This window comes from Cryptomeria japonica, chromosome 8 (genome assembly GCF_030272615.1).
Source record: "Cryptomeria japonica chromosome 8, Sugi_1.0, whole genome shotgun sequence".
NCBI lineage: Eukaryota > Viridiplantae > Streptophyta > Pinopsida > Cupressales > Cupressaceae > Cryptomeria > Cryptomeria japonica.
Genome location: NC_081412.1, coordinates 160,482,435 through 160,554,523, shown reverse-complemented (window position 1 = coordinate 160,554,523; position 72,089 = coordinate 160,482,435).

Here is a 72,089-nt window from a genome sequence, read left to right as displayed (position 1 = left end):
GTTACTATTATTTTGTGAAAGTGACAGAAAATCTCTTAACCGAGTGGACTTAATAGTCTTATTTGTAAAACCCTCTAGCAAGGTGACATTTTGATTGAGTGTTTGAAATCCTTTAACAAGGTCACTTCTAACAAGGTGAAGATCCTAACAAATCTGAGGGAAATCCCTTAACCGGGTCACATCTAGTAATGTGTTTATAATCTTTAACAGGATTTGCTTTTAACCAAGTATACTCTAGAAGAGTATATTTCTTAGTGGGTCCGAAATCCCACAGTGGTTTTTCCCTATTTAGGTTTCCATATTAAATCTGGTGTTATGAGGTTTATGATGTTTCTATGCTTTTGAGTTTGCATGTTTAACAGTTTTGGTTATAGTACTGAAATATATATTACTGAGGTTGAATCTGATGTTTTTATGAAAGATTAAGTTTGTATGATTCACCCCCCCCTCTCATCTTGTTGGCTATTGGATTTGTACTTACATTTAGTATTAGAACTATCAGTAGGTTTGAACCTTTTTTTATTTCCTCCCATTTTTCCTTCGCTGTCCCTGAATTTCCTTCTCTCAGCTCCTAATCTTCTTCTCTACTTTTTGTGGATGCCTTGGAAAAAAGCCCAGAATCTGTGCCAAACAATAATTAAAAGACACTTGAGTAAATACTTATTACCTCCATAATAACCTTGCTTAAAAATAAGAGGGGCATTTAGAAATTATATTTGATAGTGCCACGTAGCTTTGTCTAGATATGGTCCAGATCGAGCAGATATTTTACATCACATGCGAGCTCACTCTATCCATAAGTAGTAATAATATCTTCCATTTGGCAAGCCAGGTTGGCACCCCAGTCTGTGCATGAGTTTGCTTCCCTATACACATGTATAAAAACACACATTTCAAATTCCTCACTAATTTTCTTTGCAAATGTTATATTAGAGGAGATGAGTATATTGGCAAGTTTGATCCTAGAAGTGATGAAGGAATATTTCTTGGTTATTCATCTAAAAGAAGGCATGTAGATGTGATAATAAAAGGTTACAGAAAGTCACTGAGAGTACTAACGTGAAGATAGATGAACATTTTAGAGGAGATTCAAGATCTATAGAACTGACAGTTGAAATGATCATAGATCAACTAACATAGATTGCACCGATACAAAGTGAAGACCCAGTCACACCATCATTAGAAAACTCACTTGTGACTGAAGAACAACAGCCTGTGAATGTTAATTAGAACAAACCCAGGTATGTAAGATTGACTCGTTTAGAGAATAAGATAATTGGAAATAAGAATCAAGGTGTTATGACTAGAGGAAGATTGGTAAATGAAGAGGTATGTCTAATTTCTCAAGTTGAACCAACATTTGCTATTGAAGCATGTCAAGATGAACATTGGATAAAATCAATGGAAGATGAATTAGAACAAAATGAAAAGAACAATACTTGGACATTAGTTCTCCAGCCTAAAGACAAAAATGTAATGGAACTAAAGGGGTATGTATAAATAAACTTAATGAAGATGGTGAAGTAATCAGGAACAAAGAAAGATTAGTTTGTAAAGGTTATTCATTGAAAGAAGGAATAGATTATAATGAAACCTTTGCACCGGTAGCCAGAATTGAGGCAGTTAGACTATTTCTTGCATTTGCAGCTTATAAGAACTAGAAAGTTTATCAAATGGATGTAAAATGTGTATTTTTGAATGGAGATCTTGAGGAGGAAATTTACATTAAATAGTCTGATGGATTTTCATTGACAGATAATAAGGATATGGTTTGCAAGTTAAGGAAATCTTTATATGGGTTGAAGCAAGCTCCCAGAGCTTGGTATGCTAGATTGGATAAATATCTTTTGAAGCTTGGTTACACAAAAGGTAATGCTGACAACAATTTGTATTACAAAGTTACCAATGATGATATTTTGGATATTGAAGTATTTGTGGATGATATCATTGTTGGAGGTGAAGGTGGATAATGTAAGACTTTGCTAACTAGGTGTAAAAAGAATTTAAAATGTCTATGATTGGAGAGATAAATTTTTTTCTAGGTTTGTAGATTTCACAAACAGATAAAGGTATAGTCATATGTCAAACAAAGTACTTGAAGGAACTCTTGAAGAAATTTGGTATGGAAAATTACAAATTGGTAAGCACTCCTATGACTACAACTAATAAATTGACATTGAAGGATGATTCAGCTCCTATTAGTTTGACAAGGTACAAATATATGATTGGAGGATTACTGTATTTGACTCAAACCAGACCTGATATAATGAATGCAGTATGTATTGTATCTAGATTTCAAAGAAATCCTAAAGAAAATCATGAATCAATAGTAAAAAGGATTTTCCGATACCTACAAGGCACATCAAATCTTGGTTTATGGTATCCTAAAGATGAAAATTTTGATTTATGTGCATACACTGATGCAAATTGGGTAGGAGATGTAGATGACAGAAAGAGTACCACTGGCGATGCATTCTTTCTTGGCAAAAGATTGTTCATGGATAGGCAAGAAGTAGACTTGTACATCATTATCTACAGGAGAATCAGAATATGTTGCAACAACAACTAATTGTACTCAGGTATTATAGATCAAACAAATGTTGAAGGATATAAAGGTAAAATGAAAAAAGCCAATAATCATTTATTGTGATAATTCAGCACTAATTGATATATCAAAGAATCTAGTATTTCACTCTAAGAAAAAGCATGTTTCTATTAAGTATAATTTTTTGAAAGAGAATGTTGAAGCAAATGAAGTGAGATTGGTTTATGTGAATACTAAAGAGCAAATTGCAGATATCTTTACAAAGCCTTTGCCTAAGGAAACATTTGAATATCTCAAAGAGAAGCTTGGGGCAATTTCCCCACCGGCAGAGACTTAGATAATGAAGATTGGCATCAAACCGACAGGGACTAATAGAAAAATCTTTTTTCGGCTTTGATGAAGGAGAGCTACTTCTTAGGGGGAGTAGTTGGCTGAATGTTATGTTTTGAATTCTTAATTGCTTTGGCATCTGATGTCAAAGGGGGAGAGATATCTATGGAAAAACATTATACCTTGAGGAAGACATATACTCTTTGGATATATGTATTTTTGGTTTTGGTTTTGGTTTCTATTATAGAACTTTGTATTGATCTATTTTGGGAGATTGTTGGTTTATTGGTTTTTGGAACTCTATTCTTGGCACTTAGATATTTTTCCATCTAGTGTTGTCATCAATGCCAAAGGGGAGATTATTGGTATTATGGATGACTTTGTCATGTGTTGCATGGGTTTTGTCATTGATGTCAACACTTATCTTCTTGGAGGTCTACATTGTTCATTTGGCTCTATGGTTATATTGGTTTATTGTTGAGCCGACATATTGTGTTCATCGACATGGTTAATGGCTTATGCACAGTCACAGGTATATGTTCACCAACAGGTTATATGGTTCACTGGCAGCAATGAGCTCTAGGCAGTTGGCCTTTCTGCATGTGCAGACCCCATTTGTATACACTTACTATCTGCAGTAGTATCATCCAATTGTGGGTAAGGTTTCCCACCGTGATTTTTCCCCTTACCAGGTTTCCACATCAAAATTTATGTGTCATGTGATGTGGATGTTGTTTCTCTTTATGTTTCATGCATTAAGTTGCACTAGTACTACTATAACTGTTAATCTGTTTTATCGACACTTAGTATAAGTTGGAATAATTTGCATTGGATTATAATTTATTGACAACTTGTTCACAATGGATTCACCCCCCCCTCTCAGTTGTCCTTCTCGATTCCTAATAAAGACAAAGAATGTCAGAACCTAATAAGTGAAGTGGAGAAACTCAACAAAGACCTTGAGAAGTGTCAAGATGAGCTCAAGGTAAGAATCCAGTATGATGGGAGTTCTGATGCCTTGGATAAAATGTTGAACAAAAAAAAGGACTCCAAGGATACTAGAGGATTAGGATTTGGTGCCAGTGAATGCTCCACCAACAAGAATGTCTCCCACAAAGACATTCAGTTTGTTTCCTTATATGGAAACAAGAGATAAACCCTCACGGTCAGGAATACTCCAAGGAAGAAGGTTGACCTAACTACAACTAGTGAAGAAATGAGGATGAAGACTGTTGCTGTAAGGAGGAACAATTTTGATCCAAAAGGAAAAGGAAAGTTGAGAGAAGATAGCTTCACTGCGGGTAAGAACTTGAGAGGACAACCTAGAAGGCCTCCAACCAGTAGAAGACAAAGAGATGTTGTTGTCCATAAGTCAAGACAAGTGTGGAAGAAGAAGGGATCAGATGGAAGAACTACAGAGAGTGGACAATCCAAGATCCACCCATGGAGAAGCAGAAATGGAGAAGCCAAACTGGTAATATCTGCTCATGCATGGCATAATAAGTTTGTAAGTTATAAATCATCCTTCTCCGGTTACTACTTTGCATGCAAAAATTATGGTCACAAGATAGATGAATGCAAAATGAGGTCTAGGAATAGACAAAATGCTTTTTCTAGGAATAACAATCTAGCCTGTCAAAGATGCAATGGTTTTGGCCATAGAACTCATGATTGCAGAAAGAAGAACTTGCAATCATATGGCAGTTGGTATAACAAGTATGCTCAATATGGAAGTGGGTATAGAGCTTACGCGAGTCAAAGACCTGCATGGAACCAAAGGAGAAATGTTCTTGCAAGATCAAGAGATCCACTAGTTCCAGTTGCTGGCTACAACAACATGATCAAAGGAAGAAGACCAAACTAGTTTGATAGAAGGTCCTCCAATAATGTGTTTGTATGAACATAGTCTACTTCTAAAAAAATGCTTCTATTCATGCTACAGAATCTGGTAGTGCAAGGGCCAATCAACAGAAGAAGATAAGAACTTCTCCCAAGACTGCAAATGGGAAGAGAAATGAGACCAAGTAGGTATGGAGGAAGAAGCAAGAGAGTAGAACCATGGACCGACACTATGCATTCAATGCACAAGTAACATCTCCTAAGGCTTAAGGGAGATGCATTACTCAGGGGGAGTTACATATTGACCATATCATTCATCCCCCATAGTTGAAATGGACAAATGGAAGGAAAGGTTGTTGCCGATATAAGGAAGAAGATGAGATGATAGCATGTGTAGTTGATGCCTTGGCTACACATCTGCATATGAGAGATAGATTACTTTTGCATGTGTCAATGGATGGCTAATTTGTCATTGGGATTAGAGGCACTTGACACAAGAAGACAAAGGCTAGAGGAAGGTGCTCTGGTGGAGATGTTGATCCAGTATGATATGCCAATATGAGTAGTATGTTACCAGTGTGAATATTAACCGATATTGCAGGGTATGTAAGTCAATGTATTCTGGGATCATTGCAACAACTTTGGTGGCATGGATTGAGGAAATTATGTCTCAAGTGATATTGGAGAGGACCTGAATGTTGTGTGTTGGCTCGGTAGTAGATCATATATGCACGTATCATTTTGATCTAACCAGTTTGTTAATTGATATGATAGTGATGTGGTTTGGCATTGTGTTTATATAAGATCATGTCATAAGCTATGGTGGATGTTATGGAGCTAGAAGATCATCAGTTGATCACTTATTCACTCATCTCTATCGGTACAAGGTGTATATTGGAGCTCTGGTTTAGGACCTGACATGCAATGAAGACTTGAGATCTGGGGTTTAGGGGGAGTTCACAACCATATCTTCTGATTGGCATCAGATATACTGAACATAGGAGGATATCAAGTGTCTATGGTTGTACCAGTATGTTTGAGACTTTGGGATGTGCTCATTGGTCTTTGTTTGTGAGGTCTTTCAATGTCTATTCAATATGTACTTAATTGAAATCACAATTGGACCACGAGGAGAGTTGCCTACAAAGAGGGAGAGTTAATTGCACAAGGGGAGAATGTACAATTGGTATTAGCAAATTGGAGTCGGAATAAATTTCTACATATCAAAGGAGATAAGATGCAGTCTGACCGACAGGTAAGTGGAATTCACTAACACACTTTTGTACAATTGGTATTAGACTAGTATATACAATTGGTATCAGATTTATATATACACTTGGTGGCTGAGCAATTGGTGTCAGTTGGTGTCTGAGCTCTCTATCTGAAGTGTTGTTGTTGGAGAGGATGAAGAGTGAAATGGTCAAAGGAGGAGAAGCAACTAGTAGAATGCTTTGTTAGTGCCCTTTTCCATTGTTGTCAAAGGGGGAGAGAGAATTTGTAATATACCAGATACTACATGTGTTGACATCATTGCCAAAGGGGGAGATTGTTGGCATTGTGTTGTCATTGATGTCAACTGGTATGGGAGATTGTTTGCATTGTGTTTTCATTAATGTTAGTCGGTAATGGTGTCATTGATGTCAACTAGTATAGCATGTAACCAATATAGTCTACCACCGATAAGAAGAGGATGTCAATTGACATTGTGGTCATTGGAGTCACTGGTACACAAGTTAGTGTTAGCTTGTGTTGGGGACATAAGTTGATATGTTGACCGATGAATAGGTATTGGAGATAGTTGGCATTATGGTATGCCAACCGATGAGTGATGTGTTGGCAGTGCATGGTTGACAACCGGTATGCTATTGGATGTTTGGATGTAAAACAACAAGACTCCCATTGGATAAAGATGTTATCACAAGATGAAGAAAAAGTTGATAGAGAGTGTGCTCAACCAGATCATATGTCAGGTTGAAGTTGTGTATGCTCAAACAATGAAGTTAAAGGTAGTTGTTTGAAGACACATATTGGATGACCAAAGTGAAACACAAAGATGCCTCAGGTGCATGAAACCAGAGATGCACACCGGATCAGCAAGAGAAGGCATGATGAGTTACCGGTACAGGAAAGGAAGGATAATTTTATCACTTTGACAAACCAATTGAGAGGAGAACCGGTCTAATGAAGAAGAAGGAAAGGTTCAACATTGTAGACAGAGAGTACAACCAGAATGCTAATGGAGACAGTTGAAGTTTAATGACATGGTGTCATGAAGGTGGTTACCAGTAGGTATGTCAACCAGTAAGCAAGAAAAGTGCAAACATGAAGGTTAAGCGACAGAGTTAGAGAACCGGTAGGTAAGCACCGACAGTATATTGGTCGGTGGCTAAGCCTAAATTGACACAGTGGCTTGAGTAGAGGTGGATGGTGATGATGATGACACGTAGGACATAGGTGTCATGCATGCAGTAGTCAATGAAGAGTGTTTTAACAAGTTAGTTGGTGAGTGGGTCGACATTAATTTTGACTACGGATATCACGAGTTGAGGGCAGTGGTTTGTGGCTCAATACAGACTGAATGGAAAATATCTAAGTGATGCACTGATCGATGCAGGTTGTGCAGGTGCTAATCGAATGTGGTGAAGGGGACCATGAACTCATTCATCATGATTGACAAGTACAAATCGTCAAACAAGTCATGTTTTCTAAATATAGAAAACGTGTTTTGGATGCAACGGGATTGGTGAAGTTGAGTGATCCGTTGCAGGTGGTAAATCTTTGGAATGAGATCTTATTGGATTTGATACGGATTGGGTCAGTAGAAGGAACCCTAGCACACAAAAGTTTGAAGTTACATTTTGGGGAGAATGCTCAAATATAAATATGTAGATTGAAGACCATAATGACTGTTGCACAAGAGAGTGATGTCGGTGAAGGGAGTGAAATCAGAGAGTTGGTCAGTTAAAGAGCCCATTGACAATCACAAAGGTAATTGAGTGCTTGAGAGAGAATCAGTAAGAAGAGTTCAATCAACAAGGTTAAGGAAACCAGTAGACTATCACTGAGCTTGACAGTGGGGTGAACCGGTAGTGTTAGAACTAGTAAGAAGGTAGCTGTGAGTGACGAAAAGAAGAGAGATAGTGAGAAGAGGTCAAACATGGAAAATTCTGAGTAGCAGAAGATTTAGAGAGATTCAGTAGAGTACTGCTAGTGACCAGAGGCAGTGTGTCGGAGAAAAGAAAACCAACAGAGAAGAGGTAGAGGCTAAACCGGTAAGGTTGCAACAGAGAGTGAAGAAGAGTGGGAACAGTGTGAGCAGAGAATCGGTAGAGAACAGAGTAGAGGTGAATTGATAAAGAGTTTATTTGCAGAGGTTATATAATTCATTTGTAACGGGGATACAACTATTGTATTGTTTGTAATCATTGTGCTAACTGACTTGGAGCTCGGTGTAGGGGTTGGTGCTCCTTGGGTTGGTGCCCTAAACTTTGTAATATAGTGTTTATTGTGAGCCTGGATTGGAGCAGTAGACTCCAACAACATTTCTCATTGAGGTTTTTCCCATGTTGGGTTTTCCTCATACATCTGGTGTTATGTGATGTTCCTTTTGTCTGTGATTGCATTTGAGTCTTCTCCTTATATCACCGACATATCCACCTTGTGTTAGATCTAGTAACTGGTACACACACTTGGGATTGAAAAAGGTTAAGTTTGGAAACCACTGATTCACCCCCCCCCCCCCTCTCAGTGGCATCTTGTGTTCTACAACTTGGTCTTTAGAAGCTAGTATAAACAAAATGACTCAATTGAAAAACATAAATCGCAACTTGCTAGAAGAACTTATGCTAAAGAAGAAGGTAGGGATAATGAAAAAATCTTTTCCGCCTATAGTGAAGTGGTGTACCAGTTGTACTTTATTGGCTCTCTCAACACAAAATGGATGCAAAGTTCATCAAATTAGTATTAATGATGCATTCTCGAATGGTAATCTCAAATAAATAATGTATATGATTAAACCAAAAGGATATTTTGTCAATGGTCAATAACGTTGATTATGCAAGCTTAAAAAAAAACATCATATGGTTTAAAGCAAGACCCAAAATCTTGGTAAGAAAAACTCATTAACGACCTCTATAGTTGAATTTCAAGCACTTGATATTTTATAATGCAACTATTTTCATCAAAATGATTGATACCACAATTGTATCTAATTTCTTATGTGGATGATCTATTTATAGGCTGTAACAATAAAATATATATTCCAATTGTAAGAGAATAATTAAAGCAAGAGTTTGACATGATTGTCTTGAGACATCTTCATTACTATTTAGGTATTGTCATGATTAAAAAATCCATGCATATCTTCATTACCCAACAAAGATATATTGGTGAATTTCTAAGCACTTTTGGCATGATTGACTACAAACCTCTAGGTACTCATATGGAGAAAAGTTTGAAACTAACATCAGATGGATCTATAACATTTGTTAATGCAACAATCTAGACACAATAATTGGTAACTTGAAAAAAGAGTTATTTGGTATTTGAAGGGAACTTAAATACTCCAAGGCAACACATTTTCAATTGATTGGCTACCTAGTGTTAGGATTCCCAAAGATATTGAGAGGGGGGGGGGGGGGGGTGTGAATCAATATCTAACCAGTTTACAGATTTTCTGACCTTATTAAATATTTTTAATTCCAAAACAATGTACCGGTAAAGAAGAATTAATGCAGTAAATAAGAACAATAAAGACAACATAGAAAGCACACCATAACACAAGATGTTTTAACGAGGAAACCCGATGTGGGAAAAACATTGGTGGGATTTGTGACCCACAATATTCACTCACTGGCCAATGAATGGATATTACTTATAAGAGGGGTCTGCACATGCAAGAAGGCCAACTGCCTAAAGCTCACTGCTTAATTATAGAAGGAAGTCTCAATGACTTACAAAATGGATTATGAAAATCCAATATAGTGTACTGCTACAAAACAACATTTGTAATGCCAGATTCAGTATTGGTGTAAGCTCATACAATAACCATAAACCCTTCTACAAAATTTGCCTTAATATTTGCTCTACATATCCATCATATCTATCCTTAATGTTATCGCACAAAATGATCTACAAGATCTCATACTTATATATGAGTCTTATTGCAATATACCATGTCGGCTTACAAAAAGATATTGCAATTAAATACAAAATACAATAATCAAAATCTCGTCGACTGAGGCACCGGTAAACATTATTGTCGATGTTGGTGAACTATCTGCCGGTGTAGAGTCTGTCGGTGTCGGTGCCTGCTGGTGCCATAAGATTTCAAGGTTACCATCAATGACAATACCTTCAATCACCTACAACTCTCATTAGAGTGTGTAATGCCAACACTTAGATTCTAATTGTGTAGGTGATTTGGATGGTGGGAAATTTACTTCAAGTCTCCTAATGCATCTAGTGTCGACGGTCAATTCTTAAAAACCTAAGAAGTAATCAAGATTAGATCTTTCCTCTGCAAAGGTAGCATAAATGGAAGCTTCTAAGGCAATTACGGAAATCTTATGGCACAAAAAAATCAATGATTTCTAATAACACCTAGTTTCATCCATACCTCTAATAGAACTAACTATCAATATGCAATCAAAATGACAAAACAAACAATATTCCACAATCTAACCAAACACATCATCACAATTTTATCTGATTCAAGACTATAAAGTATGATAGTATATATACAACTCAAATATTACATTGTCATATTATTGTGAAAGAATTTGGAAGAGAGAAGCTTAAGAAATTTTTAAGAATACTTTGGTTTTAGTATTAAGAGGGGATGCAAACATGTTAATCTTTTGGAGTTAAATTTTTTATAATAGTATATATACAACTCAAATAATATCTTGTCATATTCTTTGAAAGAATTTGAAAGAAATAAGTTTAAGAAATTTTGAAGAATACTTTGATTTTAGTATTAAGAGGGGATTCAAACATGTTAACCTTTTAGAATTACAATTTTTTTGGTTTATTTAGTTTGTTTTGACAGTTTACTATTGCTCTATAGGAATGTAAATCTTAATTTTAAGATCAATAAGTTTATACCATGTTACATCAATCCTAGCATGACAGAAGGATAAGAAGTATATACAATCTATGTTCTCCAACAATTTTTCTCCAATGAAGCTCATTTCATCAATCAATATGTATATGATATGAGACATTTCTTCTTGAAAATGTGTTAATCCTATTCCTTCTAGTTCACTAAAATATTTTATTGGAATTCTCAACTTCGAATGAATTGTGGATGCACTTATGTTGAATGTTGCAACTCCGGTTGGTACAAGCAATAAAAGGGGATTGATTAGGTATGGCTACATTTTTGAGAGATTACTGATTGCACCAATGAGAAATGACTTTCATGTTCCTGTTGTTCCTTGAACTATCATATAGAATGGTGTCACATTTTTATCCATAGAATAGTGTGACATAATAATGTGTAATGCTTTTTCTTGTTTTCCACTGAGGCTTTTGTAATCGATATGTTCTGCTACATTATTATATATGGCATCCATTATCTCTCACTGTATTGATGAAGTTAATTGCTCGAGATGTGTATTCATCACCTGGATATCCGAAAGACCAATTTATTTGCCTATCAATATCTCTTCTTCCCAACATATCTATTTCATAAACTTGCATTAATTGCAATTTCATGAACTATTGACAAACATGAGAGAAGCACACCCTGCTATTAATGATCAGAAGTTGTTAATGTCAAGAACAAACAATAATCTCACTAAAATAATGAATGAAGAGTTTGACAATAATGTTAATTTATTCTCCACAATTGATAATGTTCACAATCATAATAGAAAAAAATTATATTTACTAAAAGAACCCATGGCATGCAGTGTTGCAACAAAATTTAGAAATATTAGTGCAATGGAAGGAGTTTGCAGGATGAACTTGATATGGACTTGTTGATCTTGAAGAATGCAAGAGTAATGTTAACTTCTAATCTATGGATAGAAGCGGGTCTTGTAAATGGAGCTTTAGGATATGTTGAAAATATTGTATACAAACCTAGAAGTATGCCACCAGAACCACCAACGTATGTAATGGTTAAGTTTGATACTTACTCTAGAATACCTTTCGATGCTAAAAACTCACAAACAATTCCTATCAGTGCAATACATAGAGGATCTACGAGCCAGATACCACTAAGATTGGCTTGGGCAATGACAATACATAAATCACAAGGTCTAACACTTGAAAAAACCACAATTGATATAGGTCCAACTGAAACAACATGAGTGACATTTGTAGCTATCTCTCATGTAAAGTCCTTAGAAGGAGTACAAATAATGCCACCATTTACATATGATCGATATGAAAAACTGAAAAAGGGAAAACAAGTTGAAAAACACAAAAATGAAGAAAATAGACTGAAATCTTTAGAAATAAGTTATTGTAACATATTATCATAAGCATTCTATTTTTTATGTAATAAAAATAAATTTTATTTAGCTCATGTCAATATACAATAACCTTGTAATGTTTGTTTTTATCAAGCTTATTTTATTCAAATTTATTACATCTATATGGTTAGGTCATAATTGATTACATGTATATCATTGTCAATTATTTTATATACCATTATTTACTATGCCACTGGAATTTGCAGATGTAAGGTGGTGAAACTAAATTACTTTTGTGTTGCATAGCAGGGGTTACAATTCAACAAAAAAACATGTTAAGACATAGGACCATTATAGTTGATTGCATGTTTGAACATAATGATCTTCAAATGATCCATAATGCAGAAAGAACTGACTTTTTGTCTTCCAAAAGATTCCTACAAGAGAGAGGCTTAATTACTTATCGACCACTAGCTCTTAGAAATTCCAATCAGTTCTAGAGAGATCCTGAAATCACAAAATTAATCAATTGTGAAAATTGTGATCCAACAGAAGTTTAATTTGTTCCAGGAGAGGTTTGGTTTGAGTCGCCTCCAATGAGACTTGAAATTGATTATCAAACTATATTCCAAGAAAATGGGTTGCTTTATTTAACAAAAATGCTTAGAGGACCACAAATGAGTACTATTGGCCTATCAAACCTACACTATCATGGCCAACTATTTCATATGCAATTTGTATCTCAATCAGACAGTATATGGAATTGATGACTCATAGATAGATGGGGCCCAGAAGGAGTTTTTTTAAATATACCATATTATGAACGCATACCTAAGATTTTCAGAGAACAAATTCCAACATGGACACAAACAATTTGCAAATTCTATGCAAAAAGAAATGAAGACACTGGCACTTGGCATCTCCACCGATGCACCTTTGAGCACCAATATTGATTTGACATCATCGATCCTACAACTGAAGATTTGATTCTGATAAATGCTATCTAGACTACAAATGTTAGTGACTTTAAATAGAATAAAGTACCAAAAGCGGGATTTAAGTTCTCGTTACTTTTAGTTGAATTTTTTAAAACTATGACTTCTTAAATTTTTCTTATTCAATACTTATCTCATCTTAAAATAGAAACACTATTTATTTCAATGATCTATTTGAGAGGTATTATTTGTAACTTTTTATTGTATTCAAGAACTAAATTTTAAAGGTTAAAATAAATTGGGATTTAATATCGCAAAAGAATGTAAATATGCTCTCCATAATCTAATGCATGCAACAATATTTTTTCACTTTTTATTTTCAAAAATAGAATACAATTTCAAAATTCCATTGTATGAGTCCTTACTAAGAGGTTGTGATTTATAAAGTACCTCGTCAATATTTTCTTCCACTATGTATGTTTGTTTCCTCAATATGTAAATTCATATAAAGAGCATTACATAAAAAATAATACTAATTAGTGATAAACAAAAAGCAGAAGAAAAAAATACAACATTTAGAAGCAACTTCATTTACTATATTTCCATAAATATTTTATAATTTCTATAAAATATTTACATACTTTGATCCATAAATTATTATTCAAACCCACAAATATTGTAATCATATAACATTACAAACTATACCTATAGATTGAACAAATATATAGTCGCCACAAAAAGCTTTTACTTGATCATTCTTATGTATAATTTTATATTTATAACTTTTTTAAAATAAATTTATTGTAACTAACTTAATTCTAACCCTCTCACTATTGTAAATACTAATAAAAATGTAAACGTTAAAAGTACCACTAATCTAACTTTGATCTTAGTTTTTATGGCATCTATTAAAATTGAAGTTCTCTAACCATCATGTTTTCTAAATTTTAGAGAAAAATGTTGTACAACTATGTTAACATGTTGCAGGTTTGATGGAGGATAAAAAACCCAAAAACATGTGGGAAGACCTACTAGAACAGTTGTTGTTAATGATTATAAGAAAATTGTCTACCAAACATTTGTCAAGAATGAAATTGGTATGTAAGAGTTGTAAAGACATCCTTTCAAAACCTGATACTTTGGGAAACATATTTTCAGATAATTCTCCTCCAAAAAGTAATTACTTATTGCACTTTTTTCCATTTGAATCAACAAGGATAAAATCATGGGTCATTGAAGGTGATGCAGATTTCTATAGAGTACCTGCAACAAAATTCCCAAAGTATTGCAAATGCATAGAGATGGTATCCAATAATATCTATTGTTGCTCAAAATGGATAAAAGATTTTGATTTCAATTTCTAAATATATGACAAATCAAATGCAAGTACTCCATCTTGGATTGAACTTTCTTCTATAAGAGATATCACAACAACAATACGTACTGATTTATGGTGACAAGTTATGTCTCCTCGACTAATCAGCTAATAATCTTGCTTGGACAATACTACAAGAACTACAATGGTCGATGCTATATTGAAACTTATGAGTCAAAATCAGATTCATGGAATCAAATATATGTTGAAAATTCATACCATCCACTGGGAAGAGGTTTTTGTTGTAAGGGAAGATTTTACTGGATGAGAAATCATACAAACATTGGTGATATTGTTGAATTCAACTATGCTACATTAACTTGGATGATAATTCGATCACCAGCAGATACTACTAGAAAGTATGCACCAATTGCAGAATTTGACTCTCATGAAGTACATAATAATGAATGCATATTAATTGTGGGAGAGAAAGTATCATTATACAATACTGAAGGCAAAATACTACAATCCATTGATACATTATTTTGCATACCTCAAAAAATACAGTTTACAAGGTAGATTAAATTGGGGTTTTATTATTGGACAAGAATGTTAATATGATAACCTTTATTGTATGCATGCATCAAAATATTTGTACTTTTTATTTTGAAAATTGGAAAATATTATGAAATTTTCATTTTATGTGTTATTAGTGAGAGATTGAGATTTTCAAAATAACTCATCAATATTTTCTTCCACTTTATATATTTATGTTTCTTTGTTATTAGCACAAAACAAAATTTAACCCTAACAATATATGCAACTCAATGTTATTTTAAAATAAAAAAGATAAATCTTGACCTAAATAAGGAATAACATAAATTAAATGATAATATTAAAAGAATTACAATTCTTCATGTAAACCTAATTAAACATCATAAAAAAATAATTAAAATAATTATCCCTGCTCAATATTAATTACCGAACAAAATTTAACTCTAACTCTAAACCTACTTGCACAATAAATAAAATTGAACCCTAATCCTAACCTGAGAAGAAATCAACATTACAATTTTATAATGATTATGTTTTAATTTGGGTTTACCTTTACTAAGGGTCAATTTTTCTTTCTTTTTTTATAAATGTATCTTATTAAACTTAAATTATTTAGGTTAAATAAATTATTAATTTCCCTTTAAATTGATTTAAATAATTTAAAAGAAAAATATTATTAAATTTAGAAAAGTATTATTATTACTTATTATTAAGTCGATGGGAAAATTTTGATCTCCCTCCAGATATATGTATTGGTTGCATAGGATTTTATATATAAAAAAAACATTGAATAATGTTTAATTTAAATTATTAATGTAAAAATATTTATTATTTTACATTTCATTTGATTTCAAGTAAATTATTCCTTACTTATATTATTATTATTATTATTATTATTATATTTTATTATCTTTTATTTAATGTTTTATGTGTTGCACATGAGAATTATTCATGTAAAAATGTTTATTATTTTACATTTCATTTGATTTCAAATAAATTATTCTTTACTTATAAAATCATTATTATTATTATATTTTATTATCTTAAATTTAATGTTTTATGTGTTTAATTTATATATATTATTATATATATAAATTAAGCTAAGAGATATCTAGGTTTTAATTTTTCTATTATTTCAAAAACTTAATTTTATTGCTTGGAAAGAAATTAAATTAATAAAATATTTTATAATTTAATTTCTTTACAATTGCCCCTGCCATGCTACTAACCTATATATAAAAATATATATATATAAAAAGTTGAGAGATATTGAAGCTTTCATTTCAAATTATTATTAAATTAATAAATGAAAGCCTAGATATCTCTCGACTTTATATATATATATAGACTAGTTTAGTTTTTTTTTTGGACAGTTTAATGTTGCTATATAAGAATGTAAATCTTAATTTTAAGATCAATAAGTTTATACCATGTTGCATCAATCCTAGCATGGCAGATTGGACAGATTGGTATGGTCCCAGTTCCAGAAGTGGATGATTCTTTGTTGACGTACTGAATGACTCAGAATCACTTCTCCTTGTCCTTTCTAAGTTTTCCTGCTCCCTGCCTTATTATTAGTTGAAGTTATCCATAATACTCTGATTTGCCCCCACTTATTATTAGTTGAACTTATTCATAATACTCTGATTTGCTGTCAAGTTATTCATAATACTCTGATTTGCTGTCATTCTAGCCAAATATGTGCTCATATGTGCTAATATTGTAATCCTTTTGGCTGTCATTGTAGTCAAGAGAATGAGGGACATAATCAAGTGTATTGAGCATCAAATTTTTTTAAGAATGAGTTCTTTGATATTGTAAGAGAAAAGATTGAAATCGTGTCTTTGATAATTGTGGAGGAATAAATTATCTCATAGTTTTTTATTTTTAATCAAAATGATTTTAATTAAAACTCGTTCTCCCAAATCAAATTAAAAAAAATCATTATTTAACATAAAATCTTAAAAAAAAACCTATATCAGTCCATATGTTCATACATTTGAAAAGCATTAAATAGAAATTCACACACAATTATGAATACCATATCATTCTCTTTGACATCTCTGACAGTGAGAACAACTAGTGTAAGACCGTTTTCTGGCAGTTGACAGACAATTTCAAATCCCGTCCCCACAGTCTACCAATTCCACAACATGAATTCATTCTTCTCAGAAATCAATCAAATCTACGTTAACTTGCTTGATGATAGATTTTCAAATGAAAAGACTTTAATCAATTCTGTCTGCCTATGAAAGAAGAGTAGCCATTAATTTGACAGAAATTTACAAAAAATCTCTAAAGAAAAGTTCACCGCACTAGTTGAAGGTGTATAGATTCATTGTACTTTTGCCAGCTTTTGAATGCTCCACAAACATGTGGTCCTAACACACAATTTTATTTTCTCTTGTCATTTAATAATGTAGGGTTGATGTGGATATCATTAAAGTCTTTCATCTTTTCATATTTTTCAAAAATATTTGATTTATAATTATTTAATTGAATAAAATCGGTGAAAGTTTTTTGTCTTATTAAAACATTTTCTCTATTTTTTTTTCATAAATATTTGGTTCATAATTATGTGGTTGAATAAATGTTCATGACCTCACAAGAGATGCCTTATGTTCCGTTCTTGTAAGTAATTGGATAATTGAAATTGTATTTGAAGTGGAGGTTACTGATAATTGGATTGCACAAAAAGTGCATTTTTATTAGAGGGGCGAATATTAGTCATAGGCAACTTGAATTTTTTCTTGTCATTAGATAGTAAATATAACATTACCAAGTTTGCGAATCTCTTTTTGTAAATATATAATTATTCTTTTGATTATAACTATAGTATTATATGGGATGGTGCACATAATCTCTTTAGATTGAATTTATACTTTCCACATTTAGAAATTTGTGCAAATTTTGTGTACACCAAATATGTGTGACTCAATTTGTGCATATGTTTAAATCGTTTGATTAAAGTAACATTTTATTCCTCATTTTTAAAGACCTTTCGATATTCATTAATTTCTTTGTGGATTTAAAAACATTCCACAAATAAATTTTAGATATATATTAGTGAAGGGCACATAACATAACAACTTTGTTAAAAAAAATTATTCTAAGATATGGCTTATCACCTACAACAATCCTTCTTAATCAAAAATCCTTAGGAAAGGCCTAGTCAATGCTAATCTATTTACCTTTTCACCTTTTGTTTACCTGCAATCTAATTTCTTAAATTTGTTCTATATATTATTCACCCCATGCTTCAATCTATTTTCAAATTTATTTCTCCTTAGAATCATATACTTAAATAAATTGATAAATATTTAAATAAATTTTAGTTTATCAATAGGCATTATTTTGAATTGCGTCATTGCACAACATAGTTCAGTTATGCAAGTTTAAATAACAAATTTAATTAACCATATCATGTATTAATGTTATGCCTAAATATGGAATTAATATTGATTATCTCGTGACTACATCTCAAGTGATTTCCCTTCAAATATATCTCGATGTCTATTTATGGGTACGCATAATCATCCTCATTTATGTACGTTGCTTGTTCCATCTAGTTTATTTTTAGGATATTGTATTGAATATCCTTGGTTGAGTTTACCATGTATTTTTAACTCAAACCCTTTTCTCTATGATTGGGGTAGTTAATTCATTTAAAGTGTGCTCACTTTGGTTGCATTCTTTATAGATAAATTGTTATTTTAGTCCAAGGCCCATGCTCTATGATGTGTGTTCTAATGAAACCCAAACCTATGTTATGTGCTTCTTGAGTTCATGTATTGCATTGAAATTCATGTGCTTCATGCTCTAATCACTTCTTAGCAAACTTTCAGAGATTGTAGTTGAAAATTTTGTTAATAATAAAATAAAACTCTATGATTTTGATTTCTAGATTGAATGAACCATATGTCACGATGCTATTACAATAAGAAAGATGGGTTATGTAATGCCCACCAAAATACCCTAGATAAAAATAACTAAACTAACTATCAAATAGAGAATTTTTTTAAAAACATCTACTAATGTGACATAGTAAACCATCATTACAGAAGATCATAGATTAATTTCACATAAATGCATAAAACATCATGAACATATCTATATCCATAACATCATAACCAAAAACATCGCAAACATACATATATCCATTTACACTTTCCCTAGGGTACTCCAACGTCACTACTAACACATAACACATCCTTATCAAGAAGCCATTAACACCTATTACAACAATTACATTCTTCCCAATTAGTTACTATCTTCCTTATCATGAGAATAATTTACTTAGATAATTTTCTTAAGAATAACCATTACACATTTCATCAAGATTATTATCCACATACATAACCAAAGATTATAACCAGCTCAAGAACCATATGATATAGCAAGAATGCACATAATCTAATTATCCAATTTCTTAATCCAACATAAGATCTCAATCTTATCATAATGAGAAACCTTACAACATGAATCATACAATGAATACAACATCTTATTGCATTACAAGGTCATAATCACAACTACTACACCATGTCCTAATACATAAGAATACTAGATACAACTACATAATCTCTTTTATATTTATAATGTCATCATGAACAATTAACTATCTTAGTACATAGAAATCAGCTCCACAACTATCTACATAATGAAAATCATAAAATCCATATTCATGCATGCTAGCATCCAAAGAAGAACATCTCAATTGAAGAAGCCATCAAACCACCTGACCATGTAGAACCAAATAGGAACCAACCCCCGTGCTAGGATATGACATGGGGTTCCAACTTACACTCAAGACATAGGCTGACACCTAACAACCAAGGGACTCACCACCCACAAGACTACATCCAAGAATAATGAATCAAATCACATCACAAGGCTAATCATAAATCAATAAGCTCCCAGAGGCATAATCAACAATGAAGACATATGGATAATTAAAACATGTAGGATAAGAGTGTCATCACATGTAGTCACCATGGGAACCTGTCTCGAAATCCATGATACTCATGTGAAGCCGTCTCAACCTATGAGGATATCAAGGGAGTTCGGCTTACCTGGATCACCAGGGTCTTCTCAACCATTCTCGGATCAATATAAACACCCCCGGGACATGACTTGAGGCCACAAATTTATTTCTTATCTTATTAGGGTGATTTAATTCTACCCTACCCTCTTATGATTAATTAATTATCTTATCACTTGATTACAAAATAAACTCCCAATGAGATATCCTTTCAGTCTAGACTCCAAGTAACTTGGATGTCTAATCCTCATGACCCTAGTCACTCAAATGGAAGCCCACTCTCCCTGACCATGGAACAATACCTTAGGGTGAACATAAACCAAAACAATATCACAACAACACTATGAAGTCTCTCCAAAGATATAACCATTGTAATCACAACATCAATGATACAACTAAAGTATAATATGAATCATATACCTAATATGTAAAGCAAGAGCCTCCACCAAAACAATACAACAACGAACCAAGGAAATTACATGAGATCAAAAGATAATCCAAAATAAATATCAATCCTCAATAGTGAGGCATAATCATCCCACTGGAGCTCTAATAGTCATCCCTCGATAGCAAGGCATTTATCCTCTCGTTGGAGATAAGCATCACATATGCACAACCCTCAACAGTAAGGTACACATTATCCTACCGAAGCCATAATTTAATAATGAAAGGATAAAAATCAAATCAAAAACTTCTCTGTGAACATCAAAATCAATCACAAAAGTCTCTGGTAAAATCTTGGCATTCAAAAAAATGATCAAACAGAGGAAAACTGAGAAAACTAACAACTTTGGGCAGAGCGGCGCATCAAAAACTGAGTTTAGCGCATTACATATTATAATGTTTTGGGGTCTTCTTTTGGAATTTTGGTGCCAAACATTAGCATTTTGATGCCAAAATTTAGCATTTTTCAGTCCAAAGAGCAAAAATCAATGAAAATAGGCAAACGAGTTGACAAAACTTGCCTAGATCGCACATAGGCTCACAAAAAAATATATAAAGATCCCAAAAGGTGCGAGAGGACAAAAAAGGGCTATAAAAACAACAAATTGGATTCCCAAAGTCACACAAAATAATTTCAACCTCAAATCCCTACACCTCCTTTACACAAACTTGCACAAAAATGCATCAAACTCACACATAAACTTGTGGAGATGGAGTATATCATAATAGAAAACAAAAAAATAGTACAAACTAATTTTAAATCCCAACAAGAAATCAAGAAGAGGAAAACACAAATTTATAAGATAATATGCAGAAATAGCATTCCCACCAATACTCCATTTCCTAGATCTTACACACACATGCATATACTCATAATTCAATCTTTCCTAAACAAAAATGTGAACTTAACCACTAAAAACTCCCTCACATTCAATCTTTTGGCAAACAAAAAGAAGACAATCTTTTCAAATTAAAATGTAGAGAGAAATCGAAGTTCCAACCTGGAAATTGCAACCAAGGCAAGAAATCAACTTGAAGAAGAGCAAACAAAATCTCATAAATCCAACCACACAATCCTTAAATTCAATCCAAAAATCTCAAAAAATCCAAGCTTCAAATGAAATCAAACTCCAAAAGCCGACAAAATTCCTTTTGAATGGTAACCCGACATTATTCCCAGAAAACTCAATAAATAAGCAATTAATGCAAAACTATAGAAAATCATCCACCAATCACAATATTCCATAAAACTATATATTATACCTACCATGCATAATACCAAGGCAAGTAATATTTAATTTAGTATTATTTACTTGCCTCCCTCAACTCAACCAATAAGGTAAAAGGCTAGGTAAGTTATATAATATACCCAATAATCAAGTAATAACAAAGGTTAATACATATTTAATAACAATAGTATTATAAACATTAGAAAATCAATAATAAATCAAATGAAACTATATAAATAAACTCCTCAATAATTAATAAATTAAATAACGACAATTAAATCAAATCAAATGAATAATAAATCATCAAACCAATTAAATTAAATAAATAAAATAAAAATAAACATTAGAACCAAATAAATAACACCAATTAATAACTAAAAATAAATAATAAATCAAACTTGATAATCAATAATCAAGCCAATACAAATAATTATTCAATAAACATCCAAATAATAAATAAATAATCAAACTATAATATTAATTCTATATTAATCAAATATTAATCGCATACTCATGACATCACAAGCAACTCGACATAGGGTCAAACATCGACACAAGACTCTAACCACTAAATTGTGTCACAACACAACTGATAAGGTGAACAACTTAAGCCTAGAGTATGAGAGGGAAACACATGCCATCTCCAACAACTTGCCATTAGGATAAGACGTGCTTAGACCTGTGAGACCGAGTGGAGTCTATGATTGGCACCTACAATCCTGCATCCACCATTACACACAATACAACATATATACAACACATATACATTATAATGATCAGGAAAGTGATAGAGAATCATAATGTCATATCGTACTCACAATGAGTGGTATGACATCATCTCTAATCATAAATACACTAGAAGACAATTGCAATCATCATAGCATCAATTCAACTAATATGATCATGAACTAGGGTTAGCATAACCAAGATATCATCAAAATCCCATAAGCAATATGATCCATCATGAATAATGAGCACATATAAATCATCAAATACAGACCCATCATCATCATAGTCTAATATGTATCAATCATCCACATAAGTCATTAAATAGCATATGTCCATATAAAGTATCTAACATCATCAATATCATCTAAGATAGAAATAGAGTCATAAGTAATCATCAAAACATCAACCACAAGTCTAAATAAGTCCACTAATGCATAAATCACACTATAGTTCGCTAAACAATTAAGTTCGTGCATATTCATTTTAAACTTTGAGTTCTCATAATAGATCCTCTTCCCTTGATCCACATATATGTTCAATCCTTAAGATCTTCTATGTGCACTTTTGTTTTATTTTAAGGTTGATCTCTTGGCATTGATCATGAAACTTGTATTTCAATGCATGATAAAAATAACCAATCCTATCCATCCTCTAAGTTCTCAACTTACAATTGTTGGTTCCTCTTTGAATCAACTTTTGGATTTTGAGTGCTTGGTATAAATGTAATGTACCAATCTTATAACATGGAAGCAATATAATGTTTCCATGTGTACCTCTTATTGTAGCAAGGTTCTTACATAATAGATTGAGCTAATCATTTTATTTTACATGGATGATGAGGTATTAATAAAATAGGTCTTAAAAAAATTTATTGGGAAAGGTGTTGTAATAATCATGTAAAAATAAATATTTAATTATGGTGAATCAAGATTAGAGATTTAGATACAACATGGGTTAGGATTTATTTAAGGACATAAAGTTTGTATATTATATGAGACATTTGGATAAATATCTAGTTTGTATGTCACATTAGGAAAATATTTTCTATTAGAATAAGTAATACTAAATATTTTACTTGGGGTTGATAGTTTATGTAACACCAATTACTAGTTTTGTGCAAGCTTGTCTAATAAAAGTAGATTGTAAATTGTCTCACAGGCCGCCATAGGATTATTACAAACTTATATGCAAAGATATGACAATTAAGAACTTCAATTATTTCATCACTCTATCTATCTCCCTATTCTATATACATTACAACCTCATTCTAAATGAATCAAAAAGGTGTTTATATATTAGCTCCAAGCTTTAGAAATGATCCATATTGAACACTACATACTCCAAATACCAATATCTAGTAAAACATGTAAGTCAACCAAAATACGGTGATGAAGAATTGAAGGTGTTGAAAATTCTTGATGGAAGTCTCTTTGGTCCAATACTACCTTGTGATATAGTGGATTGACTTTCGTAGGCCATGGAAGGTTCAACAAACCTCCTTTGATGAACTAAGTGTTGACTATTCTAAATTGTGATCTTCTAATAATGATAACTAGTTGTAACTTGATTCAAAACTCTTGACATTGGATATGATATTTGTGAGCTATTTTAGAACACTAATTCTCTTCCATGAGATATAATCAAATTATATAATGAAATTCTATAAGTTGTACTAAGATGCTCCTACATCAAACACTCAAGGTTATCTAAAAAGTGAGTCCTACACTTCACTAATTTTAGAGAAAACTCAAAGTGGTTCACCTCAACTTGCGAGATCAATGATGAATCTTATATTGATCTCCCTTTCCACTTAACCAATTTTTCTTCATAATATTTATTTTTGGTATCGCATCCATATTCTATTATCCAAAATTTACTCTATCTACTCCTATGGTTATCGTAATTATTCTACTAAAGAAACTTCTATGATGTTGCCACTTGACTAGAATTTATGTTACTAATGAAGATTAGTAATGTTGAACATAGATTATATACCAATTTATTTTGATAACACAACCTTGTATACATTCCTTAAATCAAACTTCTTTAAAATCTTCCATGGGTCAAACTTCCTATTACAAATATTTTTTTTTTTGAGGTAAACCATAACTTCATACCCAACAACAAATCCTATATATTATATAAGTCAAGAGTTGTTTCATTACAAAGAACAATACAAAGAACAAAGAACAAGTGAATAATTAAACCCAACAATAAATTAGCAACAATAGTTCATAGAATATTATAAAGAAATATTGAAAAAGGAATATTTTGACATTAAACTACCAAAGGATAAAGGAAGAGAGAACAAGCCTACACTACATAGAAGTGCTAAGAAAATGAAAGAATAAATAACAAAAGAAACCTATTGCAAGAAAAAAAGAGAAGCATAAAAACACAATGGATTTCCCAATCAAACTCACTATTTTTGGAAAGGATTCTATATAAGTAGCATAAAAAATATTTGTGTTACAGTCTATCTATAAAAGAAAAGGTTTAAGTAGGGATCAATTTTTTTTTTTGATTTTGGGAACCTTAAGATATGATGCTTTGAATTGGTACAAAAAATCATACACTCACAACAAGATAAATAATGGGATGAGACAAATAGGGAATTAATAGAAAAATTTAAATCTTTGAAAGTTCCCATGAAGATTTTGAGTTAAATTATGTATTAGAATCAAGGGGGAGGGAACCAAAAAAGAATTATGATCAAATTTTGTCATGGAAAATGGAAGAATTATGTATTAGGGTTAAGTCCTAAAATAATAACATCTTTAGATGGAAGGGCATCCAATATATACTCTAAAGGGTTAATGTTAGTACTATCTTCTATTTGTGATCATGGGTTATGTGATGATTTGATGTTATATTGTGTGATTGTTTTCATGAAAGGGACGATACCTTATCACTCATTGCGAGCATGATATGGTGGTATGATTCTCTTTTCACTTGTCTGTTTATTATAGTGTATATATATTGTATATGTATTGTATTATGATTTGGTCGTGGATGCAAGAATTGCAGGTACCGAACATCGACTCCACTTGGCTTCACAGGTTTGAGTGTGTGCTATCCCAATCGAAAGTTGTTGGAGATGGCATAGTTTCCCTCACACACTCTAAGCTTAGGATGTATGCCTTGTTAGTTGCGCTACGACGTAAGTTGGTGTTTGAGTCTTGAGTCGCCATTGTTCAATCTTTTGTCAGTTTGCTTGAGGAGATGTGAGTATGTGCTTGTATTAATATTAATACTTAGTAATGTTCTAATTATTAAAGTATTAATGTTATAGTTGATTATTTAACTGATTAATTATTTATTAGGTTAATTATTTATTTATTCATTTATTTATTTGTTTGCTTATTTATTTATTGTTGTTAAATTTAGTTTCTTGATATTGATTTATGGGATATTGATTATTTGGTATTTATTTAATTAAGGATTGAATTATTGATTTATTGTTAATTAATCATTAAATTATTATTTATTGTTTGATCATGATTAATTATTTATTTGATTTTATATTTACTTAGCCTTTATTTATTTATTTATTTTATTCAGTAATTGAGCTTTATTTATAATGGCTTTATTCATTTGATTATCCTCTATTTAATATTTAATTATTAGTTGCTTATTAAGTTTATAACAATAAGATTATTAAATATTATATCCTTGTTGTTATAAGTTATTTGATTTAATTATATTTTCTACCCACATTTCCACCCTATTGGTTGTTTTTATAAAAGTAGGTAAATAATATTAGTAAATAATATTTACCTCATAATCTTTCATAGTAGGTATGAAATATAGTTTTATGCAATTTTTTTGATTGGCCAACAATTTCAATGAAATTTTATTTATTTCGGCTGCTTTTGCAATGTGTTGGGTTAGCATTTCCTAGATTTTCTTCTACACATTGATTCCTTGGTTGGAGATTGTAGGTTGCATGATTTTGGCTTGGATCGGCTTTGTGGATAGCTCTTATTTAGCTTCATTTTTCATTACTTTTATTTTACAAGTTGGAGGATCTTGTCTTTGAAGTTTTTCTTAATTTCTTGTCAGAGATGAATGTCTGCACCATTTTTTCTCTCTGTTGGTGTATTGGGAAATCTTTTATTGATTATTGAATATGGATAATAGTATTTTATTACATATAAGTGAATAGAGTTAATTGGGTTGATTTGGGAGTCTCTATTTGGTTGTTTTGAGTTCCCTGTGTGTGCATTGCTAGGAATATTTTGGAAATTCTTGTGGTTTGTGTTTCTATGTTTAATCAGAGCCTTTTTAGATATTGTCTTAATTAGAATTTATTGGCATTTGCATGTTTTTATCAGGACCTTTTTATGTGCTTGTATGTCAGTTGTATTATGCAAAGTAGCAGTTGTACATATGCTTTGTATACACACTGTATTCATTCATTTGAGGATTTTAGTATTATTAGAGCTATTGAATCTTGGCCATGATTTTACTTTATTTCCTAAGTCTTCCATGTTGTGTATAAAATCCTATTGTGCTTTGTGAGCTTCCTGTACAATCTGTGTGCATCTGTGAATGGTAAATGGAGTCATTATCACTAATTTTGATTGAATCTCTCATGTTTTGTGTTCCCTTGGCTTGATTTTTCATTCCTACACCTTCTGGAAGTATCCCTTTGTCATTTTGCAAGTTCTTGTGCATTTCTGGGCAGTTTCAGTGCTTGATTTAACTTTTTTTCCTTCATTTTTCCTTACTTTCTCACATGCACTTTTCTATGAGTCATATGCACTAAAAAAAAATCATATGTGCCATTTCATAGATCATATGTGCTAATTCAGGATTCAGATGCGCTAATCTACATCCCATATGCATTATTCTGCATTTTGAATGTGCTATTATGTCTATAAAATGTAGTTTTTGAGGTTTTCAGGTTTTGGGTTTTGTCAATCCGGTTATGGGGGTTTCCAAGAGGCTTTGCATGATTTATTTGAGATTATTTGAGATTCACATGATGTTATATTGTTTGTTTTATGTGGATTTGTGCTCTGATTAAAGATTGTGCCTTATCATTGAGGAGATTTGCATTCATATTGTATTGCTCCAGCTTGAGGAAGATTACCTCACTATAGAGGGATGTTATTAGATCTCCAGTGGGATATTATTTTCCTCACTATTGAGGGTTGTTTATGCCTTGGCTTATCTCTTATTTCCATGATTATTCTTTGGTGCATTATTGTATTATTTCTTGTGGAGGTTCTTATTTGTTTATGAGTGTTCGCTTCATGTTATGTATCAGATTTGTTCTCAATAATGTTATGGCTATAACTATATTCCTTGTGAGCCTTCATGTTGTTTTCATGTTATGTATGTTCAACTTGAGGTTATGGTCCATGGATGGGAGAGTGGGCTCTTGCATGTATAGGACTTGTCTACCCCAACTATAATGACAATAATAATACCTCTAATTGAAATCTCAATCCGAAGTTTGGACATTCATATGGTAGAGTTTACTATTCTCATGACTGGTATTCATTTAGTTGTCAATCCAGGAACGTAAAACTTGAAATGGGTCTGCAATATATATGCACTAAGTTCCTTAAATGATTATTCTAAATTACTGCAGGAAAGGTAGGAATGGAAATCATAAAAGGCTAAATGAAAGATTTACAAAACTCTACTGAAATGATCTAATGAAAATAACAAGAATCACACTGTTCTGCCTTGGCTGCAGGAACAATCAAAGGATCTATTTCCAGTGGCTACAGGAACAATCCATTCATGAACTTCTACTACAACTAAGTAAAAACTAACTTCAATAATCATAAACATAGGATCACTCACCAAGTGGGCCCCCTTGGATGAGTGATATCAAACTCTCAACAAAGAACTATTAATAGATCAGAATAACATATTTTTATTCATTTCTTCCTGAAAGATGATTACATATTCTACGAGAGAAAATTCAAAATGCGTGACAAAAACTCTGCTCAATCCCTTTCCATTCTGTCTAACTCTTAGAAAAGAAGGAAGAGATTATTATAAAGAAAAGATAAACTACAAGGGACAACTCTAGTTACGCCTAAAAGAAGAGGCGAATAGCTGTCAAATGAAGGGGATAACAAAGAGGTTGGCTGTAGGAACTGTGGATCTGAAACTGAACCATAGTCTTTGCATGCCAAAGCGATATTTTGCAAATTAAACATGTACTAGAGTTAAACTCCCATGGTGAAGTACAACTACTCCGATTATGCCATAGATTGCGCTCGCTTGAATCTCCTTCAGTTTGACCTCCAACTATCTGAATGTGATTCTCCAGTCCTTAGCCGCGAAAGAAAATTCTCCACCATAGCATCAATTATTATCTCCACTAAAACATAAACAACATACAAGGACATGCATATGTATCTTACTTAACTAATACATTCATTAATTCACATATGAAATCATCCTAAATAATTCGCATGTCACAAGGACAAACCATTTGGCTACAAGAATTAACCGACAAAGATCAAACATGATTTCTTAAGTTCAGTTTTAAAACATGGATTACATATAGTCAATTCACAATATTTTACTATCACAATGCAACCCAAAAGATACCAAAAACCTAAAGAGTCCTGATAAAAAACATGTCAATACACTCACTTATCATGCTGCCCAACTTTAAGGGTTTGTTGCTCCTGCAGCAAAAGTAAAATTTCTAATTTTTGCTGAAACTTTGAAATCACCAACAATGTCCTGTCTGGTTCCCTTGGAAGGCAAATTCCAATAAAATCCCTTCATTTTTTCCAACCTGGACCATCTAGTTGTTTCTTCCACATCTACATCATAATTCTGTTTTGTTGGTTGGCATGCCAAAATTGGCCACATAAGGATAGGAGGCTGAAAGATTAATGGCAACCAATTATTGGATTTCTCCTTGCCTAGCTATATGTACTTGGAGGCTCTCTGTATAGCTACATGAAAATTTTGTAATGAGTAGGGTTCTCCCAATTTTAAATGATCTGGTAGATGATTCCAGCATTGAGTTAGTCCTTCTAGTGCTATTATCTTGTGGGTCTGAACCAATTGCTCATACGCTTGATAGACTTCCTCTCTCATTGGAAGTACTATCTTACTAACATCATCTCTTATTAGCAACTTTTTCCAATCATAATACAGAACCCTAGGTGCTTCTGATTCCCTCCTCAATGGCAATGGACATTCAAGTTCCAATTTTTCAAACTCCCTGGCTTGTGGTCCTATAATCATCTCATTTTGTATCCAAGACATTAGAGCTCTGAGATGGATATCCCCAATGTACAACAAAGGATTCCATTCTCTGTCCTGGGGTACAACATAGTTATGTAAATATAATTCACATAACAGATTCCTTACATCATGTGGGGAGGTTTGATAAGCATGATAGAATTCCTCAGGTGTTTCCAAGGATGGATTAAGATCCCTTACAATGTGGTTTAATCTGAAATTCAGATACCATTCTTTCAACTGCACTGCATAAATTCTTGGGGGAGCCCTACACTGCATTATCTCAGGAACCATACCATAAATCTATTCTACCTTAGTCTCCAATTCTTTAATTCTATTATCTTTCTTCTCAATCTCTTTTTGCTGCTTATTAATTATCCCTTGCAACTTATCCTTCTCTATTTCCCATTGCCTAAAGAATGTTAAAGCAATTGATAAACTAGTTAGGGATGAAGGAGTTCTTATAGGTCCTACCTTAGACCGTGGGATTTCTTCAATAACTTCCTCATTCTAGATTGGCATATCTCCCACGTTTTCTTCAGGTTGCCATGGAACATCATCAATAATCTCCTCACATTGCAATGCCACTGAAGCTAGATTTGCAAGCTTATCCATTACAATTTCTTCCTGAATTTCTTCTTGGATTTCTTCTCCTACAGGATTTTCTTGCATTTCCTCTTCTATAGGGTTTTATTGAATTTCCTCTTATACATGGTTCTCTTGAATTTCCTCTTCTACAGGGTTCTCTTGAATTTCCTCTTTTGTAGGGTTTTCTTGAATTTCCTTCTCTACAGCATCTTCTTCTTCCGAAGTTTCTACTGCGATCACCTCTACTGGATTACTCACTGGTTGAGTCTTCTATGTCCTCCTTCTTGTTCTCCTCACATACACTTTTGAAATAGATGCAGGAGTTTTTGTTTGACGCCTCTTGGCTACAAGAGGGATATGCGCTTCCTGCGGTCGGATAACAAATTCTTCATCTGACTCCTCCTTTTCCAATTCTTTTCCTTCCCTTTGCAAAACAGGTGAACCTCCTTGAAGAGAGGTAGAGGGTTGTCCTTTGATTGACTCTGCTTCAATATTTTCTTCTAAAATAATTGCAGCTCCTTCAACAACTAGCAAACCCTCATCTTCACCAGAAAGACCTTCTGCAACTATCTCTTCTTGAACCAGCAGATTACTTTCAATAGGGACTTTATCTACCCTAAATTGTAGAATATCCTCAAACACACCCCATTCCATCTGTGAAACATCTCTCAGGGATCATTGTACCAGCAACTTCACCACTCCATGATGGCTAACAGAGCAATTTCCATATTTTTTAGTCTCCTTAGAACTTATAGAAATGAGATGATACAAGAAATTTGGGACATTAACTCACCGGTCATGACGCAGATGACTAAGTAACTTGAAGTGAGGTGAATGGAGATTTGAATACTGTCCTTCATAAGTAATATATTTCATAATATATAGAGCTACCTGAGGCCAATGTGCTGGCAAAGAAACCCTTCTAGTCCCTTGCCTATCCACCATTAACGGTCTGTCAGTAGAAATTGTGAAGTTTGCCCTGGCACTTGTTGCATCCTTTGATTCTGGAAAGAGTTCTCCTTCCTGCAGCAACCCTGTGACCTCTACAATTCGCTTCTTTGTAGAAATTACCCTCAACCCCTTAACTATAGCTTCTCCTTCATCAAAAGAATGCATAAATTCCACAGCTATTTTGTCATTGAAATCCCTGATTCTCAAGAAATAATCCAGCCAGCCGTGGTTTTGGAAATAATACACACAGACAACATCCTGCAGCAACCCTTCATGGATAGTTGGTTCATGGCGAATCAGATCACCACCCATCTTTTACTCTGATACTTCCGCAGCTTTACCAAAATGTTTGACAGATTCACAAAAGCTAAAATCTACATATCTTAAATTTGGCGGCAGAACTTATTATTCACTCACGTGAAATAATAATCATCATAAGTAATTTCAGTTAGGAAATCAGTTCAGGATAATAAATCTTACTAGGAAAAAGGACCATAAAATACCCCCCCCAACTTAACCTAGCACGTGTCCACACAGGTTGACGAGATTTCAGGTTTGGAGCGGATTAAAACATGATTAAAATCATAATGACCTAATAAATGCATAATTAAAATAAAGTACAATATACACGTACCTACAATTGGGCGAAAATGATGGTGAAATGAAATGAAGTGACAGGTGAGAAAGTGGGATGGAGTGTAGTGGATGGAACTTTATGTACGGAGAACAATATTCCTCATGGAAATATTTTATTATGATACGGTAAATAAGTTCACTGCAAAGGCTGCAGGAACATCACCTTTATTAACATGCTCAAATGCAATAGGAAGCTCATGAATTGATACCGAAGCATTGATAGTTGTTGCAGGAACTTGTATTTCATTTTGAGGAGCAAACTGCTGTAGGAACTCTTCTCTAGTAGCTGGCTTGTGATAAAGTCGTAGTCGGTATCCATTCACTAAGAGTTTAAATCAAATAGGATCTATTATGGACAACCGGACTGCTCCATTGTGGAAAACTTCTTCTACCTCATAAGGACCTAACCACCTTGTTTGGAGTTTTCCCATAGCATCCTTATATCTGGAATCATACAAGAGTGCCCAGTCACCAACTTTGAATTTCTTTTCTCTGATATATTTATCATGCCATCTGGCTCTTTGGTTTTGAATCAACTTTGTCTGTTGAACAACTATCTTTCTCCATTCATCAAGAGCATTTAACTGTTGAATGCATTCCTTCTATGCTTCAGACAATGTCATATTCAGTTGTAGAGTTGTTCTCAAGGTTTTGTGCTCAAATTCAATAGGCATCATTGTTGTTTTGCCATAAACCATCTCAAAAGGTGTGAATCCAATTGGTGTGAATCCATGTTGTTCTATATGCCCAAATTGCCTCTGAAAGTTGATTAGACCAATCTTTCTTGTGGATAGACACTATTTTTGTAAGATTAGCCTCAAGCTCTCTATTGGTAACTTCTACTTGGCCATTAGACTATAGATGGTATGGAGTAGATTTTATGTGTCTTATATTGTATTCATTGACCAAAGCTTTTATCAATGTTGATGTAAATTGAGGTCCCTGATCTGAGACAATTTCCCTAGGTACTCCATATCTTGTAAATATTTCTTCATAGAGAAATTCAGCTACCTTATTATCTCTTGCATGTTGCATAGCTCTAGCTTCTACCCATTTTGTCACATAGTCTATACATACCAAGATATAAGATTTGCCATTAGAAGGTGGATCAATGGGGCCAAGAAAATCTAATCCCCATTTGTCAAATGGTGTAACAAATATTTGAGGATATAGTGGCATCTCATCAAATTTTATAGGTCTACCCATTCGCTGATATCTGTCACACTTCCTTGTGTACTGAGTTGCATCCTTGTGTAGTGTAGGCCAATAATAACCAGTATTGAGTATTTTTAGTGTTGTCCTTTTGGCAGCAAAATGACCTCCACATGGCTCATCACAACATGCATGCAAGATGTCATATGTTTCATCCTCTCTGACACATCTTCACATGACTTGATCAGGTCTAGTATAAAATAGACAATCAACAATCCATGAAAATTTAAAACTTTTTTCAACTAGCAACCTTCCTTCCTTAGGAGAAAAAGAAATTGGCATCTTAGCTGTAGCTAAATAGTTAGCAATATCAGCATACCAAGGAGTATGAGCCTATATGAGAAACAAATGCTCATCTGGAAAAGTGTCATCTATCAATGTAGAGTCTTCCTGCAATTGAAGACGTGAAAGATAATCTGCAACAACATTAGACTTCCCTGACTTATCAACAACTGTGATATCAAATTCCCGCATCAACAATAACCAGCGAGCCAGTCTACCGGTGATGGATGGCTTATTCATGAGATATCTAATTGCAATATGATCTGTATGCACAAATATGGGATACCCTATAATATAGTGTCTAAACTTGTTAAGGGCATATATGACAACTAGCATTTCCTTTTCAGTAACTGTATAATTCAATTCAGGTCCTTGCAAATTCTTGCTGATATAATATATTGCATTTTTCAACTTGTCAATTTTTTGCCCTAGCACTGCTCCTATAGCATAATCAGATGCATTAGTATGGATTTGGAATGGTAGAGACCAATTAGGTCCTTTTAGAACTGTTGCTTGAGTCAAAGCATGCTTAAGCTTTAAAAAAGCTTCATTGCATGCTGAGGTCCATTTAAATTCTGCATCTTTAGTAAGCAGTGTATATAAGGGACTTGCAATTTTGCTGAAATCTTTGATAAACCTTCTGTAGTATCTAGCATGGCCAAGAAAACTTCTCACATCTTTCTGCTTCATAGGGTCATTAATATGCTGAATAACCTCAATCTTTGCTGGATCCACTTGTATGCCTTGTACAAATATATGATGACCAAGGACTATTCCTTCTTCCATCATAATGAAACACTTTTCACTGTTTAGAGACAAGTTGTAGTCTTCACACCGCTGCAAAACTTTCTTCAAATTACCCAATGCTTGATCAAATTCAGAACCATAGGTTGTAAAGTCATCCATGTAAATTTCCATAATGTCTTGAGAAATATCAGAAAAAATACTGATGACTGCCCTTTGAAAAGTGGCTGGAGCATTACACAACCCAAAAGGATGAACAGAATATGCATAAGTGCCCCATGGACAAGTAAATGTTGTTTTCTCCTGATCCTCAGGAGCTATTTGTATCTGATTACAGCCACTAAATCCATCCAGAAATGAAAAATATCTCTTACCAGCAAGAGAATCCAATACCTGATCCACAAATGGCAATGGAAAATGATCCTTCCTTGTGGCTAAGTTCAAAGCTCTATAATCAATACATACTCTCCATTTGCCTCCCTTTTTAGGAACTATCACCAAAGGTAATACCCATTGACTATCAGAGATAGGATAGATAAACCCAACTTTCAACAATTTCTGCACTTCTTCTTTAACTATCTCCTTCAAGGCAGGATTGACTCTTCTTTGAGGTTGTCTAAGGGGGCAACACTCATCCTTTATGTAAATGTGATGAGTACAAACTGCTGGATCAATTCCATTCATATCCTTGTAATCCCATGCAAAGGCATTTCTATGGAATTTTAGCAAGTCCACCAGGCTATCCTTCTGAGTATCTGCTAAATTCTTATTTATGTTCAAATGTTTATTCAATTCAACCTCTATCTTGATAGTAAGATCAATCTGATTTATATCATAAACATGAGAATATGATAGTTCCTGCGGCAACAAGGTATGCAAGATATCAGTGGCTACAGGAAAGTCCAACTCTGCAATATTCAGAACCAATTCCTACAATTCTTGGTCTTCTATTAATTCGTTTATCAAGACCTTATAAAGGATTGATTCTTCATCATATAACTGTATGAGTGGCACTCGATTAATCATCACAAGGTGATTAATAGAGTCAATTTCTTCAGATTCCTCTCCCAAAATAGGCCAAACAGCCTGCTGCTGCTCAAGCTGAGGTTGTGCAGGGGAATACAAGGCCAATGTTTTTGTGGAACTGCCATTTGAAATAGTCATGTCTCCTGATCTACACCCAATATATGCATCAGCTGTGGCAAGCCATGGTCTTCCCAAAATGACTGGATATCCCCCCAATGTTGCTTTTGGGGATAAAATCATAAAGTTTGCAGGATATTCCTAGGAATCTAGAATGACCACTATATCTTCTATTATACCATCAGGTCTTATTGCAAAGCCATCAACAAGTTGGAGAACTGTGGGTGTAGCCCTTAAACTATCTATCTCTAGATGTTTCATTACTTCCCTTGTCATTACATTAATGGCTGCCCCTAGATCAACTAAAACATTTTTTATTTGACTGCCATTAATGACTATACTCACAACAGGACTACTAATAGATCAGAATACTTTGGAATAGCAATTTTTCCTAACATAATATCAGCCAATTGACCCATAGCATGAACTATTTGTGGATCCTTTTTCTTTCTGTCAGGTTTCTTTAGGCATGCCTCTCTCAATGCTTTACCATATATTGGAACATCCTTTATTGCTTGCAGCAATGGAATCTTAACACAAATGTGCTTTAGTTGATCAAGAATATCAAAGCTTTGTTGTTGATCAGTTGAAACTTCTTTGTCTCTCAATCTATGGGGAAATGGTTTTAATATTTGATTATGAGGTATTACATCTTTAGGATCAGAGATTGGCTTCTCTTCTTGTACCTCAGTAATAACTGGTTGAGAGGGATTAGGTAGTGTTGTTCCAGATCGAAGGTGAATATCATCTAGTGATAAAGAATAGGCTGGGTATTGATTAGCATTAGTTGAATAAGCTTGTTGTTGTTGCTAAGATTTTATAATTGGATTAGGCAATGGTTGAGTAGGCAACTGTGTTGGCTTGGGAGGTAGTGCTATGGCTATAGGAGGTGCCATTAAAGCAGGAGGTTGTGGCTACTGAGCAGGGGGCTGATATCCAGAAGATTGGGATGACCATGATGGGTTTCCCCTCCATTGAGAAGTAGGTTGCCAATTCCCTTGAAACTAGTTCCTTACACCCTGAGGTGGATACCAATTTCTCTATGCCTGCTGCCACTGGAGAATTTGATTAGAAAATTGTTGTCCTTGGCCTTGTGATCCATACCAATGTGGATAATTACCAAAATTTTGAGAATACTGTGGTTGCCATTGGTTATTTGGTGCATAAGAATCACCACTATAACCAGAAAAGGAAAGTGGATTAGGTGGCATACCTTGTCTCTGAAAATTTGGTCTTCTTTGAGCAACATAGAAGACTTTTTCATCCTCCCCTTGAATTGGTTTGAAATCAGGTACTTCCACATTTGCAACCATCTTACATCTGCAATCTTTTTTCCACTGCTTACAATGAGGACAGAATTCTGCAAGAAATGCATCAGCTTCCTCATGCTTCTTCTTAGTTGCCAATGTATCCAATTGAGTAGCCATATTCCTTATAATATCCGCCTTGAAATCTTTTAACAAATGGCTAAGTTCCAACCTAGAAACTCTAGTTCTAGATGATGATGATAGTGCTCTTGGCTTAAATCTCCTATTCTTCTTGGAAGTAGATCTGGAATACTTCTTGCAAATTTATCCTATTTCAGCCCAAGTAGACTGTGTAATGTCGCCTTCCCCCATTAGATCTAAGGAATCAGTGCATTCATCACTAATACCCCTCAAGAATATCAATTTGAGGGAATCTTCATTCAGAGTACTATGCTTGGACTTCTTGACACTAAACAAAAACCTTTCCAGATAATCCTCAAGGCTCTCATCTTCAGTTTGTGTCATTCTAAAGATATCATCCCCATGATGATCAGTGCATCTACAATAATCTTTGTATTTTACAAGAAACAGCTGTTTCATCTCATCCCATGTATTGATTGTGCTACTACCCAAGCTCATAAACCATCTCAAGGATGACTCCTTCAAAGTCGCTGGAAAAATTTTGAGTCTATGGGCATCTATAGTATAGTCAAAACTCCTACAGAGAACATCAAACTCAAACAGAAATGTATCCAAATCCTCTATCACCAACCCATAGAATTTAGGAAGTGAAGATGCTGGAATGTTCTTGAGGTTAGCATTATCATGCTGGTCAGAGATGGGAAACTCAAATGTTGGACCAAGTGGTGGTGGTGGATTATTTCCAACAGGAGGTGGGTTCCCTTGCATTAGACTTGTGGGGGTTATTACAATAGGCAATTCTTCTTCTTGTGGACCAAAAAGGAATTGAAGACTACCTTTTGGAAATTCAGACTCAGGGTGATTCAAATTTTGTGGGACTTGATACTAAGAAAAATCTACCTCTAGCATCTCTTCTTCTATTATGCATGCAGATTCATGAAATTCAAACAATTAACTAAAAACTAAAATAATCATAAAAGGCTCTTAGCTTGACACCATCCCCGGAAACGGCGCCAAAAATGTCTACCCCAACTATAATGACAATAATAATACCTCTAATTGAAATCTCAATCCGAAGTTTGGACATTCATATGGTAGAGTTTACTATTCTCATGGCTGGTGTTCATTTAGTTGTCAATCCAGGAACGTAAAACTTGAAATGGGTCTGCAATATATATGCACTAAGCTCCTTAAATGATTATTCTAAATTACTGTTGGAAAGGTAGGAATGGAAATCATAAAAGGCTAAATGAAAGCTTTACAAAACTCTGCTGAAATGATCTAATGAAAATAACAAGAATCACACCGTTCTGCCTTAGCTGCAGGAACAGTCAAAGGATCTATTTCCAGTGGCTACAGGAACAATCCAGTCATGAACTTCTATTGCAACTAAGTAAATACTAACACAAGATCACTCACCAAGTGGGCCCCCTTGGATGAGTGATATCAAACTCTCAACAAAGAACTATTAATAGATCAGAATAACATATTTTTATTCATTTCTTCCTGAAAGATGATTACATATTCTAGGAGAGAAAATTCAGAATACGTGACAGAAACTCTGCTCAATCCCTTTCCATTCTATCTAACTCTTAGAAAAGAAGGAAGAGTTTATTATAAAGAAAAGATAAACTGCAATGGACAACTCCAGTTACGCCCAGAAGAAGAGGCAGATAGCTATCAGATGAAGGGGATAACAGAGAGCTTGGCTGTAGGAAATGTGGATCTGAAACCAAACCACAATCTTTGCACGCCAAAGTGATATTTTGCAAATTAAACATGCATCGGAGTTAAACTCCCATGGTGAAGTACAGTTTCTCCGATTATGCCATAGATTGCGCTCACTTGAATCTCCTTCAGTTTGACCTCCAGCTATCTGAACGTGATTCTCCAATCCTTAGGTGCGAAAGAAAATTCTCCACCGCAATATCAATTATTATCTGCACTAAAACAGAAACAACATACCAAGTGGGCCCCCTTCGATAAGTGATATCAAACTCTCAACAAAGAACTATTAATAGATCAGAATAACATATTTTTATTCATTTCTTCCTGAAAGATGATTACATATTCTACGAGAGAAAATTCAAAATGCGTGACAAAAACTCTGCTCAATCCCTTTCCATTCTGTCTAACTCTTAGAAAAGAAGGAAGAGATTATTATAAAGAAAAGATAAACTACAATGGACAACTCTAGTTACACCTAAAAGAAGAGGCGAATAGCTGTCAAATGAAGGGGATAACAAAGAGGTTGGCTGTAGGAACTGTGGATCTGAAACTGAACCATAGTCTTTGCATGCCAAAGTGATATTTTGCAAATTAAACATGTACTAGAGTTAAACTCCCATGGTGAAGTACAACTACTCCGATTATGCCATAGATTGCGCTCGCTTGAATCTCCTTCAGTTTGACCTCCAACTATCTGAATGTGATTCTCCAGTCCTTAGCCGCGAAAGAAAATTCTCCACCATAGCATCAATTATTATCTCCACTAAAACATAAACAACATACAAGGACATGCATATGTATCTTACTTAACTAATACATTCATTAATTCACATATGAAATCATCCTAAATAATCTGCATATCACAGGGGCAAACCATTTGGCTATAGGAATAAATTGGCATGGCTGCAGGAATTAACCGACAAATTTCAAACATGATTTCTTAAGTTCAGTTTTAAAACATGGATTACATATAGTCAATTCACAATATTTTACTATCACCATGCAACCCAAAATACCAAAAACCTAAGAGTCCTTATAAAAAACATGTCAATACATCGACTTATCAGGACCTAGGTTCTGAGCAATAGATCTCTAGGAGGGGGTCTAGACCTATGGTTCCACATGGAGAGTTTCTTTTGTGATTACAAGTGATAACTTTAATAAATTGATTAGTGGGTTTGGTTAATTGGGATTCACATAATCTAGATAAGAAATTAGTTTATGTATGCCCCAATGGATAATCCTAGGGAGATGGTTTTGGGATGATCTTTGGAAGACTGTTGGAACGGTATACCTATCTCTCTTGATTTGCTCCAAGGATGAGACAGTTTCTACATAAGTCCATAGTCCTTATGCCTTATTTGTTGATCTTGCCTCTAGGAGAGTTTAAGTTTATAGATTTATGATTTATCCATGTGTTGTGACTTGATCTTGGTTCTTGATGTTTTATGGATGTCATGTTGAGTCCCTTGGTTGTTAGGTGTCAGCCTAGGTCTTGAGTGTGTGTTGGAACCTCATTTCATCTCCTAGCACGGGGGCTAGTTCCTATTTGGTTCCACGTGGTTGATTGGTTTGATGCCTTCTTTCATTGGGATGTTCTTCTTTGGATGATAGCATGTGTGGATGTGGGTTCTATGGTTATTTTCAAGTGGATGATCTATGGAGCTGATTTACATGTATTCAAGATAGCATTGTATCTTATTGAATATGTATAAGTGTAAAAGACTATATATCTTTGTACCACTCTTAGAAATGTGAAAGGATGGGTATAGGAACATTTGGTTTGGTGTTTTAAAATGAACCTAGAATTGAAGAATAATTGGGTAATGTGATAGTAAATAAATATGTTGATAAGAGGCAACTTTGAGATACCGTAGGACCGTAGGGAAGGTTAATGAATGGATATGTGTAAGAATTGTTAGATGTTATGTTATCTTTATTTCCTCTTTTGTGATTTGATGGTATGAATGTGTTCATATGAATCTATGTCATTATGTGGTTATTATATGTTACTATAAGATAGTAGATTATGATTGCATATGTTGCATTGATAGATGGTTTTAAAAACAAATTATCTCTATTTGTTAATTAGTTTAGTTATTTTCTCTAGGGTATTTTGGCGGGTATTACACATTAGTACACATGAAGGTGACATGTGCCACCTACTCATTATCCCAAAGCATGATGTGAGTCACTTCATCCCAGTTACAAGTGAGAGAGATGAATCCAAAAGTTTTCAAGACTCTACTACTTCTAGCCACGCATAATTGGATTTATATAACTTTTAGATCTTGATTTGGAGTTGTTTTCTTTTGTAGATGAAGGTTGTGTTGAGGATACATTTTTCTCACTAGTTAACCATGATATTGCTTAGGTTTTGTGTTCATTAGTAGGTCAATTTGCTATTATGCATGTTGAAGGAGAAGAGAAAATTGTTTATTATTTTCTTATTAAAAATTTATATACAATAGGTTACATGAAATGACAAATAATAGAGAGTCAATTTGAATATTATGAGCCTACGCATAAAGTGCCTGGATTTTTTTAGTTCTATGTTGATAGTAGAGAGTTGAATTTAAGTTAGAATTTAAATTTAATCATGGAGGAATACATCAACGTTTATCGCATTGGTAGGTTGAAATCTCTGGATGATCTAGAGAACTCACATGACATGACCTAGCTTGAGGTTGCACTTGAAAGTAAAATAGCTCAATGTGGTGTTTATGAGGATGCTTCTATTCATGCTAATTTATATGTAGGTTAGAATGTACATAATTGTCCTAGTAAGCTTGAAAATGATAATTATCATATGGTTGAGCAAAAATATGACTTCTATTTTTTCCTGGTTTTCATATTTTGATTATTGTCATTTCTTACTCCAATATGATGATCAAAGCATTATTTTTTTTCAAGTGAATGCATGCATAAAATAACATTTCCCACATCTAGGGGATGGGTGCAACTCACCCATACCACATTCTTCCTAGCCTTGAAAATAATGTGATGCTTGTATTTCTAAGACCATTTTCTTCATGTCATCCCTTGGTGTTATATTTATAATACATTTATTAACTCACCCATGTCATAAAATATCAAATCTAAAGGCATACCTAGTGTAAAAGTGTCTGGTAGGTCTAAAGAATATTGTTCCATGTCTCCCACACATATTTTAATATGTTTGTAGGTGGTTTTCATGTGGTTTGAAATGTGAATCATGACACATAGATGGTTGTGAGTAGGGGATGATGAGTTTCCTCATGTCACTCACAATTACTTCATCTCAAGGCTCTTGTATATGATTTGGGTGCCAAAAAAACAATCTACACATGTACCACTTTTCTATTAATTCAAATGGTTGCTTCTTGAACCAATTTTTGGCTCTAGTAAATTTTGTATGTTATTCTAGGGCATCAAATGATGCACATATAAACTATAAATAAAGGGATATGCTCTATTATATTGTAAATATTTTGTAATGGATGTCTCTAGGACAATTTATGAAGATTCAAGAAAATACAAAATCACAATTATATATTTTCTCTTGTTTTTTGTGATGCAGGAGCATCTAGTGGTGTAAGGGCAATCCTACATCACCCAAAAATATTTTTTTTACTTTTTTTTTCTTTGAATGTTTTTACATTTCTGGATACCCATTTGGATGAATAAGAGATTCCAAATTTTAGAATTGTCAAGCTACCTTTTCTTGCTGACTACCAAAAATAGAAAGTTTTTATTTCAAGGCATATAGAGCCTAAATTTCGTGAGAAGCTTGAGAATGGAAAAATAAGCGCATTGATGAAATAATCATGTTAAAAGAATTAACGATTTGAAAATTATTCAAGTTTCAGTTTCCTGAAAAAACTAAAAAAAATTCTTCCGAGTCAGATTTGAGGCATTAAATGGTTTCGAACGGCCCCCAAAATAGTGGGAATCAGCAAAGAAAATTCATAGAATATTATTCACTCAGAGAGCTTTCTGACGGTTCAAATAGTGCATCAATACAATTCCCAGATCAAAAGTTATGGTTGTTGGAAGTTGGGCAATTTTTAGGAAAGTTTCCAGTTTTCGAATTTGGCTAATTTTTCAAATTTCCAATTTCATGTTTTGGCATTTATTCGCCAAATAGTAATTTCTAAATTGTAATTTTGGCTCTAAGATAGAAAAGTCTATTTAGGACTCATATGTAGAAACTGGGGGAGTTAGTTGTTGTATGTGAGTTTTTGGAGAGTGAGTTTTGGGAGTTGAATAGTTTGCATTGTAAAGGGTTTCCATAAAACTCTGTAAGTTGTGTGTTGCAGCCAGTGAGGACTATTTCCTCTTATATGTAATTGCATGTTTTGCAGATAATAATAATATAATCTTTTGTGTCTTTTATTGCAATTCATTGTAGTTTTTTCTATTTCTCGGGTCTTGCCCTCATCATTTTGGGATGAATATTATAAGGGTTTGGTGTATGTCTTATTGCACTTAATGTATTACAAATGATTTGTTATAAAAATTCATTTATTTTATATGGGCTATTATAGTTTTGGTTATGGATTATTAAGTATGCCTATTATAAAATTATATTCTTTGATTTTCATTTACATGTAGATTTGGTTTTGTTGATGCTTTTCCTTAGTATGCTTCCTTCTTATTTGCTATCTATGGTTTAGTTTCCCTATGGAGTGGGTACTAGTCCACATTGGTGAAGGACTAATAAATATTTTATTCAGAATCACATCTATTCTTGTTAGTTGTAGGAGTAGATAAGATTTTATACATGTTGTTCATGTATTGTGTTACAAACCAAGGAACTATTTTAAGCAAATCTAATGAATATATTATCAGAGAATCCAAACATTCATGTTTGTACCTTATCATTGTAAAAAAATTGATAAATAAAACTATTTTTAGGGATCATAATGAAGATGAAGTATATCGATGCATGTGCAAGTTGTGTTATTATCTATGTAGATATGTAGAGGTCTTAGGCAACTAGTTGATTTGATCTAGTGATAATTGTAGGCACCAAGCATACATTTGGGTACAACTACTATTTTTTATAATTATATTATACTATAAATAATTAAAATAGATATTAAGGTATATATTTGAGAATACCCTCCCAAATTAATTTGATGTCAAAGTGCAAGAGAGATTACCCACTCTTGTACATTGGCTTATAATTGTACTAAATTTGTTGATGAATCTCATTCTTTTCCTTCTTGATAACATATCTCTATCAATCAATCTAAGAGTAAGTTGTAGAATTATGGAACAAACAAGGTCCATCAAACTCTTGTAAATATTTAATACTTGAAAAAATTATAAAATTGAACAAAAAAAATCATACAAAGCAAGGAAGCATACTCAATCTAATAAAGAAGGTATCTAGAGTTTATTGTTAAGATCAATATAACAAACGACTCCAAGAACCAACTTCAATTAAAGAAGATACAAATATTACAATGTGGAGGTAGGCTATGTACAATGAGAATGATGCTCTTTTAAAAATGATACTTGGGAGCTGTTTGATCCTTCATTAGGTTTTAAATTAATTGGTTGCAAGTTGGTCCTTAGAAATAAGTATAGACAAAATGACTCAATTGAAAAACATGAAGTACAACTTGTGGGAAGAACTTATGCTAAAGAAGGCGGCACGGATAATGAAAAATATTTTCCACCTATAGTGAAGTGGTCTACCAATTGTGATTTCTTGGCTCTCTCAGCACAAAATGGATGCAAAGCTCATCAAATGAACATTAAAGGTACATTCTAGAATGGTAATCTCAAATAAATGGTGTATATGGTTCAACCAAAAGGATATGTAGTCAATGGTCAAGAATGCCTATTATGCAAGCTAAAAAACATCATATGGTTTAATGCAAGACCCAAAATCTTTGTAAGAAAAATTCACTAAGCACCACAAGAGTTGAATTCCAAGCACTTTGAATTTCATAATGCAACTATTTTTAACAAAACGATTGATATTACAGCTTTATTTAATTTATTATGTGGATGATCTATTTATAGGTTGTAACAATAAAATATATATTTCAATTGTTTTAAAAGAATAATTGAAGCAAGAGTTTGACATGATTGTCTCAAGACATCTTCATTACTATTTAGGTGTTGACGTGATTAAAAAATCCATGCATATCTTCATTACCCAACAAAGATATATTGGTGAATTTCTAAGCACTTTTGGCATGATTGACTACAAACCGCTAGGTACTCATATGGAGAAAAGTTTTAAACCACATCAGATGGATCTATAGCATTTGTTAATGCAACAACCTAGACGCAATAATTGGTAACTTGAAAAAAGAGTTATTTGGTATTTGAAGGCAACTTAAAAACTATGAGCTCAAATACTCCAAGGCAACAAATTTTCAATTGATTGGCTACTTAGATTCTAATTGTCTAAGTGACTTGGATGATGAGAAATCTACTTCAAGTCTCCTAATGCATCTAGCATCAACGGTCAATTCTTAATAACCTAAGAAGTAATCAAGATAAGCTCTATCTTCTGCAAAGATAGAATATATGACAACTTCTAAGATAATTATGAAAATATTATGACTCGAAAAGTTCGAAGATTTGTAAGAATGCCTAGTTTCATCCATACCTCTAATAAAACTAACAATCAATATGCAATCAAATTGACAAAAACGAACAATATTTCATAATCTAACAAAACACATCAACACAATTTTATTTGATTCAAGATTGAATCTGTACAACTAAAATATTAGCTTGTTAGCTTGTGATATTCTTGTGAAAGAATTTGGAAGATAGAAGTTTAAGAGAAAATTTGAAGAATGCTTTGATTTTAGTATTAAGAGGGGATGCAAACATGTTAATCTTTTGGAATTACAATTTTTTTTTTGTTTTATCTAGTTGCATTTGAAAGTTTACTGTTACTTTATAGGAATGTCAATCCTAGTGTGACAGATTGGACAGATTGGTGCGGTCCCAGTTCCAGAAGTGGATGATTCTTTCTTGACGTGCTGAATGACTTCTCCTTGTCCTTTCTAAGTTTCCTTGCTCCCTGGTTTTTAAGGTTCAGTGAACCCACTTATTATTATTAGTTGAAGTTATCCATAATACTCTGATTTGCTGTCATATGCGCTGATATTGTTATCCTTTTTGGTTTCAATTTAATACAAGAATGAGGGATATAATCAAGTGTATTAGAGTCAATTTTTTTTCAGTTGGTACAGAGTAATTATCTTCGGATATGTTTTTTCAGTTGGATCATTTAGTAGAGATTGATAGAGTTGTGTAATTTGTTTTCTGTTAGGCATGTGGTTCTTCTTGTTTTGTATCTCTTTCTGGTATTTAATAAATTTATGTCTCTCTTTTAGTTGATATTGTAAGAGATGAGATTGAGATTATGTTTTGGGCGATTGTAGAAGTAATAGATATTTCTTAATCATCCACTCTTCTAGTCGAAGAGATTTTAACAAAGATTTGTTCTCCCAAATCAAATTACAAAAAAATTTGTTACTTTAACATAAAATCTTTCAAAAAGAATTTATATCAAGTTACATGAATATCATATTAATCTCCATATGTTCATACGTTTGAAAAGCATTAAATAAAATCACACACACACAATTATGATGAATGAAAGGTTCTTTTTTGTACAGTTAAACATTAATTAAAAAAAAAAATCACATGAAAATTTGGTTTTCTATTCAGTTTATTCCTATTCTTAGTGAAGTAATCAAAACATATTAAACAATGGATTTGAACTAGTGACCTGTGTTTTGATACTGTTTGTTAGCCAAGATTTTGTTGACATTTGTGCTAAAAGATTGCCCTGTTAATGCCCTATACAAACACTAGAGATAAACAAACCAAATCAGAAATCATGTCGCAAATCATGGGAAGTGGTTAAATCATGTCGCAAATTCTTGAGGACGACACTGAACAACCAAAGGAACACACCTTCCAACAAAAACATGCTGATGTGATATCATATTTGATGATGTCCCTCTGAAATCTTAATTATAAGCAAGAGACTTACTAAATAAAATACTGTAAAATATTAGAAATAATTTGAAATTTTAACATACGAATTTTTAAAAAAAAATCAGACAGAAAGCTATAATCAATTCTTTCCCACCAATGTATAATTTTTTTTTCATCTATCCTGATCAAGAAGAATTTTTGTGGTTGTTAAATCTCTTTGACATCTCGGAGAGTCACAACTACTGTAAGGCAGTGAAAACAACTGTAAGACCATTTTTTGTGGATCAATCTCTTTGACATCTTTAACAGTGAGAACAACTACTGTAAGACCATTTTCTGGCAGTTGACAGACAATTTCAAATCCGGTCCCCACAGTCTACCAAGTCCACAACATGAATTCCTTCTTCTCAGAAATCAATCAAATCTACGTTAACTTGCTTGATGATAGATTTTCAAATGAAAAGACTTTAATCAATTCTGTCTGCCTATGAAAGAAGAGTATTAATTTGACAGAAAATTACAAAAAATCTCTAAAGAAAAGTTCCCCGCACTAGTTGAAGGTGTTTACATTCATTGTATTTTCGCCACCTTTTGAAACATGTGGTCCTAACACAATTTTATTTTCTTATGTAGTACAATAATTATTAAAATCTTTCATCTTTTTGTATTTTTCAAAAATATATGGTTTATAATTATTTAATTGAATAAAATACGTGAGATTTTTATATCTTATTAAAGAATTTCTATTTATCTTTTTATAAATATTTGGGGTATAATTATGTGGTTGAATAAATATTTATGACTCGGGTGCAATTTCATTGACAATATTATGGTTGTTTGTACTTTTAATTCCATCATTTGTGTTCTCTTTCAAACAACTTTGTAATATTCACAAGAGATGTCTTATGCTCAGTTACTGGCAGTAATTAGATAATTGAAATTGTACTTAAAGTGGAGGTTAGTGACAATTGGATTGCACAAAATAGTGCATTGTTATTAGAAGTGTGAATAATTAGTCATAGAAAATTTCAATTTTTTCTTGTCAGTTTTAAACAACAACTATTATGAAGTGAGATTAAATAGTATATATAACACTACCAAGTATATGAGTCTTTTTAGTACATATATAACTATTCCTTTGATTATAATTATAGTATTATATGTGATTGTATACATGTTTTCCAAGTTCTTTAGATTGAATCTACACCTTCCAATTTTAGAAATTTGTAAAAATTTAATGTATACCAAAAAAATGCGACTCACTTTGTTAAAAAGTGAGATGTGCATATCTTTTAAATCTTTTAATAAAAGTAACATTTTATTCCTCATTTTAATAGACCTTTCGATATTCATTGATTCTTTTGTTGATTTAAAAACATTCGACAAATATCTCTCAATGAATTGGGCAAATAAATTGTAAATATACATTAATGAATGTCACATAATATAATTTCTTTGTCAATAGTTGTCCATTCTAAGATGTTGCTTATCACCTACAACAATCCTCTTTGATCAATAATCCCTTGGGAAAGGCCTAGTCAATCCCAATCCATTTACTTTTTCACCATTTGTTTACTTGCAATCTAACTTCTCAAATTTATTCTATATATTATTCATCCCATGCTTCTATCTATTTTCAAATTTATTTCTCCTTAGAACCATATACATAAATAAATTAATAAATATTTAAATAAATAATTAGTTTATAAATAGACATTATTTTAAGTTGCTTCATTGAACAATATAATTCGGATATACATGTTTAGATAATGAATTTAATTGGCCATATCATGTATTAATGTTATGCCTAAATATGGAATTAATATTGATTATCTCATGACTACATATGAAGTGAATGCCCTTCAAATATATCTTGAGGTCTATTTATGGGTACACATAATCATCCTTGTTTATATATGTTGTTGGTTCAATCTATTTCCTTTTTAGGAGCTTGTATTGAATATTCTTGGTTGAGTTTACCATGCATTGTTTGCTCAAACCCTTTATTTTATGGTTTGGGTGGTTATGACATTTAGAGTGTGCTCGCTTTGGTTTCTCAATGATTCTTTATGTAGCTAAATCTTTATTTTAGTCCAAGGCCCATGCTCTATGCTATGTGTTTTAATGAAACCTAGACCTATGTTATGTTCTTCTTGAGTTCATGCATTGCAATGAAATTCATGTTCTTCATGATTTAATCTCTTCTTAGTAAACTATCAAAGAGTGTGGTTGAAAACTTTGTTAATAATAAAAAAACTATAATTTTGATTTTAAGCTTGAATGAGCCATATGTCACAATGCTATTACAATAAGAAATATGGGTTTGCTAGTCAATTAAGTTCATGCATCTTCATTTTATATTTTGAGTTCTCATAAGAGATCTTTCTCCCTTGATCCACATATATGTTCAAGTCATAAGTTCTAATGTATGCACTTTTGTTTTATTTTTAGGTTGACCTCTTGGCATTGATCATTAATAACCAATCATCTCCATCATCTAAGTGCTCAACTTACAATTTTTGGTTCCTCTTTGAATCAACTTTTGGATTGTGAGTGCTTGGTATAAAATGTAATATACCAATATTTTAACATGGAACCAATCTAATGTTTCCATTTGTACCTCTAATTGTAGCAAGGTTGTTACATAGTGGATTGAGCTAATCACTTTATTTTACATCGATGATGAGATAATAATGAAATAACTCTTAAAGTTTTTGATTGGGAAAGGTGTTGTGTACAACATGCAGAGTAATAATGCAAAAAACAATATGATTATGGTGAATAAAGATTAGAGATTTAGATACCAAATGGGTTAGGAATTTTTTACAACACAAAGTTTTTATATTATATGAGACATTTGGATAAATAAATAATTTGTATGTCACATTGGAATCACTAATACTAAATATTTAATTTGGGGTTGATGGTTTATGTAACACCAATTACTAGTTTTGTGTATGCTTGTCTTATAAAAGTAGATTGTAAATTATCTCGTAGGTTGTTATAAGATTATTACAAACTTATATGCAAAGATATGACAATAAAGGACCGCTATCATTTTATCACTCTATCTATTTCCCTATTTCTATATACATTACAATCCCATTCTAAATGAATCAAACATGTGTTTATATACCAGTTATTAGCTTTCAAAACTATTCATATTGATAACTAGGTACTCCAAATGTCAATGACTAGTAAAACATCTAGGTCAAACAAAATATGGTGATGAGAATTGAAGGTGTTGAAAATTCTTGATGTGGTTCTAATTGGAGGTCTCTTTGGTCCAATACTACTTTATGATATGGTGGATTGATTGTCATAGGACATGGAAGGTTCAACAAACCTTGTCTAATGAACTGATTATTGACTATTCTAAACTATGATCTTCTAATAATGACAACTTCTTACATAACTCAATTCAAAACCCTTGACATTTGGATATGATATTTGTGAGCTATTTTAGAACCCTGATTCTCTTCCATGAGCTGAAATAAGTTTATAATGAAATGCAATAAGTTGTACTAAGATGTTCCTACTTCAAACACTCAAGATTGTTTGAAAAGTGAGTTTTGCACTTTAATAATTTTAGAGAAAATTCAAAGTGGTTCACCTCAGCTTGTGAGATCAATGATGAATCTTGCATTGGTCTCCCTTTCCACTTAACTAAGTATTCTTCATAATATTTATTTTTGGGTTTTCATCCAATTCTACTATCCAAAATCTACTCAATCTACTCCTATGGTTGTTATCGTAATTATTCTATTAAATAAACTTCTATGATGTTGCCACTTGACTAAAATTCATGTTATTGATGATGATTGTTGATATTGAACATAGGTTATATACCAACTTCTTTTAATAACTCAACCTCATAGACATTCCTTGAATCAAATTTCTTGAGCATATTACATGAGCCAAACTTCCTCATCTTTAACTTGTTGGCACCTATTGCAAATTTATTTTTTGATATATACCATAACTTCATACCCAACAACAAATCTTATATATCATATAAGTCAAGATATTTTTTATTATAATGCACAAGTGAAGAATTAAATCTAGCAATAAATTAGCAACAATAGTTCATAGAAGATTATAAAGAAGTATTGAAAAAGGAATATTTTGACCTTAAATTCCCAAGGGATAAAGGAAGAGAGAACAAGCCTAGACTACATAGAAGTGCTCAGAAAAGGAAAGAATAAATAACAAAAGAAACCTATTTCAAGAAAAAATAGAAGCCTAAAAACACAATGGACTTCCCAATCAAACTCCCCATTTTTGGAAAGGATACTACATACGTAGCATAACACATATTTGTGTTACAATCTATCTAGAAAGGGAAAGGTTTAAGTAGGGACGAAGACAAATTATTTAATTTTGGCAACCTTAATATATGATGCTTTGAATTGGTACAAAAAATCATAGACTCACAACATCACAAAGATGGGATGAGATAAAAAGGGAGTTTATAGAAAAATTTAAATTTTTGAAAGTTCCCATGGAGAGTGTGAGTAAAATGATGGATTTGAATCAAGGGGAAGGGGAACCAATTTTAAAAATTATGATAAAAATAAATTCATGAAAATTGGAAGAACAATTGACAAAAAATGAGAAAATAGAATGGTTTGTATCAGGGTTAAGTCCTACAATAAGAAAATCTCAAGATGAAAGGGTATTCAATACATGTTCTAAAGTTCTAACCTTTTCCTACTACATACAATCACAAACTTGGAGAGAAAATAAAAGGATAATGAAAAAAAAATTAGAAAAATTATTATTAGAAGTGAAGCTAGTTAAAATTAAAGTTGGATATGTTGGCTAAACAAGATAATAGCCCACAAAAATAAAGAAAAGATATTAGGTGCACATACTACTCATGAGAAGGATGCATAAAAATGAATATCATGTGATAAAAGGATAGAAAAGGGTTGCCACATTAGCACATAATTTCAACACAAATAGTGCTACCTAAGCTATATGTAGAGAGAAGATTCGTTTATAAAGGAAATGGTCAATGCTGATTCAACTTTTTAAATTGAATCAATAGAAAGTGAAATATATGTTTTTAATTTTGGAATAATGTAAACTAATAAAATGTATACTTTTTTGTGTATTTTATGTTTGTAATTTTTTTTAAAAATTAAAAATTATTTTAATATACTTTCTTATAAAGTAAACACTATAATTTAGTTGTTGATAAAATACTGAAATTGAAGTTACACGAGGCATCACACTGCATATAATAAATTTTACCTTTATCTCTTCATTTTTTTGTGTATAACGATAACTTGAAACTTTAGTGCAAAAATATGTTTTTAACTATTTTTTATGTATATATATTTTTCAATAAATTTAAAAAGTTGTGTGTACTAAAATATAACTCTTTCCATTTGGAGTCACATTTTTTCTTGATTATTTATCCAAATTAGAAAATAATTATATCATCTTGACATAGACTCTTTTCTCTAGTGCATTTATTTTTTTCGAAAAATTTAAATAAATTTTAGTATTTTTCCTTTACAAGATAATCAACCTCATATTTTAGTGTTGATGACCTACTTTCAATAAAAATAAAATATAAAATATTAAAACTAATTAAAATATTAAAAGACATATATATATTGGGAAATTCACTTATAGATCTATAAAGGGTATTTTTACATTTCAAAAAAGTATTATTTATAAGAGTAGGAATTTGTTAGGTCCCGGAGACAACTGAGAGGGGGGGGTGAATCAGTTGTCAAATAAATTTAAACCAAAAACAACTTAACCAACTTAATGTTTAATACCGGTAAACCAGTTAAGTATGCTGGTAGAAAGTTTTAACAGTTAATTAGTATACCGGTAAAGATTAATGCATGAAACATAAACACAATGTCATCCACAACACATAACACCAATATTTGTACGTGGAAACCCTGTAAGGGGAAAAACCACAGTGGGAAACCTTACCCACAATCAGATGATACTACTATAGATAGTAAGTGTACATAAATGGGGTCTGCACATGCAGAAAGGCCAACAGCCTAGAGCTCACTGCTCAATCACAAAATGGGATTCACACTGACTACAGTTGGATGGTTAAATCCAATAATAATGTACTGCACAAAATAACATCTTCATATGCTTGATTCAGTACTGGTGTAATGCTGATATGCATACAAAAAAACCTAGCTTCACCTTCAAATGATGTCTTCATGTATAGCTCTGCTTAATCTTGCATATACCTTCACACAATCCTTTTACGCATTCCACACTTGATCTTATAAATAAGATCTTACATTTATACCATAACCTAAGACCAATTTTAGTAGGTCAGCTCTACAAGATATTACAATAAAAACATTTTACAAACAATATAATATCCGATGCAATAACTGATTGAACATGTTGGCTTAATGCATTTACAACAATAATTAATCATCTCCATAGCGTGCCATGCTGATCTGGAAAAGATAAACCTGTCGGTGTAACCCTAGATAACCCTAGACCTATTTGCCGGTAAATGCAAATATGCAAATATGAATATACCAATGATCAAAACTCTAGGACAAGATGTCCAAACGATGTCTTTGACATAACCATGTGTCTTCCATGCCATTCCAAGTGTCGGTGATCATTATATCTTGATGGCGTGCCATATACCAGTAACTGTGCAATAGTTACTTGTTTGTCGATGAATGTTGTTGGATCTCCAAAGTGCTAGTGTTTTAGTAGGTGTTGACATCAATGACAAAACCATACCAAAATACCAACAAAATTGTTGAAACATCAAGTTTTTCCAAAAAAAAAAATGGTAATTAGATCCAAAGTGGTATAAAATATACATTTAGTAGATAGTTCCAATTGGAAAGTTGTGGCACCTATATAAGATAGCTATAATGCATCTATATAGACCATATGATGACTAAAATTAATTTTTAGTTAGAATTACCTAAATTCACTTGTGCTAATAAGTTGGCTTGAAATGTGACACAGTATTGTGCTTTTACAGAAGTTAATTTTATAGACATAAATAAAGAAGCTAAGGATTAGAACAATCATGTAGCACCTCATTAAACAAAGGAATTTTTTTCAGTGAAGATACCAAATGGGAAGATAGAGACTTTATATATTGGAACATATTCAATTGGTCATTTTCAATGACAACTTTTTTGTGAAGGGGCCATATTACACCCTTAATATTGTAGTGTGCATGGGGATACTTGTAGTTCAATTGTAGGTAGCATAAGTTCAAATTAAGTTATGAGATAACTAATCTAGTCATATATGAGTAGTTAAGGTCACCTAGGTGGCATCCATGACATAAGTATGGTATATATAAAAAAAATATTAGCATCATATAGCTAACCTTTATCTTGTGAAATGATTTTGGAGGTTTTCCCCCTCAAAGTGTTGTATTATTCTCAAGTATGTTCAAGCCTTTGTATCATATTTTCTATTATATTCTTCTTTTGCAAAAAATATTTTATTACAAGTTATTATATTCTTCTCCACATAATTTTGTGTTGGATCCTTACTCATAAATGATAAGTTTGTAGATTTGGGATGAAGTTGCACTTATAGGTCTATAATCTAGGTTCAAGCTCATCCTAGTAGGCAGTGATATTTGTCTCTACATGCATTGTTGAATATCCAAGAAGTTAAGAGGGGGTGAGTGAATCAATTAATAATAAAATCCTATTTTAAACTTTATTTACAGACCTGGAACAACTAGCAGAATTAATAAAATAAATAAATAAGAAAACACATGCACATAACAAATCAGACATAAGAAACACCAGAATTTACAAAGAAAATACAAGAAGGGAAAAACCAAAGAGAATGCTAATTCTCAATATATAAACAACGGTTATGGTGATTTTTCCAAAGGATGGTTCACTGTCGGGATGCTCATTATGAGAGGGTTCACTGCCTAGAAAGGCTCACTACCAGAGGGCTCACTACTGAAGAGAGAAAGATACAAGAGAAACCACCACTGAAATACAATCTACACAGTTGGATCTACTTCTGGTATCAATCGTTAACTCAACTAAACACAACAACTAGATTCTTTCAATCTCGCATATCTTCAACATGAAAAGCCACACAGAAACTCATCCAAATTAAACTCTTTTACATGTTGTCTCTGGAAAAACATAATCCTCAATGTCAGCCAAGACAGATATCTAAAATAGGTCTCTACTAAAAATTTTTGTGGTGGGAAGGAATGAGAAGTATACCTCATTACAATGTTCCTCATTGACCATATCAACACCCTACGAACATTGCCAAAACTAGACCTAGAATATTAGTTGCACACTATACAACTCGTGTTACACGTCTTCAAAGTCTGAACCAAAAACCTCAACTTTCAGACCAATCCAGACCTAAGAATAGCACTAAACAACAAATATTTCAGAAAGCCAAAACATCCAAAAAATTTGGGAAACCTCCAAATGCTCAATACCATCTCATACATACACTATTGCTCAACATATCACATCCCGACCTAATCTAGACCACAAGATTTGACATCAATGACAACATATAACATAATGCTAACAATCTCCCCCTTTGTCATTGATGGAAACATCCATCAACAACAATCATATGAAGACAAAAAACATAAACATTATACTCTCTCTCCCCCTAAGAGGAAGCACTCAAGCATCAGTCCAGAAAAGAATATCCAAGATGCTCACTGGACCAATGCACATTAAAATGCACATTAGTTAAAACTGGAAAGGGGTAATACCCCTAACATTTGTTGGAGATACTCAAACATATCTTTGCACAATGCCTTAGTAAAGATATTTGCAATCTGCTCCTTTTTAGGTACATACTCAAATCTGACTTCATTGTCCAACACTTTTTCCCTCAAGAAATGGTACCTAATAGATATATGCTTTGTTTTGGAATGTTGTACCAAATTCTTTGAAATGTTTATTGCACTAGTACTATCACACATGATTGAGATAGGATTATCAAACTTCACACTAATGTCCTTCAAAGCCTATTCCATTAGTAAGATCTATGTGCAACATGAGGATGATGCAATACATTCTGCTTTTGTTGTAGATTGAGACATAGAATCTTACTTCTTACTCGACCAAGCAACAAACCAAGATCCAAGGAAGAATGCTCCTCCACTTGTACTTTTTCTATCATCAACATTTTCGACACAGTTTGTATCTGTATAAGTTGTCAAGGTAAAATCTGAGCTCTTGGGATACCAAAAACCAAACTCTTATGTGCCTTTGAGATATCTAAAAATCCTTTACAACATGTGATTCTTTTGGTTCTTGCTAAAATTGTAAGAAAACTTGCAGCCAAATTTATGACAATTTCCACATAACCCAATTTAGATCTTAATCAAATCAACTCATAGAATCCACATGCAAAGAATAGACAACATGCCCATGAAAAGGTGACACAAGATATATCCTGGGAAAACCCTCATGAGGGAAAAACCCATCCTCCAAAAGCATCATCCACCATGTATCATCAGCAATGCATCCATTAGAATACAACTATGGAAAGTCTTCAAAAACCCATCCATCACAAGCCATCAACAAGCACTCCATGTGAACAAGCATGAATCAACGCATCCCATGCCATAATTCCTTCTTCACAAATGCTAACCTAGCTAACTGACTAACCCAAACAACTACCCTTGTGGTTGCTTTTATAAACACAAGCTCCCACAAAACCATCAAGTGGTATTACATCAAAACCATGTGCCCAAAACCATGTGATAATAAAATATAATATTTTTCCTACCTACCCTTGACCCACATTTGATATTGGGTACTTCATCACAATTACATTACCCAATATTAAATAAAAATAATATAATAGTACCAATGTGCTAGTACAACTCATCAAGTGGTTACAAGAATAATCCAAGGGAATCTCTACATGTTGCACGTCCATCTAGGTGCTCCTAGGTGTAACAATACAATACAATTCCATGTCCACCTCACAAAATAAAATAATATAATGAAACATTATAATGCAAGGTGTACAACACCTTTTTCCCAACATTCTCTCACTTGTTGTATACATTGCATAAGGGGCAAGAAGTTATCTGTCACACAGATAAGAGACTAATCTCTCCACGCACATATACCATCACGAGTCCAAGTGCTCCATGTGCTCCATCAAGATACTTGAAACAAGAAATAAAGTGACCACCATCTCATACATGAATGATCCCACCCTCCATCACTCCACTACCACTAGACATGAAAAGGCCATCCAAAGAGAAAGCCACACAATCTGTCGCAACAAATGATAAGTCTTGCACCAACTGATATCCGAACACAAACACTAATCCAAAGGTATCCATTACAAAAGTAGATGTTTACATAACTGAAATAACACCCATAGCAAGTGCTGAAACATCAACTATACATGCCTCCAAGGTATAAAAACCAATTGAATAACATCTCGTCAACATATGCAACATGTAACATGCAACCATAAGCCCCAAGTGCAATACCTACCATGTATGTACACCAAGGAACTCCCACTGTATAGGTAATGTCAATATCAAAAATGAATCCACTAACAAGATATCATAGAAGTGTAACCATGTAGTATCAAGAACATTCACATCAATAAGAACATCATGTAAACCGATAACCTGCAAGTACCACTCTCACACCATGTCTCCAACATTCTCCCATGTTCTCCACACCAACAAAAGAAAGAGATAAAGGAACCTCTATGTCATCTCCCACATGACAACACATGAACACAAAACTAGTGAAAACATAGCTCCAAACAACCTCCAACCAATATAATGTGAATACGAACATCCAGGAAGATAACCAAAACAAAGAGAGAAACACAACAAATCAAATCCTGTAGTATGTACTTCTACACAAACCTCTAAATACTAACTGTGTCAAGTATGATCTCCTCCATAAAACCCCACATGAAAAGCATAACAACACCCAAACACCATTCAGTCCCTTGGACCAAACAAATATATATAACATGTAATCAACATGGATGTAAGCCTCTCATAACCAAGAAGATCAAACTAATATCCATTCCCAATCCCAAGGGAATGTTCCCAATAAACCATCTCCCAAACTAATATAAATGAATAACACCATCATAATAATAACTCAAATGCACAAGGAGATAACCAATGCCATACATCTCTCAAATGAATCATCTAGAACTAACCATCTCCATAGCTCAAGACCCATATCTATGAAAGATAAGAATAAACATAATCCACCTGAAAGGAAACAATGGGCAATACCTCTCAAGTAGTAAACCGTCGAGTAGACCAAGAGTGGGGAATGAGAATGCTCATCCTAGATATCCAAGTCCCATGACTCATCTAAGAATAATCTCCTCTCAAGTCTATACTAGGTGAATGCTCCACAGACTTCCTACTGGAACCATCAACCATTCCAACACATATGTCTAAACACAAGAGAATATCAACATCACCTATGTCTCCAAGTATCCATGAGTACCTGTAACCAATCAATTGATGCCAAACTCCAAATGCAATGTAGCATCACCATGAACTAATGAAGCAAATGATCATGTATCCAATACAAAGAGAACTACCAAGATCAATGTCAAAGCTCCAACCGTAGAATCAAGAACATAAACATGACAACATGATCCAACCATCTCAACCAAAGAGATAGCGTGCTCCACATGAACATATCCAATAACCATATCATGCCAAAACTCTAAATGAATATCAAGAGTGCACCATGAAACAATATCAACCATCCTATCAAGCAAGGATAATATGTCAAATGAAAGCATAAACCACACCTCAACCAAGGACTCCTTGAGCCCTGAAGATGTCAACATCCTCAAATATCATGAAGATCACCATCTCCTACAAATGTACCCACAAATGTGAAAGATCCGTTTGTAGCAACAAGATCTAAGGAATCCTCGAAGCGTCTGCACACTAAGAAGATCATCCACCATCCAATGGTGAATACACATCACTACTATAATCTCCCACTAAACTAAGACACCAAGCTCTCCATACAATCATGATAAACATATCCTAAATCAAGATCATCCAGGTATACACACATACAACTAAAATGACAACAATATTAAGTAAACCATGAACTCTATCTCAAGAAGATAGAAAACCACCAACAAAAAATTAGGACCAAATCCTATACCACCACATCACACTATCAAAATCTCCCACTAAAAGTGTATACAATCTATCCACAACAATATGATAAAACCATCCTCTAACCATGAGAATCAACCAAAGCCATCTAACAATCAAAGAACTCAAAGTCCACATCAGTGTTGGCATTGTGTTTTCATTTATGTCAACTGGTATAACATAACCAGTGTGAGAGATTGAAGTGTATTGGTGACATTGATGTCAGCCAAATATTGCAGGTCAATGGTACAAAAGTCAGTGTTGGCATGTGTTGTTGACATGCATTGGAGATCGTTATGGTATGATGACCGATAAGTAATGTGTTGGCTTTGAGTGGCTGCCAACCGTAATGTTACAAGAATCACATCAACACTGGAGGTGAAGCATATGCAGTCCACCGATAAGAGTTGGATGTTATACAGCAGGACTCCCACCGGATGAAGAAGCTATCACAAGATTAAGTGAAAGGTTGACTGAGAATGTGATGCTTCTTTGAGAAAGGATGGCATATGTCAAGGTGAAGATTTTTCCTCCTCTCTATGAAGTCACATTTATATCCTGGTAGAATAATTTCCTAAGATAAGGATGCCAGAGCAGGCCAAGGCAGGTGATTGGATGCACAGGCTAGATGACCAAGTGGAAGATGAGAAAGCCTCCACAATGTGAGATCAGAGATGAATACTGGATTAGTGTGTGAAGACATGATGTGCTATCAAGGTAGAGAAGGAAGAGTTAAGATGGTGAGTTTGCCTTCTTGGCAAACTAGTTGAGAAGAGAACCATTCAAATGAAAATGAGGCTCTGTAGTTGCACACATGGAGTTACCAGTATGCAGATGGAAAGTGGTGTTGCCACAAATTCATAACGGATGGAGATAGTTGGCATGAAGGTATCATGCACACTACCGGTATGAAGGCAAAAAATGCAAATTGGTAAACAAGGAGAATACCGACATACAACCAAGTGGACAAAGAGACAAAGGTGAAGTTCTCTTAGTTTGATGAAGATACACATGATGTGTCCTCCAAGAGTGTTTTTGAAGACAGGGCTAACAAGATCCACTGGCACAAGGAAGGAGAAGGCAAGAAGGTTAACCGGTAGGCAAAGAGGGACCAGTAGTATGAAGCATACACCGGTTGTGTGATACTGGTTGGTGAGCATGTTGGTTCGACATAGTGAGCTTAGGTGGATGTCGACAAAAGTTATAAGAGAAGACATACCAGCAGGGTTACTAGAGAATCGGTAGGGTTATATGTCCGGTATGTGTGCACCAATTGAGTGTTTGGTCGGTGATCTTGTCTGAACGGCACATTGGTCTAATATTGTCACAACCCTCCTTTATCACTTTTTGATTTGATACAATTCTATTATATAATTTTTGGTTGAGCTATTGAAAATGATTGAATAAATAATATGAAAGAATAAAAATGGACACGCACACACACACTTGGAGAGTATAATTCAAAGGCAATTTTTATTTTTTTAAATTTTTTTCCCACTCCCAATTATGGCACATGTTGTAGGCGGAATTAGAAGCTTCTAGAGGAATCTCCACCACCTTGCATGTAACTCCCCCACTAAGTTTTTAATCAATTTGCATGAGTCCAATATTGGAAAAGAATCTCTTTTTTTAATTAAATTCTCTAGATAGTGGAATTGAGGGATTTTTCTTATAAATTGTAAGCAAGTTTTCAAAGAAGGGAGTTGATTATGTTTCGAAGAAAATTTCCCAAGTTTTTAGTAGTAGGATCTTCTTTGGTAGTCTCATTTTTGTTGTAGGATTGTTATGTTATTGTTTGAAAGATTTCTCTCAAGTGGCAAGGAAGGATCTAAGGAGGATAGCTAGAAGGTTGGAGAGGATTCAACATCGAACTTCGATAAGCTAGGTTCTCTTCTTGTTATTTCACATTCTCGTATGAGAAAATGGTATTATCCAAAATATAGCTTCTAGATCTTCCTTTATAAAAAATTTCTTTTGTGGTAAATCCTTCTTTAGGGATAATAGTGAAAAGATAGCTTATCTATTTGTTTTATTTTTCCTTAGAGAAGAAATATCATATCTTGCTTGCATGTGAAAGACAACTTATTATTTGTTTAATTTTCTTTAGAAAATATCAGTTCTTGCATTACTTCTATCAAATTCATTACTGGAATGGAAATTCAAATGCAATTCCTTTCTTACATTAAAATCTTACTCCCCTATAGAAAATGCCTAATAATAAGATATAAATCTCATGTATTCATTTCTCTCTGTGAATAATCCTCTGAATAAATCCTTATTCTCATTTGATTACATAAATAACTTTTATCTGGTTATATACTTCTCTTTGTGAATATTAGTTGAAATGGAGGAATATATTTCTCTGTGAATAATCCTTTGTGTTATTCATCCCTGTGAATAAATCCTTATTCTCATTTGATTACATAAATATTTTTTATCTGGTTATATACTTCTCTCTCTGAATACTAGTTGAAATGGAGGAATATATTTCTCTGTGAATAATCCTTTGTGTTATTCATCCCTGTGAATAAATCCTTATTCTCATTTGGTTACATTAATATTTTTATATCTGGTTATATACTTCTCTCTGAGAATAATAGTTGAAATTGAGGTATAAATCTCTTTGTGAATAATCCTCTGTGTTATTCATTCTTGTAAATAAATCCTTATTCTTATTTGTATACATTAATATTTTTATCTCTCATATATTGGTTAAATACTACTCTCTGTGCTTAAATAAATTGGAAACTAGAAACTATATATATAAGTATTTAAACTATCGTTAAAAAAATTTATGCAAACACATTATGCGAAATCGTACGGTGAAATTTATTTCGCATGGGTTAGTGGACTGTTGCAGGGAGGGGATGGGCGGAGTTAATACCGCAGGTTAGGGGTACCCAGTGGTACCCTCCACTAACCTGTGGTCACTGCTACGGCAGTGGCCGCAAGGTAGTGGGGGGGACCACGACGGTCCCCTCATCACTGCAGGCCTGCATCTGTAGGCTCGCAGTGATGATGGGACCTGTGGGCCCCTTCCCACTCCCCATTGCCTTAAATAGGGCCCTGTGCCTTATTGCATTAATTAATTTTTTTTTCTATGTATATTAAGATTCAATTTAAAAATCGTTAATATTTAGTTAGTTAAATTTTAAAGTTTAATTGTTATTTATCTTTAAGTTAGTAGATTTAAATTTAGAAAATTTATAAGTAATTAGGATCATTGTATATTGAAATTGTAATTCCAAATTTATGTGTATAATTACCATTGGAGATTATTGGGTTACTTAATCGATAATATTTAGATTCATTTAAAAACATGATCCAAAACTACCAAAAGTCCAAACTAATTTTTCATTTTGAACTAGTAATGCTATAACTAATTATTCTCGTGATAGAAGTAAACATTGCTTCATTTTGCATGTAAATAGCACTATTGTTTTGACACCATTGAATTATACATATACATATTAATTTGCATTCATGATCAAGTTACATTTCCAAATGCAATTACACGTTTTAATACGTGAGTTCCTAATCGTCTTTATTGTGCAATCATATATTGCAATCGGTATTACTTCTAAAAGTTACTTATATTGCAACCGGTATTAGAAGTTTTGTTTATGATAGTTATAAAGTGTCAAACCGATACATGGATACAACCGATATATACAAGAATGACCTGACACCAACTTGAAGATCCAGTGAAGATTATCAAAGAAGCAATGAAGGACAATCACTTTACATGTTGATATGGTTAACTCCAACCACTATTCATTGATTGTGTGATGAGTTATCCTAACGGACAAATTTTGGCGATAATTTGTGATGAGTTATGTTTGATTATCCAGATACACTACACCTAGGAAATTGTGATATAATTTCTAAGGCTGACATGAAATCTAAATGTCTATATGATGACATTATGATGAACTATTTTGGAGACATGATATGAGATGATTTGATGTGAAGATAGAAGTGTTAAGTTGTTGAAAGCATTGCAGAGTATGTTGTTTATGTAGTTTTGAGTGCGCAGAAGAGGATCTATTCAATCAAGTTGTGCTACTTCAAGATCACACCACCTGTTATTTTCTAATCACTACAACAGTCAAATCCCCTAACCAGGTTAGCTCTAAAAAGATTCATTGTACAAATCCTTTAACAAGGTGATCCATTAGTTTGGATTCAGAAATCCTCTACCAAGGTTACTCCTAACAGAGCTTTGGGATCTTTAACAGAATCCACTCTTAGCAGAGCATTTTTGTAGACCTTAACCAGCCAGTTACCTATTACTACAGATAGTTAACTTGTGAGTCCCATCTCACCGTGGTTTTTCCCATTTGGGTTTTCCACTTATAAACACTTGTGTTATGGTGGATGTTTTACTTATTGTGGATGATTTAGTATCATTTTGGATTGCATGCATAGTGTTGAATAAACTTGTTAAGTATATCTACCAATCAATGTTTAAAGTAGTATTGATTTTGGTGTCACTAGTTCACCCCCCCCCCTCCCCCCCGCCTCTCAGTGCTTTATAAGTCTATCAATTGGTATTAGAGCCTAACTTCTTTAAGGCTTAATTGCTTAGAAGGAAACCCTAAAGCCACCATGGGGAATATGAGCTACTTTGAGATGGTTAGAGTGCTTGAATCTACTAAGGATGAGCTTGAAACCCTAAGGGTCAGATTCAAAGCTTCACAAGTCAAAAGGAGAGAGCTAACTGAACAACTATTGGAAATTTCTTATAATAGTTCTTTAGATGAAGCTAACATTGATGCATTAGCTAAAGAAGTTGAAAAACTGAATGGTGAAAAGTTAAATCTAAGAAGAGAGTTAGAAGCCCTAACTATCTGCATAAGTCAAGAGCTGGAAGCTAGGAAGGCAGTTGAAGACCTTGTCAAAGAGAGAGATCATGAAATTGCTAAGATAAAATGAGAGAATGCAACTTTGCATGAGCATTGGCATGCAGAGAAAAAATAAAAAGAGGCCTTGCAGCTAGATCTTGAAATGGCATCATCTCTAAGAGAGACTCTTTCAAAACATAATGAGGATCTTACCAGAGGACTCACTGAGTCTAATGGGAAACTGAAAAAGTTCAAAAAAAGTTCTACCATGTTGGATGAGTAGATTCAATCACAAAGAATGAAAGGTGATACATCTGGACTTTTTTGTAACACATCGGAGAAAGGAGAGTCTTCTGGTACGAAGAGAAACATTCATAAAGACAAAACTACTCCTAAGGCTAACAAGCCTACCAGTAAGAAAGTATTTAAACCTATTTATTTTGTCTGTCATAAACCTGGACATACTGCAAATGTGTGTAGAAACAAACCCAATGGAAATACAAGCTACAATGCAAATACTAGGTATGTATCTAAGAGATTTGAAGGTCATTGTTTCACATGCAACATGTATGGACATAGATTAGTTGAATGTGGATATGGAGCAAATAATCTAGTACCTCACGTGAATCCAAGACCTAATGGTAACTGGATGAGAACCTGTGACAACAGGGGTAACATGAACTGGCAGAGACCCTATGTCAACCGTTTTAGTCCATTTGAGATGGAAAAGGTAACTAATATCATTTGTACCATTTGTAACAATTTTGGTCATGTGGCTATGAATTGCAGAAGGAGATCTAGAAGAGGCAATGCAAGACCTTGGAGATCATTTGGAATGGCCTTCTATCATTGTTATAAACCAGGACACATGGAGAAGTTTTGTAGATCCAGAAAGAACAAACCGATTAATCATTTTGAAGATCAGAAAGGTAAGTAGAAGGTAAATGTTGAAGAAACCAGAGAAGAGATGAACCGAATATGGAAAAAGAAGAGTGATGATATATGTACAGAAGAACCTAATCCTTCACCCAGTGTGGAGAATCTTGCACCAGTCAACTGAGCCTTTCAACAGGGCTAAGGGGAGAATAGCGGTAAATCTAATTCCGAACCCCTTGAAAGATGAGTGGTAAGAGAGTTTGAATTTTAAGTTGTTATGTGTAAAATCTTGATATCTTTTGTCAATCATTTTTTCAAAAGTTTATCCACCAATTTTAGACCTGTTAATATTGTATGCATCATTAAGAGGTGTATTAGGGTTTATAACCCTAGCGATCGAGCATTTAATGCGGTAGGTAAAAAGGATAAAAGCAAGTTTTACTATGTCATTTTTACCCTAAATGCATTTGAAAGAGAATTCTTGAGCACTTGCAGAGAAAAGAGATAATTGTTAGCTGGTATTAATCAAATTTGTGTTGTGATTTGTGTGATTGAAGTTGATTCGAAGGTTAGTGAAGGTTGAACTGGTGTGCATTTGAGTAATAAACCGGTAATCAAGGCAGTGCGTGAGAATTAAGGTATTTCTTTGTAAATCCCGCTTCGAATCTAGGTTAACTGAATGACTTCATCATCTAAGCAAGTAGAAAGGATAATGATTACACCAAAACCTATGGAGGTTGTAGAGTCAGAACGAATTGTGTCTTATAATGCTTTATCTCAAGTTCCTGATGGTGTTATTGTGAAAGGTGATTTGTCTAGCTACATTGACTATAAAATTGAATATTTAGGATCATTGTCAATTTATTCTCAATTGAAATTCCTTTGCGATAAGAGCAGAAAGATTCAACCCGAGTATATTAGGATTTATGAGAAGGGTTTTCATAATGTAGCTTATTTTCTTGAAGATTTTGAAGAGGAACATATCCAAATTATTCTTAGTCGTGTCTATGGTGAAAATATGTATTTGGAAAGGACACACACTATAACCAAGGAGGCTATTCAAGTTGTGACTGGTTTTTGGTCAACCAGTGAAGTTCCTAAGCTAAGGCAAATTTCTAAAGAGACTGTAACCACTTTAACCTCGTCTACCTCTAATGGGCATTCTTTTTCTGTTAATAATGTTCATTAAGGACCCAGCGGTTAAACTGGGTACTATGATTATAGGCTACCAGATATTCTATTCCAGTATAATAAACAATGTATCATCTGTAGCAGTGCATACTACCTATAAAATTATTGTTGAAAATGCAGATTATAACCTGTGTGAGGCCATAAGGAGTCAATTAATGTTGAATCTTCAGTCAATCAAGAAGGATAGAAGTTAGAAGTTCAAATTTGGTCAGTTGCTGATTGGTTTATTCTTTTACTTTCAGAATTTCCTATCGGGAATTGGTGATCTTGAATGGTCTAAAGACCTATCGGTTACTACTCAGATCAAGAACAAATTTAAGGTTGTTAAGAGAACTTTCTCAGCTACAATGAACAAGTATTTCAATGAGTCTCAGAATAAAATGAGTATGAGGGTAAGGCTACCTGAGGATGTGGCGAAAAACTTTGCTAAGAACATCATTTTCACAGTCACCACTAATTTCTGTCTGATGGAAGCTATTGAACCTAGAGAAGATGAAATGGAAGACATGAGCTATGAAGTCCATTATGACTTATTGATTGGTTATGCCAATAACCTATTGGCATCTCTAGTGGACAACAAGAAGAAAAGACTGGATACTGTTGAGGAGCAAACTGCAAAAGCTGAAACCAGTAGTGCTCAACCCAATAATGTGAAAGGAAAGAAGAAGAAAGTTGAGAAAGCAACTTCAACATCTTCTGTACCTACTAATACAAGAGTGAAAAGAAGTGTCCAAGTCAAAAAGGAACAGGTACCCAAAGTAACTACTACGAAGTAGACTGCAACAAATAAGAGAGGTTGAAAACTGATTCTCCAAGTAGATTTTGACGATACTGATAATGAGGAGGAACCCAAGAAAATGAAAGCAACTGGTAAAACAACTAAACCAGTGATAGAAGTGTCAAAGGCAACTGTTCCTATTAATTTCTTATCTTACAAGCCTATGACTAATTTTCAGAAGACAATGAAAACATTGGGGAGAAACAGATTTGATAATATCAAGAAATGTTTTGATTCATTTGATGAAAATCAGAAGGAACAAATTGTTCAACAGGTAATCAACTATTTATGTCAATATAATTGATTACCTCAGGATCTTAAAGATGATATTTCTGATTCTTTGTATTCCATTCTTGCAAATAAGTGGCAAATTGTTGTTGACAAAGATCAAGAAATTATTGATAATGTATTTATTCAATATTTTCTTGAATTATCTAGAGATGAATTAGTTGCCTTACTTGATAATTACAAAGGATGGTTTATCTCTAAGGCAAGAAGATTGAAGTTAATGAATGGGAAAATTCAAATTGTTGAAGTTGAGACTCATCAGATAGCTCGAAATGTTCAATGGATGCATAAGCATTCAAAGTCTTATGATGATGAGCAAGATGAGCCTACAGTATGACCAGAAATGGATGAGGAGGAAATAGTGCAAGTTGATGTTGTCTATCCTATCGAGAAGAAGGTTGACACTACTTTCCAATCAGTAATTTTTTTTTATGACATACATGATATTATAGATCTATCTGGAAACATTATTGCACCAGATATGCAACCACCGAAAATTACTAATTCACAGGTTAATATAGTGGAGATACCGGCAACTCAACCAAGAGTGGATATTCCACCCCCACCAGTAAATGATCAACTAGTGAAATCGAAACTCCCACCGGTTCCATAGGCTACTCAGGAGGAACCTGGTAAAAAAGTTGCTAAACAGACCTCTAAACAGGAAAATGTGAAAGAACAAGAGGAAGAGAAGACTAATAAGGAGACATCTGCTGAACCGGAAAGGCATTAGTCAAACAACAGAATGATAATGATGATGATGACTCATTTGGAATCAAAGGGCCTATAAATGTTGACAACACGAGTGCATCAAAATTATTGGAATTTGCAAACGTGGTGCAATCCAGAGCTTAGAAGAAGAGGCTTAAGGAATAGAGAATGGAAGCTGAAACCATTCAAAATGTTGTAGATATTCTGTCAAGCCTTCTACCAGAAATTGCTACAGGGAACTTGTCAACTCCCATTGGAAATATTGGCCAGTTGGTTGTTGATGCCTCTGACCAACTTAAGTCCCTTGAGGAAGTAGCATAGACCTATGCAAAGAAGAGCTACAGGAAGAAGCGAGGAGAATAGATCATGAAGGATATTGATATAGGGAGAATTGCCCTATCACTAAATAAATATTTGTTAAATCTATTGAAACAGGTGGGAAATTTCTTGCATCTACATCCAATGTTTTATTATTTTATACTGATATCAATCAAAGGTGAACAAAGCCCAAGCAAGAACTAGAAAAGATATGTAGTGCCTACATACCTTTACATGATTCAATCTTAGCTTTTGGCAAATCAATGGATGATTTGCAAAACCAGTTAGATATCTATGATTGTGAATAGGAAAAAAGACTTCGATCCCTGAAGGAGTTGAAGAATTTGCTCAGACCAAAAGTGGACATGTTACAAAGAGCATACAAGCATGCAGAAGCAATTTTGGCTACTCCAAAGACGTGTACGCTTGATGCAATGGAAGAATCCTGTACATAGGTCATGACTACAATAGAAATCAATGAAACCTTGTTGGAGACATGGGAAAATGATTTTTCTCAATTGAAGTGTATTTTTAGTGACATTTTTTTGAGAATTGCAATGAATACTCCTTGATTCAGATTTTCAAGTTTTTGTATATGTAAACATTTTGATACAAACTTTGCTATATATATATATATATATGTATTTTTCTTTTCAATTTGACATTGTTGTCAAAGGGGGAGTAGAAATATGTATGTGTGGTGAAAACTTTGTATGTACTATTAAGGGGGAGTAGATATATATGTGTACAAGTTTTGTAAGCACACTTAGTTGTATAGTTGTAAAATTTTCTAAGTGTTGCCATCAATGCCAAAGGGGGAGATTGTTGGCTTGATGATGATTGTAATGAATGACTTCATATGTTATCATTGATGGAACATGTATACACATACATATGTTCACATTGTCTACCGGTATTACTTCTAAAAGTTACTTATATTGCAACCGGTATTAGAAGTTTTGTTTATGATGGTTTAGAGAGTGTCAAACTGGTACATGGAGACAACCGATATATACAGGAATGACCCGACACCAACTTGAAGATCCAGCAGAGATTATCAAATAAGCAATGAAGGGCAATCAGTTTACATGTTGATATGGTTAACTCTAACCAGTAGCAATGTTCCAACCGGTATTCATTGATTGTATGATGAGTTATCCTAACCAACAAATTTTGGCTATAATTTGTCTTGATTTATGTTTGATTGTCTAGATACACTACACTTAGTAAATTTTGATATAATTTCTAAGGCCGACATGAAATCTAAATGTCTATATAATGACATTATGATGAACTATTTTGGAGACATGATATAAGATGATTTGATGTGAAGATAGAAGTGTTAAGTTGCTGAAAGCATTGCAGAGTATGTTGGTTATGCAGTTTTGAGTGCGCAGAAGGGGATCTATTCAATAAAGTTGTGCTACTTCTATATCACACCACTTGTTGTTTACTAATCACTATAACAGTCAAATCCTCTAACCGGGTAAGCTCTAACAAGCTTCATTGTACAAATCCTTTAACAAGGTGATCCGTTAGTTTGGATTCAGAAATCCTCTACGGAGGTTACTCCTAACAGGGTACTACCTTTAACAGGGTATAGCTCCTAACAAAGCTTTGGGATCTTTAACAGGATTTGCTCCTAGCAGAGCATTTTTGTAGACCATAATTGGTCAGTTACCTATTACTGCAGATAGTTAACTTGTGAGTCCCATCTCACCGTGGTTTTTCCCATTTGGGTTTTCCACGTATAAACATTTGTGTTATGGTGGATGTTTTACTTATTGTGGATGCTTTAATATCATTTTGGATTGCATGCATAGTGTTGAATAAATTTGTTAAGTATATCTATCGGTCAGTGTTTCAGTGCTTTATAATTCTATCAAAGTGGTCTACCAGTTGTGATTTCTTGGCTCTCTCAACACAAAATGGATGCAAAGTTCATCAAATGAACATTAAAGGTACATTCTAGAATGGTAATCTCAAATAAATGGCGTATCTGATTCAACCAAAAGGATATGTAGTCAATGGTCAAGAACGCCAATTATGCAAGCTAAAAAAACATCATATGGTTTAATGCAAGACCCAAAACCTTTGTAAGAAAAATTCACTAAGCACCACTAGAGTTCAATTCCAAGCAGTTTGAATTTGATAATGCAACTATTTTTAACAAAATGATTGATTTTACAGTTGTATTTAATTTATTATGTGGATGATCTATTTATAGGTTGTAACAATTAAAAATATATTTTTTTGTATTAAGTATCATAGAATCACAAAGCTCATGTTTTGCTCATTTGAGCATCCACGTTACAAACTTATTACAAATATCAGCTCCTTTTGAGCAAACTTATTACAAATACTAGCTCCTTGACCACCAAACTAGAAACAACAATTGGAAGACCAAGGGTCACAACTTTGAAATCATACAACCAATGGAAGACCAAGAGTCACAACTTAGAATTCCACACAAAGGTCTCCCTCATGGGAGTTGAACTTGGGGAGTTGAAGGTGTCCAAGGGGTTGAGCTTAGTTGGTTAAAGCATTAAAAATATATTTCAATTGTTTTAAAAGAATAATTGAAGCAAGAATTTGACATGATTGTCTTGAGACATCTTCATTACTATTTAGGTGTTGACGTGATTAAAAAATCCATGCATATCTTCTTACCGGACAAAGATATATTGGTGAATTTCTAAGCACTTTTGGCATGATTGACTACAAACCGCTAGGTACTCATATGGAGAAAAGTTTGAAACCACATCAGATGGATCTATAGCATTTGTTAATGCAACAACCTAGACACAATAATTGGTAACTTGAAAAAAGAGTTATTTGGTATTTGAAGGCAACTTAAAAACTATGAGCTTGGATACTCCAAGGCAACAAATTTTCAATTGATTGGCTACTTAGATTCTAATTGTGTAAGTGACTTGGATAATGAGAAATCTACTTCAGGTCTCCTAATGCATCTAGCGTCAATGGTCAATTCTTAATAACCTAATAACCAATCAAGATAAGCTCTATCTTCTCCAAAGGTAGAATATACGATAACTTCTAAGACAATTATGAAATATCATGACTCAAAAAGTTCGAAGATTTGTAAGAACGCCTAATTTCATCCATACCTCTAATAAAACTAACAATCAATATGCAATTAAATTGACAAAAAACGAACAATATTTCATAATCTAACCAAACACAACACAAATTTATTTGATTCAAGATTGTATCTATACAACTAAAATATTATCTTGTGATATTCTTGTGAAAGAATTTGGAAGATAGAAGTTTAAGAGAAAATTTGAAGAATGATTTGATTTTAGTATTAAGAGGGGATGCAAACATGTTAAACTTTTGTAATTTGGAATTACAATTTTTATTTTTGTTTTATTTAGTTGCATTTGAAAGTTTACTGTTACTTTATAGGAATGTCAATCCTAGTGTGACAGATTGGACAGATTGGTGCGGTCCCAGTTCCAGAAGTGGATGATTCTTTCTTGACGTGCTGAATGACTTCTCCTTGTCCTTTCTAAGTTTCCTTGCTCCCTGGTTTTTAAGGTTCAGTGAACCCACTTATTATTATTAGTTGAAGTTATCCATAATACTCTGATTTGCCCCACTCATTATTAGTTGAAGTTATCCATAATACTCTGATTTGCTGTCATATGCGCTGATCAAGTGTATTAGAGTCAAATTTTTTTCAGTTGGTATAGAGTAATTATTTTCGGATATGTCTTTTCAGTTGGATCATTTAGTAGAGATTGATAGAGTTGTGTAATTTGTTTCCGTTAGGCATCTGGCCCTTTTTGTTTTCTATCTCTTTCTAGTATTTAATAAATTTATATCCCTCTTTTCGTTGATATTGTAAGAGATGAGATTGAGATTATGTTTTGGGCGATTGTGGAGTAATAGATATCTCTTAATCATCCATTCTTCTAGTCGAAGAGATTTTAACAAGGATTCGTTCTCCCAAATCAAATTACAAAAAAGTTCATTACTTAACATGAAATCTTTCAAAAATAATTTATATCAAGTTACATGAATATCATATTAATCTCCATATGTTCATATTAATACACCAATAAAATATAATTTATTGCACAACTATCGATTTCACTTTATTTTTTGGGCCTTTTAGACACCTCGGCTAAAAAATATTAGCCAAGGTTTTGTCATTGTGCCAAAAGATCAACCTGTTAACGCCAATACAAACACCAGAGATAAACAAACCACAGAAGGCAATTAAGCCATGTCACAAATCCCCAAAGACAACGCTAAACAACCAAGGGGATGAAGGACACACACCTTCCAACAATCCACTCCCAACATGAACAATGGATTTGAACTAGTGACCTGTGCTCTGATACCATTTGTTAGCCAAGGTTTTGTTGACATTTGTGCTAAAAGATTGCCCTGTTAATGCCCTATACAAACACTAGAGATAAACAAACCATGGGAAGTGGTTAAGCCATGTCACAAATCCTTGAAGACAACGCTAAACAACCAAAGAAACACACCTCCAAAAAAATACTTACTGATGTGACATCATATTTGATGATGTCCCTCTGAAACCTTAATTATAAGCAAGAGACTTACTAAATAAAATACTGTAAAAAACTAGAAATAATTTGAAATTTTAACATACGAATTTAAAAAAACATACAGACATAAATCTATTATCAATTCTT